Source organism: Herpailurus yagouaroundi, unplaced genomic scaffold (genome assembly GCF_014898765.1).
Source record: "Herpailurus yagouaroundi ecotype Mexico unplaced genomic scaffold, PumYag 190, whole genome shotgun sequence".
Lineage (NCBI taxonomy): Eukaryota > Metazoa > Chordata > Mammalia > Carnivora > Felidae > Herpailurus > Herpailurus yagouaroundi.
Genome location: NW_024412421.1, coordinates 37,093,146 through 37,160,550, shown reverse-complemented (window position 1 = coordinate 37,160,550; position 67,405 = coordinate 37,093,146). Strand labels below are relative to the sequence as shown.

At 61.0% G+C, this 67,405-nt stretch overlaps 5 protein-coding genes across 9 annotated transcripts in view; 3 read left to right on the top strand and 2 right to left on the bottom strand.

The window, feature by feature from the left end:
- SNAI3 (snail family transcriptional repressor 3) overlaps positions 1-2,492 on the top strand; it is a 10,171-nt gene extending 7,679 nt beyond the window's left edge. Inside the window, exon 3 of the mRNA XM_040443314.1 lies at positions 1-2,492. This exon is cut by the window's left edge and continues 1,644 nt beyond it. The gene's annotated coding sequence lies outside the window, so the exon portion shown is untranslated.
- Positions 2,493-17,807: 15,315 nt separating this feature from the next.
- Positions 17,808-26,707, top strand: MVD (mevalonate diphosphate decarboxylase). Of its 4 annotated transcripts, XM_040443312.1 has the most exons (11): positions 17,808-17,905; positions 18,200-18,298; positions 21,506-21,576; positions 21,940-22,054; positions 22,380-22,526; positions 23,252-23,451; positions 23,718-23,792; positions 23,898-24,116; positions 24,413-24,528; positions 25,417-25,525; positions 26,090-26,706. In XM_040443312.1, exons 2-11 carry the CDS (start codon positions 18,253-18,255, stop codon positions 26,168-26,170), a joined length of 1,179 nt encoding a protein of 392 aa, XP_040299246.1. In that variant the 5' UTR covers positions 17,808-17,905; positions 18,200-18,252; the 3' UTR covers positions 26,171-26,706. The 4 variants fall into 4 exon arrangements, with proteins under 4 accessions (XP_040299246.1, XP_040299245.1, XP_040299247.1 ...); XM_040443311.1 differs by lacking the exons at positions 17,808-17,905; positions 18,200-18,298 and adding an exon at positions 19,091-19,195 and having other exon boundaries at positions 26,090-26,705; XM_040443310.1 differs by lacking the exons at positions 17,808-17,905; positions 18,200-18,298 and adding an exon at positions 20,780-21,410.
- Positions 26,708-28,118: 1,411 nt separating this feature from the next.
- On the top strand, positions 28,119-36,900 carry CYBA (cytochrome b-245 alpha chain). Its single transcript, XM_040443317.1, has 6 exons — positions 28,119-28,251; positions 33,205-33,274; positions 33,839-33,913; positions 34,110-34,193; positions 34,681-34,762; positions 36,534-36,900. The coding sequence occupies exons 1-6, from the start codon at positions 28,194-28,196 to the stop codon at positions 36,747-36,749; spliced, it is 585 nt and encodes a 194-aa protein (XP_040299251.1). The 5' UTR covers positions 28,119-28,193; the 3' UTR covers positions 36,750-36,900.
- Positions 36,901-38,065: 1,165 nt separating this feature from the next.
- On the bottom strand, positions 38,066-39,793 carry IL17C (interleukin 17C). Its single transcript, XM_040443315.1, has 3 exons — positions 39,643-39,793; positions 39,001-39,329; positions 38,066-38,665 (listed from the first exon to the last, which is right to left on the bottom strand). Exons 1-3 carry the CDS (start codon positions 39,643-39,645, stop codon positions 38,404-38,406), a joined length of 594 nt encoding a protein of 197 aa, XP_040299249.1. The 5' UTR covers positions 39,646-39,793; the 3' UTR covers positions 38,066-38,403.
- Positions 39,794-44,111: 4,318 nt separating this feature from the next.
- The window catches only part of ZC3H18 (zinc finger CCCH-type containing 18), a 59,367-nt gene continuing 36,073 nt past the window's right edge, over positions 44,112-67,405 (bottom strand). For both annotated transcript variants that reach the window (XM_040443308.1, XM_040443309.1), the window contains 11 exons: positions 66,787-67,055; positions 53,780-53,971; positions 53,034-53,159; positions 50,477-50,581; positions 49,362-49,505; positions 48,930-48,989; positions 47,805-47,965; positions 47,371-47,567; positions 46,712-46,808; positions 45,671-45,767; positions 44,112-45,046 (listed from right to left, as the gene is read on the bottom strand). In XM_040443308.1, the coding sequence (XP_040299242.1) occupies positions 44,833-45,046; positions 45,671-45,767; positions 46,712-46,808; positions 47,371-47,567; positions 47,805-47,965; positions 48,930-48,989; positions 49,362-49,505; positions 50,477-50,581; positions 53,034-53,159; positions 53,780-53,971; positions 66,787-67,055 (1,662 nt within the window). In that variant the 3' untranslated portion in view covers positions 44,112-44,832. The remainder of the gene's footprint in view (positions 45,047-45,670; positions 45,768-46,711; positions 46,809-47,370; positions 47,568-47,804; positions 47,966-48,929; positions 48,990-49,361; positions 49,506-50,476; positions 50,582-53,033; positions 53,160-53,779; positions 53,972-66,786; positions 67,056-67,405) is intronic.

Sequence of the window (67,405 nt, the reverse complement as noted above, 5' to 3'; positions counted from 1 at the left end):
GCTCCGGGATACAGCAGAACAGATCAGCGGGTGCAGTGAAGACGTTTGCTGGGGAAGCCACGCTCACATTCCCAGGCCTGCACCTGGCCTCCCCTCCGCGGGGACCTGCCATCCCTCGAGGGACAGACAGTGCGAACCAGATGCTTAGCTGATAGGTCAGCGGGCTGTGACTCCCATAACAAAGCCCCATGCACCATGCGGCTTAAACCACAGAGATGTACTCCCACACTCTGGGGGCCAGAAGTCAGGGCCCCAGATGCCACAGGGCTGGTCCCCTCGGGGGCCGGCCTCTCTCTCTCTCTCTCTCTCTCTCTCTCTCTCTCTCTCTCTGTCTTGGCTCCTGCTGGTTTGTGGGCATCTTTGATGCTCCTTGGCTGGTGGACACATCACACTTCTCTGCCTCCACCTCCCATGGCTTCTCCCTGAGTATGTGTCTGTCTCTGTGTCCAAATTTCCTCAGTTTGTGCGGACACCAGTCCTACAGGGTTAGGACCCCCCTTAATGGCCCCATCTTAACTCGATTACCTGAAAAAACCCTGATTCCAAATAGGGTCAGGATTTCAACATATGAACCCGCAGAGGGGAGGACACCATCCCCCCCCCAACAGTTGCTGTGAACACAGTTTGCCAAGAGATGTCCAGTGGGTCCCTGTGCTTGGGCTGAAGGATGAAGGACAGCAGAGTGGATTCCTCTGTCCCCTTGGTCCACAAAGGATCAAGGGGGGCGGTCAATTTTAACTGACGGGCCCACCAGCAAACACCTCCTGTGCCTGTTCCCACTTCCTGTCCATCATCCCAACCAGGGGCCCTGCCCTAGCAGGGTGGTCCTCCCTCCCATCGGTCTCCCGAAGAGCTGGGCTCCTCTGTTGAGTGGGTCAAGCCAGCGTTCTGGCCCATATCCGGCCGTCTCACAGGAGGGCTTTTTTTTTTTTTTTTTTTTTTAATAGCATCCAGATGCCCAAAGGAAGCTATATTGTAAATTGTGTTCTATTTCTGGGCCCTGATAGCTAAATGAGGCGATGCACCTGTTGGGTATGAAGGGAGGGAATTTCACGGCCCTAAAATAAAGTCAAATGCTTGCCCTTCTGTGCCGGCCCGTGGAAAATGCTCTTATATTTATATCTGGACTGGCAGAGGGCAGGGTGGTGGAGGCCAGGTTGGCAGAGAGGGTGAAGAAAGGCCGAGCACCTGCCAGGGAGCTGATGGAGAATGAATGGGGGAGACGGTCCACCAGGGGCGGGGCGGCTGCAGTCAGACCCCAGGGAGGCCACCTGCCCAGCTGCCTGGCCGCTCAGGGTTCCCAGCTCCCCCCTCACCTTTTTCCATGCTATTTTGCCTGGTCATCAGAATTCACCTGGGACGCCCATTTAGAAGCTGGCTTTCTGGAGCCCTCTCCCAACACCTACAGAACGGGAGTCGGCAGGAGGTCTATCCCTGGGTGAAGGTGGATGACTGGTTCTTTTCTCAGGATGCTGCTATTTGGGTCCCTCCCACCTACAGGCCATCTTTTTTCTATCCAAACTGTACTGACCACATTTCCACTCTTCACCCTAAAGAAGGCCTTTCGGTCCTGGTCCAGCACATTGTTGGGTCCTCCCTCCAAGGTGGGAGGAGGGACCAGAGGTCCCGGGGCCCAAGGAGCTGGGAGCAGGTGCCACAGCTGCAGCCTGGTTATGTCTGGTGAAGGCAGAAACCTAAGAGACGAGTGAGGATGCGGGACACGAGGAAAATCATGTAACCAGCCCTCCAAGGTTGGGGACCCCATCTTTTAGCACGACAGGTGCACCTGGATGGCAGTGTGAGGGCCACAGACAGGGTCAGCACCAGATACCCAGCAAGGAAAACCACCGTTTTCTGACTCAGATGCCAGCGCCCAGCCGCTGTGAGCTCAGGTCCTAGAAACAGGTGCGAGAGGGACACTAGGTCTCCGGTGGCCCCGCCCTGGCCCCACTCCCAGCTGAAAGAAACCTCTCTCCTGAAAGCTACAGACACACTAAGGTTACACCCTCCCTTCCAAAAGCCCAGAGGGCTCCCTAAATATCATTTTGGCGCAGAATATTTGGGGAGGGGGGGGTTCTCTGGAAGTTTGAAAATAGCCCGCGTGTTACTATCTTTGTTCAGAGAACCCACCCCTGGCCTCCACTCGGTGGCTAAGTATAGCTCCCTGGCAAAGTTCAATGGAACAAAAGTTTCCAGGCCTTCATCACTTGCAGATGGCCTGACATTCAGGGACACAGCTCGGCCAAGACTCAGAGAGGCTCCGAGGAGGCTGGGAGGACGCCGGCTGCTGGCCGCACCTTCCTGCTCCCGAGTGGGGGAGTGTGCGGGACTCTCCGGCCATGGGGGGGGGGGGGTGGTCCTGGCCTGGTCCCGAAGGAGGGGTTCTGATCCCAGCTGAGTCAGTCCCACTAGAAAGCCTTGGCTTCCACTGCTTTAAAAAAAGGAATCCTGTTAAACTCTATTTCAGAATTCAGGGGAGTGCCAAATACACACACACACACACACACACACACACACACACACACACACACACAAAAAGACACTTCGGATGCCTAAAATAAAATAGAATAGCTAACTTTAGAGAAACTCCCCACCTTTACCTCCTCTTAGAATCTGTGTGCACTTCCTGACCACCGAGTTCTGGCTCCAGTCTCCCCTCCCAGCTGCCCGCCCAGCCCACTGAGCCCCTGGGATCGTCCTCAGGGCCCAGGAGACGCTGGGCAGGGCTCAGGTACACAGTGGGGCCGAGGGCAGGAGGGCTGGGGGCAGAGGTTCAGGGTCCGTCTTGGCGGCTGGGTGCGGGTGTCTCTGGTATGTGCAAAACCTGGAGGCTGCCTTCCCACACGACCTCCGTCAGTGCTGCGCCCCCCACCCCCAGGCTGACCGGAGGGCATCCGTCCCCTCCCCCTCCCCACAGCTCTGCCCCATGGGCCCCTCTTCCTTCTCCTGCAAGGATGCACCCTCCCCGGGTCCTGAAGGAAGACGCGCAATCACTTGTTTTGCCTGCTGAGCTCAGACACGCCAGCCCCTCTCCTTCCCTGGCTGTGGGCCTGGGCCCAGGACACACGTGACACACTGATTTCAGAAATGGGAGTCTCGGGGGCCGTCTGGGGGGCTCAGTCGGTGGAGCGTCTGACTCTTGACTCCAGCTCAGGTCATGATCTCACAGTTCGTGGGTTTGAGCCCTACGTCAGGCTCTGCGCTGACAGCTAGGACCCTACTTGGGACTTCTCTCTCTCTCTCTCTCTCTCTCTCTCTCTCTCTCTCTCTCTCTCTCTGTCTGTCTCTCCTCCACTCATAATCTCTCTCTCTCTCGAAAATAAGTAAATAAATATTTTTAAAAATTAACAAAAAAGAAATGAGTCTGTAAGGAGGGCGGTCCTGGAGCCACAGGTCCCTCTATCTGCACACGAACTTGGGAATGCCAGTGTCTCACATCGGCCAAAGAGAGGCTGGGATCGAGGACTGTCCCAGGCCGGATCCTGCTGCCAGCCCCTTTGCTGGGCGTCGGATGAGCTGTGGCTCCCTGTCGCTACCTTGGTGACGGCTGTCTCCCTCCTGCTCTCGCAGAACATGCCCCTGTGCCAACAGTACATAAGTGCTCTGCAGACCTGCCCTCCGCGAGGCGCACGTGGGGCTGGCGTCACTGCCCCGGTGCCCGGCACGTCACCTCCACCCGCTCACGGAAAACCAATACGGCTGAGCACCGGCCTGGGTCTTACTAAGTTCCAGCGTCCGGGTCCCTGTAACATTCTCAGTGAATTAATGAGCAGTGTCCACAGAGCCCCTCGCTCCCACTGGGGCGCAAAGGTCCCCTCTGGGGAGGGCGTGCTCACGGGACACCCACGGGGGCCCAGGCCAGGCACCTGCAGGCGTCTTCTCCAAGTAGAACCTGGTGAGAGTGACGGTCCTTCTCGGCCACGGTAATATTAACACTTTTAAGAGACGACGACAATTCTGGAAGCCTTTCATCTTTGGGCAGCTTTCCAAGATTGAAGCCTTTTCTGATGAGAACATCATTTTTTTACTTATACAACGAAACGCCAACATGTGGAAGTTCTGGATAAATCAGCAAACCGGTATTTTCCCCATGACCCGTGAGGACGCTACATGGTCTGGCCTGGGCCGCAGACCCCGGGCAGGAGACGGTCTCGGTGGAATGGACGCGGGAAGCGTTCGCACGACGGCGGCCGTCACGTGCCAATCACAGCCACGCTGGAGGCAGTGCCACAGGCTGAGGTCTGGCGTGCCACCAGAGACGAGCCATGGGCACTGTTCGGGCGCGTTTCCAGCACTGTGCGGGGACGCACACACCCCAAGCCACGCACCGTGGTGGCGACAGGGACGGCCGGGAGACCAGACACCCAGATCTGCAAACACGCGGAGCGACGCCACCCTCCCACAACTTTGTTTCAGGAGACAGTGGTTTTTCACCCAAATATGTTAGCACGTGACGGGCTTATCGACGATCTTAAATGAACGGACACAGCAAATCTTTAACGCACCACCAGTTTTAATCCCTAACATGCACCCCACACACGAACAGCCCGCGGGTGCTCTGCTGGCCTGGAGCGCAGAAGCGCTGGGACACGAGGCTGGAGAACACGCGCTGCGTGGCCTTCCGGGACAGACACAAACGGCCGGTGGTGCACACGCCCTGGGCCGGGCGCGGTGAGAGCCTCTGCTCTGCTGCACGGGTGACGTTCAGGGGCCATCTGGGGTAACTGAGACCACCTGTGTTTTCTGCCTTTGCCCACGGACTCTGGAAACAAATCCCTGCGGCCACGTGAATCCATCCCACGTGTGCAGAGTGAGAGACCGCCCCGGGTCCACCCCGAGGGAGTCCCTGCTACCTGGCCCCCTCCCCCACTCCCCTGCCACACCTTCCTCCAGCCTGGCCGGCTCCCACAGCCTCAAGTTCAAGACCACGACCCTTGGCAGCGCGTGGGAGGCCACCTTCTCCCACAAGCGCCACCCTGCGGGGGCGGCTCGGCGCCCCGCAAGGCTGGCCTGTATCTGATCACAACAGGTGCCTGACAATCTTCAAAGGAAGGAGGGGACAGACGGGGACAGCAGGGCGTGGCTCGTCTAAACCAGGCTGTGCTTCTTTTAATGAATTAATTTTTAATTTACATCCAAACTAGTTAGCATATAGTGCGGTAATGATACAGGAGTAGAGCCAGTGATTCATCCCCTACGTGTGACGCCCAGTGCTCACCCTGAGCGCCCTCCTCAATGCCCCTTGCCCATTTAGCCCTCTCCCCTCCCCTCCAGGAACCCTGTCTGTTCTCCATATTTAAGAGTCTCTGATGTTTCGTCCTCCTCCATTTTTATGTCGTGTTTTTCTTCCCTTCCCTTATGTTCATCTGTTCTGTATCTTAAATTCCACGAGCGAAGTCATAGGATGTCTGTCTTTCTCTAATTTCGCTTAACATAATACCCTCTAGGGGCGCCTGGGTGGCTCAGTCGGTTGGGCATCTGACTTCAGCTCAGGTCATGATCTCACAGGTCGTGGGTTCGAGACCCATGTCAGGCTCTGTGCTGTCGGCTCGGAGCCTGGAGCCTGCTTCTGATCCTGTGTCTCCCTGTTTCTCTGCCTCTAACCCTGCTCACACTCTGTCACTGTCTCTCAAAATTAAATAAATGAAAAAAAAATTAAAAAACAAAAACGAAACAAAAAAACAATACCCTCCAGTTCCACCCATGTAGTTGCAAACGGCAAGATTTCATTCGTTTCGATTGCTGAGTAATATTCCATTGTCTATATATACCATATCTTCTTTATCCATTCATCCACCGAGGGACATTTGGGCTCTTTCCATACTTTGGCTATTGTTGAAACTGCTGCTACAAACATGGGGGTGCACGTGTCCCTTCGAAACAGCACACCTGTATCCCTTGGGTAAATGCCTAGTCGTGCAATTGCTGGGTCGTAGGGTAGTTCTAGTTTTAATTTTTTGAGGAAACTCCACACTGTTTTCCAGGGCAGCTGCACCAGTTTGCACTCCCTCCAGCAGCGCAATAATCCAGGCTTTATTTACTGTTTTCTTCAGTCCATTTCTGGGGCTTATTCCACCATCGTGGCCTTTTCTCGACCCTGGAAAAGAACCCGCTGTCTTCAGCACAAACTTGACGACCGTGATCAGCCCCAGGCTGCTGTGCTCATCCGGGCTGGCGGAGGCACAGGACAGTGCGGGAGGCTGGAAGCCAGGGAGGAGGCTGTGTGTCTCACTCACTGATCGAACCATGCAGACGCTTTCTTCTGAGCGGTGGCGGCACCCACGTGAGCGGTTTGGGACTAACGATGACGACTGCTCACTGTGGACTGACATGGCCCTTCCAAGGGCTTTGTCCTCCACCAGGGAGCAGTCAGCTTACTCTTCTCCTACAAGCGAGGAAACGGAAGCCCAGAGAGGTTACGCAGTGTGTCTCACGTCACACGGCATGTCGGTGGAAGGCTGGGATTTAAGGCCAGGCGCTCTGGCCTCATGGTCTGTGATCTTAAACCATATTGGTACTCAGTAAGAAATTCTGGGCTCTCCTCTCTTGGAAATCAGAAATAGGGTGGCAGATTAGGAGGGCAGAGGGTTTTTTACGCTGGGACACAGGCCTGGGCGAGATGGTCAGAGGGCCAGGAGGATGTGCAGGAAGGGGAGCTGCCTGGGGGTTCTGAGACCAGAGTGTGGGACCCCGGGTTCTCCTCACCCCTGCCGAGGGGAAGAGAAGGGGCGGCGAAGCCGCGTGAGGACAGCGGGACGCTCCAGATCTCAGCGGGCTGACCAGGCTTTGAGAAACAAGACGGGAAACACAGGAAGAACACAGACGGGGGAAGCCGAGGGGCAGCGGCCGGGAAGTGACGAGTCCAAAGGCAGACTGGGAAAGGGTTTCTCCGGAGCCAGGTGTGATGTCGCCACTGACACTTGGACTTGGGGGGCCGAACGGGTAGCAGGTAACCTGCCCAGCGCGGCGCCCAGGCCACGGCCCTCCACACTCTGGGGCTCACGGCTCTGGTCCTTCTGGTCTACGCCCGGAGACCTCACACTGTTCCGGCTGGAACCATAAACCTTTCGGGGAAAGACCGGCAGGCAGATGCCGGCAGGTGCGTGCAGGGGTGTGTGTGAGGTGGTGAGAGCCGTGACGGAGGCCCCTGCCAGAGTCTGCGGTGAAGGATGCGTGAACACCTGTGAGCGCCCCTTCCCGAGTATTTGGGGACTGCAATGTGTCGTAGCTCCCGAACAACTTGCTGGGGCCGCCACAACAAAGCCCCACAGGTGGGGGCTTAGAGCTCAGACGCTTACCCTCTCCCAGTCCTGGGGCTACAGGCCCGCGATGGACATGTCCCTGCTGAGGCCCCCGTGGCCGCACACAGGCATCATCTCTCTGTGTCCTCGTGTGGCCCTCCCTCAGAGCACATCTGTGCCTGATCTCCTTCTCTCCCTGAGTCACTGGGATCAGGGTCCATCCTGCTGACCTCATTTTAACTGAATCGCCACTTCAAAGACCCTGTCTCCAAATAAAGTCGCATCTCGAGGTCCTGGGGGTCAAGATGTCAACATGCAAATTTTCAGAGGACAACTCAGCCCCCCTTTCAAAACCGTGTAATCTGATGTCGACAGTGGAACACGGGTGTGGCCCCTTAGGTGCCCGTGGGCTGTGAGCAGCCTTCCCGGAGTCAGACCTTTGGGCTCTGAGGCTGGCGCTGTCCTAGCTCCGCTTCAGGGCAGGCAGCACAGGCACGGGAGGAGGACTCACCCGCTCGGGGGCCCCCGGCTGCAACACGGCGGGACCAGGACCTGAATCAGGCAGCCTCCCCCGGACCCCAGAACCCTCACGCTCCTTTCTTGCTGGAGACCACAGCTCTGCTCTGCGGGGATGGGTGGGGTACCGGTCGGGGCAGCGCCTCAGTCTCCCCGACATCAGGACAGGCAGCCGCTGGCCTTCCCCGGACCGGGCTCAGAAATCCATGTCTGCCCCCTCCTCGTCCTCAGCACCACACCCCCGTCACCGCACCCCCATCACCCTGCACCTCACGTAGCCCCAAGATAAACCTTAAGCATAAACAAATGAAAAATGGATTAAAAGCCCGCAAATAGGGGCACCTGGATGACTCAGTCGGTGAAGCATCTGACTCCCAGTTTTGGCTCAGGTCACGATCTCGTGGTTCGCGAGTTCGAGCCCTGTGTCGGGCTCTGTGCTGCCAGTGTGGAGCCTGCTTGGGATTCTCTCTCTCTCCTCTCTCTGCCCTCCCCGCCTCTCTCTCTCTCTCTCAAAATAAATACATAAACTGTATTAAAAAGCCTGTAAGTAAAGTCCTGTTTCGTGCTCTCTCTGCTGACGGACGAGAGGACACAGTAGGTACCTGCTGCGTGGCACACACGGCGCCTCGAACAGGCCCCAAAGGAAGGGCCTGGTGGGAATGGAGCAGCCAGCGGCCAGGGGAGGGTGGAGATTCAAGCCTGATCTCTCTTCCTGCGTCGCGGCCGACACGGGTGTCTATGAGTGGTACCCCACGGTTCTGAGAAAACGCCGCTGATCTCAAGAGGAGGAGCTGGGACCACGCAGACAGGGGCGGCGAAGGCGAAGGCGTGGGCAGAAGCCGGTCCCTCCCAGGCGCTCTGTCGGGGGGGCCGACCCCGTGGAAGGCCACGTGCACAGGGAGATGCCCTCCTGGGCTCGTCTCGAAATTCTGCGTACTTCTTGGACACGAGACCCCACTTTCACCTTGCGTGCAGCCCCACAATGTCGCTGCGGGTCCTGTGTCCGAGGAGAGCTAACAAGGACATAGGCAAACATAAGCCTCCGGACGGGCGGAGCCCGGCACCCACCGTTTCCATGGTGACGTGTTCCGCCCTCCCCCAAAGTCACCTTCACTCTGCCATCCTGTGCCGCCTTCGCCGGCATCTGACTCGGGGGTCAGTGTGTCCAGGCCTGGTTCAAAGAGCGCATTTTGTTTCGGAAACCAAAGGGCGAATATTTTTAGATGAGCAGTTTGGCAAAGACAACATCCGTCCGTCCTCTGACATCGGCAAGAACCCACTCAGGGCAGTAAGTCTACAGCAGACAGTGACCACATCCCCTCAGTTCATAGCCCCCCACCTGGTGCTTCAGACGAAAGTGGTGGTGTCACCAGGCGGCTGGACTGAGGCGTGACTGGCACACGGCCAACCGTCCGACGTCGTTAAGTGCACGGGGAGATGTGCTGGGACACCTGTGCGCACCCGTGACACCATTGCCCACTCGATGCAGCAGACATACGACCCGCCCAGCTTCCTCATGCCGCAGTCCACCTACCCAGCCCTCAGCCCCATCCCAGGCAACCATGGGATGCCTTCTGTCAGACAGATTGGTTACTGGCACTTTCTAGAACGCTCAGGAGCGGAATTTGCCATGAGGAGTGGAATTTGCCGTGACTGTTCACGTGTCTCGTCCCCTAGTCTCTACCTCCAGGCTTCAACACATGTCCTCTTTCTTCCTACACACTTCTCAAGGCCTCAGATTCCCTTTACTGACCCTCCAATACTGGTCCGGAACTTCCATTATAGACACCATGGTCTGTGTCACAAGAGAAGACAGAAGTCACAGACCACACGGTATACAGACAGATGATACGAACTACTGCAGTCTACAGATGATACAACATCAGTCTACAGAGGACAGATGACACACTATATCACAGTCTACAATCTGATGACACAGACCATCACAGTTTGCCAATAAATTACAGATGATCCAGATGATCAGTCTACAGAGGATACAGACGATCACGTCTCCAGATAGTAGACGATACAGACTATCAGCGTCCACGGATGATACAAGCTCACGTTCAGTACGTGACAGATAGTACGGACTGTCATAGTCTGTAGCTGACAGATGGCATGGAATGTCATACTCCCTGGATGAACGTGGTATAGACTATCAGACTCTACATGTGACAGATGGTGTACATTGTCATAGTCCACAGATGACAGATGGTATAGACTATCGTGGTCTATAGATGACAGACGGTACAGACTATGATACTCTATAGATGACGGATGGTACCGACTTTGAGACTCTATAGATGGCAGACAGTATGGACTATCGAACTCTATAGATGACAGACGATATAGACTATTGTACTCTGTAGATGACAGATTATACAGACTATCATACTCTACGGATGTACAGATTACCATACTCTATAGATGACGGATGGTACGGACTATCACACTCTGTATTTCACAGATGCTACGGACTATCACGGTCTACAGATGACAGTCAGTATGGACTATCATATCTATAGATGGCAGACGGTACGGACTATCACCCTCCATAGATGACAGACGGTACGGGGTATCATAGTCTGTGGGTATCAGGCAGTATGGACCATCATAGTGTACAGATGACAGACGGTATCGACTGTGACAGACTATAGATGACGGATGTCACAAACTACCACCGTGCAGGCTCAACAGACAAGAGTGGTCACAGACTACCGTGATAACCTTAGGCGTCTCCCTGCTCCAATCCATCCATGTCACCAAATATCTTTGCTCAAGATACAGTTACAACCATGTCATCTCCAGACCAAAAGCCAGACCTCTCTCCAGGTCTGTGGGACCTCGGTATTTACAGCACCTCCAGCAGCACGCCACTGTCTCTGCTGTGTCACTGTTTACTCGTTAGGAGTTACCTCATCTCCGCAGGTAGGCTGTCAATCTCCTGAGGATGGGGTCGCCTCCTGCCTCCCCTGATAACTTAGAAGAAGATCCAATGGCTGTAGAGCCTCTGTTTTGTGATGATGAGAAGGTCACACAGCTACTTCCTGAGTGGGGGCGGAATGAAAGGGTAACTTTGGAAGGTGTGAAAGTGTGGAGGCCGGGGGCACCCCTGTACCAGTCCTTAAGCCAAGTGTGGCCCAAGCCCCTTTCTCTGCCGGTCTGGAGCACGCCCACCCTTCGAACGCTTCTTTTCCCGTTTGTGCCCCCAACCCCGCTACCCTCTCACCTTCCTGGGATGTCAGCAGGTACTTGGCGGTTTCAGATGCTCAGCTGCAGCCAAGTTGGTGCTGGATCCGTGACACTGAATCTGTCCTGCAAAGAAGACAGTGTAGTCCTTAGAGACGGAAGCGTGTGTGCGAACAGCAAGGTTCAGAAGACCACAGCACCACAGGGACCGGGCCACAGGGACAGGACCACAGGGACAGCAGGGCCACAGGGACCAGGCCATAGGACAGGACCACAGGGAGAGGACCACAGGGACAGGATCACAGGGACAGGGCCACAGGGACCGGGCCAGATGACAGGGCCACAGGGACAGCAGGTCCACAGGGACAGGATCACAGGGACTGGGCCACAGGACAGGACTACAGGGAGAGGGCCACAGGGACAGAACCACAGGGACAGCAGGGCCACAGGGACCGGGCCACAGGATAGGACCACAGGGAGGGGGCCACAGGGACCAGGCCACAGAGACAGCAGGGCCACAGAGACAGGGCCACAGGGACAGCGGAGCCATAGGGGCAGGGCCACAGAGACAGGGCCACAGGGACAGCGGAGCCATAGGGACAGTGTCACAGGGACAGGGCCACAAGGACAGCAGGGCCACAGGGACTGGGCCACGGATGACAGGGCCACCAGCGATAGGGACACAGGGACAGCACAGCCCACCCACCAACTGGCATTCTGGTGAGCAGACCCAGGAGGGACGGTGGTCAGAGGACTGGTTAGTGTCAAGTGAGTGGTGGTGGCTGCGGGGCCATATTTTGATGCTTCAAATGACTGTATGATCTGTGTTCTTTATGTGCATCAAACATCTCTTAACAAACGGAAAAACTTTACAAAGAAACAGTGGCCCTGGGAGAAGAAAGAGACATCAGGAGGGGACGGGCAGTATCCCCCAGCAGTGATTACGGGGCGTGGTCCAGCTCTCCCTCCCCTCAGCAGGCAGCTCCCAAAGGTCCCGGGCCGGGAAACACTTGCCAGCCCCCAGCTCTGGGCCATCGGCCTCAGATCATTCTCTCCAGATGGGAATGCCTGGTGAGGCTGGGCCGGTTCCCAGGGTAACTGAAGGACACCGAGCATGCCCCATTGAGCTGCCTTGGCAGCTTAAGACAACGGTCTCTCGTGAGCATAAGTGAAATAATTCGCAGAAGAACTTAGTCCCCGACACGCAGGCTGGGGCCACGTGGCCAGAGGTGGACGAGCTGGGCAGCTGAAGGCTCTGAGGATCACTGTGCGGGAGACCCGGGAACACCGAGCTCTGGTCCCGCTCTGGTCACTGGGCACGAGGGAAAGGCAGCAGTGTGACAGCCCCGAGGCAAGGCCCCCCTTCCCGGGCCAGGACGTCGTCGCCTGCTTCAGCTCACCGCACTCCTGCACCTGCACTTTGCACACCATCGTGACACCGGGCGGGCCCGTGATCGGTGTTCACTGACCGAGCAGCGAGGCCCTTGTTGCTCTCCCGAAACTCCGAGGCACCAATGGCTGGAGGAAGGTCGGGCTCCGGAGCCTGCAGCCTGGAGGTGACCCGTGGTCCCTATGCCCCCATCCCGTCCACGTGCCTGATGGCAGCACAGGGGGACCCCCCTCCTCCTTCTGCTTCAGGGATGGGCCAAGCAGCAGCTACTGAGGAAGGCTGTCATTTCTTCTGTGCTGGCGTCTGAGCCCTGCACTTGGCGCTTCCAGGACAGAGCAGGGCTCTCAGTTCACAGAGGAGGAGGTTGGGGTGGCTGCAGCTACATCCAGGTCTGCTTCACCCCGAGCCCACCTGCTTCCCCCCACCCATCTTTGCTGCTCACGGCATGGCCCTCGGCCAGCAGCTTCCACCATCGGCATGCCTGGTGCCTGCTGGGAACGCAGACTATCAGGTCCCACCCCAGATCTCCTGAATCAGAATTCACACACGCTTCCCTGGAGGAATCATGTGCACACTAACACTAGAGGAACACCACCCTGCACTCACTCTCGTCAGCACTGGGAGCTTATCTTAAAGGGAGACCTGGAACTTCACACCCATCAGGGTGGGTTGTTATTAAAACAAAGATGAAGGCGATCCCGATCGAAACAACACCAGCACTCTTCCCGGAGCTGGAACAGACAATCCGAAAATGTGTATGGAACCAGAAAAGACCCCGAATAGCCAAAGCGACCTTGAAAAAGAAAACCAAAGCAGGAGGCGTCACAATCCCGGACTTCGAGCTGTATTACAAAGCTGTAATCAGCAAGACAGTACAGTACTGGCACAAGCAGAGACACTCAGATCAACGGAGCAGAACAGAGAACCCAGAAATGGACCCACAAACGTATGGCCAACTGATCTTTGACAAAGCAGGAAAGAACATCCATGGAATAAAGACAGTCTCTTCAGCAAACGGTGCTGGGAAAACTGGACAGCGACAGGCAGAAGAATGAACCTGGACCACTTTCTTACACCAGACACAAAACTAAACTCAAAATGGACGAAAGACCTCAATGTAAGACAGGAAGGCCATCACAATCCTCGAGGAGAAAACAGGCAAAAACCTCTTTGGCCTTGCCGGAAGCAACTTCTTACTCAACACGTCACCGGAGGCAAGGGAAACAAAAGCGGAAATGAACTACTGGGACCTCATCAAAATACAAAGCTTCTGCACAGCGAAGGAAACAATCCGCAAAACTAAAAGGCAACCGACGGAATGGGAGAAGAGATTTGCAAACGACCTATCAGATAAAGGGTTAGTATCCAAAATCTATAAAGAACTGATCAAGCTCGACACCCAAAAAACAAATAATCCGGTGAAGAAATGGGCAAAGACATGAACAGACACTTTTCCAAGAAAGACATCCAGATGGCCAACCGACACATGAAAAAATGCTCAACTTCACTCATCATCAGGGAAATACAAATCAAAACCACAATGAGATATCCCCTCACCCCTGTCAGAATGGCTCACATTAACAACTCAGGCAACAACGGATGTTGGTGAGGATGCGGCGAAAGAGGAACTCTTTTGCATTGTTGGTGGCAATGCAAGCTGGTGCAGCCGCTCTGGAAAACAGTATGGAGGTCCCTCAAAAAACTAAAACTAGAACTACCCTCCGACCCAGCAATTGCACGACTAGGCATTTATCCACGGGATACAGGTGTGCTGTTTTGAAGGGACACATGCACCCCCATGTTTATAGCAGCAACTATCAACAACAGCCAAAGGATGGAAAGAGCCCAAATGTCCGTTGATGGATGAATGGATAAAGATGCGGTATATACATACAAGGGAATATTAGTTGGTGATGAAAAAGAATGAAATCTTGCCATTTGCACCTACGTGGCTGGAACTAAGCGAAGTAAGTCAGAGAAAGACAAATATCATATGATTTCACTCATCTGTGGAATGTAAGAAACAAAACAGAGGAACATAAGGTAAGGAAAGCAAAAATAAGATAAAAACAGAGGGGGAGACAAACCCTAGGAGACTCTTAAATACAGAGAAATTAGGGCTGCTGGGGGGTTGTGGGTAGGGGGATGGGTAAAGGGTGAGAGGCATTAAGAGGACATTTGTTGGGGTGAGCACCGGCTGTTACATGTAAGCGATGAGTCACTAAATTCTACTCCTGAAACTACTATTACACTCTATGTTAACTAACTTGGTTGTTTTTAATGTTTATTTCTGAGAGAGACAGAGAGAGAGAGACAGACAGACAGAGTGAGAATGGGGGAGAGCAGAGAGAGAGGGAGACACAGAATCCGAAGCAGGCTCCAGGCTCTGAGCTGTCGGCACGCAGCCTGACATACGGCTCGAACCCACGAACCGAGGGATCACGACCTGAAGTCGGACACTCAACCGACTGAGCCACCCAGGCACCCCACGAACTTGGATTTAAATAAAAAAATAAATATTCCCTTTTAATATAAATACGTAAATAAATAACAAAGATGAGTTAGTAAGTGTTGGCGAGGACGTGGAGAAACGGGGACCCCGTGCACGGTCAGCGGGGGTGTGAAAGGTGCAGCTGCCGTGGAAACCGGCACGGCGGTTCCTCAAAGACTCAGCAATGGCCTCACCACGTGACCCAGCAACTCCATCCGGGGAGCAGACGCCCAAAAGAACTAAAAGGACACGAACAGGTACGTGTGCACCTGTGCGCGCGGCAGCATCCCTCACAACAGCCGAGAGGTGGAAGCCAGCGAGGTGTCCCTCGGTGGATGAATCCACGAACCCGTGTGGGCCGTCCACGCGAGGGGGTGTTATTGAAGCTTAAGACGGGAAGGAAGTAGCGGCAGCTGGTACAACACGGATGGACCCGGAGGACATCCTGCCAAGTGCAGGAAGCCGGTGACAACAGGACACTCCGAGGGTCCCACTCGTACGAGGTCCCCCGAAGAGTGGGATCCGTGGAGACGGATGCCGGATGGGAGGTGCGGGGGCTTGGGCCGGGCCGGGGAGTTGGCTTCGTGGGGACAGAGCTCCGGCTGGGGAAGGTGGCAGAGTTTGGTGAACGGCAGGTGGTGGTGACGTGTGCTCCCAGAGCGAACGAACCTAACATCCCTGCGCTGGCCAAAAAGTGGTGAAGGTGGTAAACTTTTTTATGTATATTTTAGCACAATTTTTAAACAATGCTTTAAAATAAAAAAGGAAACCTGATGACCATCGTGGAAGATGCTTCCGGCTTGCAGGAGGGACCCCTACTCTTCACCCCTGCTAGTGAGCCTTGAGATGTCAAGCTTCGCTCCCTGTTCTGCACACACGTTTGAAACACTTGAATGGAACAAATCAGAAAATCAGAATAATGTGACCTCTGGTTTACCATCCTCTCTGTGACCCAATAGGCATTAACCCCACAAGTTACATGACAAAACCTGAGAGTAGGAGAAAAGCATTTATTTCATTCATTTGCCCAAGAGGCCCTACGATGAATTAATTTCATACATGTGGGTGGGTCCTGGGCTGAAGGTGCTGGTGTGGATGTGCATCCAGCCTGTGTACGGGCGTTGTTCATTCAAGGCTCTCCATTACATAAAGGGACCTTTGCCCACGAGCATGCTGTCAGACATTTGTGCCTACACAGGGAGCATGGGGCAGGAAGGGATGTGGTTGGAAGAGAATCCCTTATTTCTACTCACTGGCAATCAATAGATTCTAAAACTGAAAAAAAAAGAATAAAAAAAATCAGAAAAAGAAAGAGGGGCACCTGGGTGGCTCGGTCAGTTGAGCATCCCACTAGATTTTGGCTCAGGTTGTGATCTCATGGCTCCTGGGATCGAGCCCTTCATTGGGCTCTGCACTGTCACTGCAGAGACTGCTTGGGATTCTCTCTCTCTGTCCCTCCCCTCCTCTCTCTCTCAAAATAAATAAACTTAACAAAAAGAAAGAAATCAAGAAAGAAAGAACATAAGCAGGTTGTTTAGAAATACGGAAGAAAACAGGGGCGCCTGGGTGGCTCAGTTGAGCATCTCACTTAAAAAAATTTTTCTTAATGTTTACTTTTGAGACAGAGCACAAACGGGGGAGGGGCAGAGAGAGAGGGAGACACAGAATCCGAAGCAGGCTCCAGGCTCTGAGCTGTCAGCACAGAGCCTGACGCAGGGCTCAAACCTACAAACCATGAGATCATGATCTGAGCTGAAGTCAGACGCTCAACCGACTGAGCCATCCAGGCGTCCTGAGCATCCAACTCTTGATTTCCGCTCAGGTCATGATCCCTGGGTGGTGAGATTGAGCGCTGCGTTGGGCTCCTTGCTGAGTGTGGGGCTGCTTGGGATTCTCTCTCTTGCCCTCTGGCCCTCTCCCTGATTCACGCTCTAACATAAATAAATAAAATTATATATTAAAAAAAGAAATATGGAGGGAAATAAAGATTTGAAAGTGGTTGCCTTTGATGAGCCAAACCTGGAGGTGGGTAAGTGGAGAAGTGGTCTGGTAACTGACTTTTAAAATCATGTATATACAGTACTATCTTAGTTCATCCAGGCTGCTAGGACAAAACCACCACAGGCTGGGGGGCTTACAAACACCCCCTGGTTTCTCACAGTCCTGGACGCTGGGGCTCCAAGACCAGGGCACAGACGGCCGTCTTCTTGCTGTGTCCCCGCGGGGCGCAAGGGGCAAGGGCTCCAATCCCATCACGAGGCTCTGCCCTCCTGACCTCATGGCCTCCCGACAGCATCACGCTGGGGGCTGGGTTCCACAGATGAATTTGGGGAAGGCGGTTCACTCTGTAGACTTAATAAATGTCGGTGCTGTCGTCTCCACCACTGCCTTGGCGAACAGAAGTCACCGAGACTCACAGGCACCCTCTCTTCAGAGAATATGCCAGGAACAAGCTACCACCAATCTTGCAAAACAAGTTTCAGCCGTTTTGCATGAAATGGAAACACGATTGCAAGAAAAACTAAAAAAAACAGCCATCTGAAATACAAATGCAAACAGCAGTAAGATTCGGTTTTTCACCTTAAGACCAATGGGCTGCGTGGAGAGGGTGAGCACGCTCCCACGCTTTGGGGACCAGCCTTCAACAACCGATTCAACTTCCTCCCGGGAACTTGCCAACAGCTACCTATACCTGACACGCTCTACTTGGCCAGGTGATTACAATTCCTGAAATTCCTCCTACACGAATACTAACACACAAAAAACAGCTTATACTATATAAAAAAAAAAAAATTGGTAACAACCTAATTGTGCACCAACATGGGGCGGGCTGGAAAGATTAAGACACATGTGGACAGCAGAGCCAGGGAGCACTTTTGTTCGGAAGTGGAATGATCTCCCTGAAGCATCTAAGTGGAAAAAGGTCCCTGCGTATCGTCACACAGAAACTGTTCCCGGACAGACACTCAAGCACTGGGTCACACTAACCCTTCTGGGAAGAGAGCCGGGTGGCTGGCCGGGGGTGGGACAGTTCACAACACGTACTCAAACTCGACTGAAGAATGGGCCATTTTAAAGGTAAAAATGGACATTTATTGGGGGCGCCTGGGTGGCTCAGTCCGTTAAGCTTCTCACTTCAGCTCAGGTCATGATCTCACGATCCGTGAGTCCGAGCCCCGCGTCCGGCTCTGTGCTGACAGCTCGGAGTCTGGAGCCTGCTTCAGATTCTGTGCCTCCCTCTCTCTCTGCCCCAACCGACTCGCACTCTCTCTCTCAAAGATAAATAAAACATTAAAAAAAATTTTTTTTAACTAAACATTTAGAAAGGGAAGAGGGAAACTGGGAGTTAGTGTTTAACGGCTGGACTTTCAGTTTAGGATAAAAAAGTTCTGCTGTTGTATGGTGGTGATGGCTGTAAAGCGGGAATGTATTTAATGCTACAGGACCGCACAACTGGGAATGGTTACAACGGTAAGTGTTACGTTATGAATATTTTACAATAGAAAAGTCCCTGTGCAGAGATCTGACAATCCGCCTTCACTGTGAAAAAAGGACAGCTCAGAAAAAGGAGAGGTTTGAAGGAGCCTAGCTCTGGAGCAATTCATCCCTTAGCGCCCCCCAGCCCAGGGGCTCTGGCGAGTACCGGAGGTGGGGGGTGCGTCCCATGGGGACGCCAGATCTCGGGGGACGAGGCGTGGGGAGGACCTGTCCCGTGGCGCTGGGGACCCTGGGCGGGGAGGATCTGTCCTGGGAGCAGGGCGTGGGAGGACTTGTCCCGGGGCGCGGGGGACTTGCCCTTCAGCCCCGGCGGCACCCCTGACGCCGTCACCCCGTCTTTCGTCTGGAGCTACTGAGGCGCCTGAGCCCCTGGGCCCCCTGAGCCCAGCCTGGGCGGACAGTCCCTCAGGGTGCGGTCCCCTACCGCGTCCGCCCGCGGGAACTTTCCGGGTTCAGCTGGAGTCCAAGCCCGCTCTAGGGAAGTCCGACGCCACGCGCCTGCGCAGACCCCTGCGCCTGCGCAGTCCCAGCGCCTAAGTAGACTCGGCGTCTGAGTGCGCCGCGTCTGGGTTGATCCTTGCGCCTGCGCAAAGGAGGTGCGTGTCCGCCAGCCCACGGGGGCGGACCCAGAGTCAGCAGGCCATCGTCCGATCCCGCTCATTGGCTGAGAAGTGGAGCGGTGGCCGGGCCCACCGCTGATTGGACGGAGCGAGGACAGCTTCTCTGCAGGCGAATCGCGGGGCAGGTGAGGTGCCGGCAGGGCAGGCTGCAGGCTCAGCTCGCAGTGTTTCTGGGCCATGGCCTCCGAGGAGAAGCCGCTGGTGGTCGTGACCTGCACCGCGCCGGTCAACATCGCGGTCATCAAGTACTGTGAGTGCCTGGCCGGGGCGCGGGACACGGTCTACGGGGCCCGGACGGGGGACAGGGTCCACGCGGGAGGTCCACCCCTGGATGGAGGGACGGGGCACAGGATCCACGGGAGACGTCCACTCTGGGATGGGGGACAGGGTCCACGAGGGACGTCCACCCCCGCGTGAAGAAGGGACGAGGGACAGGGCCCATGTGGGGGGGTTCACACCCCCCGGGGGGGGGGGCGCCTGGGGGCCGGGGGCCCCCGGGTCGCCCCCCCTCGGGCGGGGGGCCAGGGTCCACGGGGGGGTGGGTGGTTCATCCCCGGGGGACAGGATGGGGACAGGGTCCACAGGGGACATCCGTCCCCCGGGGCTGGACGGGGGGGCAGGGTCCACGGGGGATGTCCCCTCCCCAGGGGGCCGGACGGGGGACAGGTCCACGCGGGAGGTCCACCTCCAGGTGAAGGGACAGGGGACAGGGTCCACGAGGGACGTCCACCCCCCGGAGCAGGACGGGAGACAGGGTCCAAGGCAGTGGGGACGTCCACTCCCCCGGGGGGCAGGATGGGGGACAGGGTCCGCTGGGGACATCCCCCCCCAGGTGGAGGGACGAGGAACAGGGTCCACAGGGGGAGTTTTACCACCGTGGGGGCGGGCGACAGTGTCCACCGGGACACCCACCCCTGGGGCTTGGCTCCCACTGTCCTGGAACCCGGCCACCTGGAGCCTGCTCTCCAAGTCCGTCGTGTTCTCAAGACTGCTCAGTCCACGGGTTCCTTTCGTGTGGAGCCTTGGGAGTGGCTCTCGTCACTCGCCGTGAGTTGGAGAATCACCGGGGCGCTGGCTTGGGTCGTTACTTGCTCCCTTAGCGCGGAGTCCTGTTCCCCGGCGGGGACACCCACACTCTGCTTAGCCAGACACCCTTTGAAAGGTCGCTGTCCCAGCGTATCGTGGAGACAGCTGCTCTGAAGTTCGCGTGCAGGTAGCCGCGTGAACACAGGTTTTCATTCTTTGGGGATGAGTGTCCAGGAGTGTCACTGCTGGGCCGTAGAGTAGTCGTGTTTCAGTTGTGTAAGGAAACTGTTGAACTTGACGTGCGGCTGCCACTTTCTGTTCCCACCAGCGACGCGTGGGCGACGCAGCTTTCTGGCCGCTGGTGTCGTCACTGGCTTTTACTTCGGCCATTCTGATCGGTGGGTGACCTGTGACCGCGGGTTTGCTCCATGATTTTCGACCGGCCAGTGACACCGGACACCGTTTCCCGTGCTGTTTGTAACCTGTGCGTCCTCTTGGGTGAAACACCTGCCCGCGTCTTATGTCCGTGTCCTAATTGGATTGTGTACTTTTTTTACCGTCGAGTTTTGGGAGTTTGCTGTGTCCTCTGCGTCCTAATCCTTCGTCGGCTGTTCGCGATGTTTTCCGCCATCTGTGGCTTATCTTTCGGCCGTCTAACGGGGTCTTTCAAAGAGCCGTAGCGTTCAAAATCGGGGTGAAGCTCACGCGTTTGGGGTCAAGTCTGAGACTCACCTACTTGGCCCTCCAACCTGAAGATCTTCTGAAGGTTTTACAGGTTTTCATTTGAGGTTCAAGTCTCCGCCTTGACTTGCTTTCTCGTACAAGGTGTGAAACTTGGGTCCGCGCTTTGGGCTGTGGATGTGCAGGTGTTCCGGCGGCATTTGCTGGAAAGGCCGCCCCTCTCCTTGCAACGGCTCTCGCGCCTTCGTCAAGTCCGTTGGGTGAATTGAAGTGGGTCCCTTTCTGGGCGCTCCGGGAGCCCCTGCCAGGGCTTGTCGTTAGCACCGCCGGTAACCGTCCGCTGTCCCGAGGCCCCACACAAGTGCAGCGCGACGCGGGCGCTTGGCAGAGAGCCCTGCCACCGTCCACGCGTGGGACGCTCCCTTTGCCGAGCCGGGGCGGGGGGAGGGGGCCGGTCTGAGTGTCTCCGGGGAGCAACAGCGGAGACTGGAACCAGGGCTCCCCTTGTTTGGGAGGCGAGAGCCTTACCCAGAGTGCTCGGGGCCTGGAAGGCCGCTCCGAGGGGCGGAAGATAAAACAAGCAATGAAACAGGGGATGGACCGGCCTCCAGCTCTGCTCTGGGACTGGGAGCCTGGTGAAGTGGGGAGAAATCCGGGAGGACTTCCTGAAGGCGAGGGCACAGGAGGAAAAGGACTTAACACTGTGCAGCGAGGCAGCAGGCTCTGGGCGGAGGGGAGAGAGCGGGCTGGCAGCGAGGGTAACTGGGGAGCACTGGTGGGGAGGAGCGAGGGCAGCGTGATGGTTTGCAGGGCTGGGCAATGGACCGGGCCGGCCTTGGGTTGTCTGTTCCAGGGGGGAAGCGCGATGAGGACCTGGTCCTGCCCATCAACTCCTCTCTGAGCGTCACCTTGCACCAAGACCAGGTTAGTACGAATGGGCACTGAACGCAACGTAAATATTCACCACGCTTTGGTTGAACTTTTGTTTAACAACTGTAGCAATAAATTCCCAGCCGGTGAACAGTTCCCCGGCCCCCTGTTAGGACTGCTCTTTGCGCACAGGCCCCTGCTCCCAGCTCTCCTCCGGAGTCCGGGCCTGGTGCCAGGCCTGCCACCTGCCTTGGGGCCTCCTCACTGCCCGCCCGGCCTGCCTTGGCCTCAACGGCCCAGTTCTCCGGCAAGGCCGTCCCTGCTCCTGAGCGGGAGACCCCGAAGGGCCATCCCCAGTGGAAAGGCGCGCTGACCCCTCACCCGTCCCTGCGGTGGCCCCTGTGTTTTCTCTCCCAGTTAAAAACCACCACCACGGCCGCCATCAGCAAGGATTTCACCGAGGACCGGATTTGGCTGAATGGCCGGGAGGAAGATGTGGGGCAGCCACGCCTCCAGGCCTGCCTCAGGGAGAGTGAGTGGGATCCCGCGGGGGACGTGTGCAACACTGGGCCGAGCCCTTCCTTCCCCTCTGCCCCTTCTTCTGTCTGTAGGGTCTGAGTGCACAGAGGGTGCTGCTGGCTTTGCAGGCCCCCTGGGGGAGGGGGCTGCCTGTGAGCACGGCCGGGGCCGGGGCGGGGGCCGGGACCTTCCCTCCCCGAGAAGGGCGTCTGCAGGAGAAGCTGGGGGCAGAGGCCGGCTTTCGGCTGTGCCGCTCCCTCTTCCTGACCCACGGCGGGTGAGATGCCAGGAGCAGGTCCGGGCCACCTGCCCAGTGGCCGTGTCCCCTCCGCCTTCAGTCCGCCGCCTGGCCCGGAAGCGGAGGAGCACCGGCGACGAGGACCCGCCGCCCCTCAGCCTCAGCTACAAGGTTCACATCGCATCGGTGAACAACTTCCCCACGGCCGCGGGCCTGGCCTCCTCCGCGGCTGGTTATGCCTGCCTAGGTGGGTGCCCGTGGGGAGACCGAGGGCCTGTAGGGTGCTGCGCTGTGCATGCCGCAAATGCTGTCGTATTCTCGCAGCTTACGGGGAGTCCCCGCCACACGTCCGAACGATGCAGCCTCCTAGGGCTCTGTGTACAGGCCCTTCCAGGTTGTACGTGACAGAAACCCATCCCAAAGGGGCTCAAGCCTAAGAGAAGGCCAGTGTCTCCGCTTACCCGACACAATCCCAAGAGAGGCAGCTGGCCCCAGGTGCTCCCACAGTCCCACTGGGAACCCGTCTGCCTCCTTTCGTCCAAACCCCTGCCCTGCTTCCCCCGCGCCGGCTCACTCTCTGGGACGCCCTCCCCACCCGCGCCAAGCTGGGCACCGCAGCGGCGGGCGGTGGGCTCACGATGTCCGACCTAGAAGGAACACCGGGGGTGACGCTTACTTGCCCAGCCAGCTCGTGTGCTCTGCTTGAGCCGCCCTCGGTGCCTAGCGGGGCCGGGAGGGCGCCCGGGGCCGGGGGGGCAGAGAGCTTGCCCCCAGCTCTGTGTCCTGCCGTTGGGCTCCCCCCCCCCCCCCCCCGGCCAGACCCAGCCCCACTCCGGCCCTGCCAGCTGTCTCACTGACGCCGCTCTCCGGGTCCCTCTGCCTCGGTCTCTGCTCCCCGTGGTTTTCAAAGGCTCCCCCCCACCCCTGGCCTGCCCATCTGAGCACCCTGTGTCCCGTACCCTGTGCCTGCAGCCTACGCCCTGGCCCGGGTCTACGGGGTTGACAGCGACCTCTCGGAAGTGGCCCGCCGGGGCTCGGGCAGCGCCTGTCGGAGCCTGTACGGCGGCTTCGTGGAGTGGCAGATGGGGGAGCGGGCCGACGGGAAGGACAGCGTCGCCCGGCAGGTGGCCCCCGAGTCACACTGGCCCGAACTCCGAGTCCTCATACTTGTGGTGAGGGAGGCTGGGAGGGGCGGCTGCCTCGGGAGGTGGAAGCGTCCCGTGGCTCCCGTGGCTCCCTGCAGCTGCCGGGCTGCCGCTCCCAGGACCGCGCCGTCTCCGCCCGGGCGGGCGACCTCTGCGGTCGGGGGCGCCACTGTCCCGCTTCCCACACGAGCCCGCGGGGGGGGGGGGGGTGGGTGGTGGGACGGGACGGGATGGGACGCGTGTTCCGGGCTGGGGGCCGCAGGCTGGGGTCCAGGCCGTCTGTTTCGGTGCAGGTGAGCGCGGAGCGCAAGCTGATGGGCAGCACGGCGGGCATGCAGACCAGCGTGGAGACCAGCCCCCTGCTGAGGGTGAGGCTGGGGTGGGTGGGGGCGGGCGGCCGCCCGGGGCGCGTCCTGCGTCCCTTGGGGCCGGGCCGCTGTGCTCCGCTCAGCGAAATCTCCCGTGCCTCGCAGTTCCGGGCCGAGGCGGTGGTGCCGGGGCGCATGGTGGAGATGACCCACTGTGTCCGGGAGCGGGACTTCCAGGGTTTCGGCCGGCTGACCATGAAGGACAGCAACCAGTTCCACGCCACCTGCCTGGACACCTTCCCGCCCATCTCCTACCTCAGCGACATCTCCAGACGCATCGTCCGCCTCGTGCACTGCTTCAACGCCCACCACGGGCAGACCAAGGCTAGCGGGGGGGCGGCTGGGGGCGGAAGTCCTGCGGCGGGTTCCCGAGGCCATGGCCCAGCACAGGCCTGCCCGCCACCAGGCTTCCCGGCGCCCGCTTGACGCCGCTGCCCGCGGGCGCTTGCCTTCGTGACCGCTGCGCCGGGTGCGTGGCTGCCGAGGGGCCGCAGCCCGCGCCGCCCCCCCCCCCCGGCTGGTCCTGAGTTGGCGGGCGGCCACGGGTGTCCGTGGCGGGTGACAGGTGTGAGCCGGGCCGGCCTCTCCGCGGACACTCACGCTGACCACGCGGGTTCCAGGTGGCGTACACGTTTGACGCGGGCCCCAACGCTGTGGTCTTTACCCTGGACGACACCGTGCCCGAGTTCGTGGCTGCCGTGAGGCACTGCTTTCCCCCCGAGTCCAACGGAGACAAGTGAGTTGGGGGCCCCCGCGTTTGGGAGGCCGTCGGGGGAGGAGCAGGGTCTCCTGCTGAGGTTGGGGACAGTGGCACCTGAGGCCGTGGTGCTGAACGGGTGTCCCGTGGCAAGCGTCGATCCCTACAGGGACCGAGGGCACCTCCCTGTGACCGCAGGCGCTTCTCACACAGGTCACAGCCCTGGGGCCGCGTGCACGGGTGCGCAGCGTGATGGCTCCCGTGGGGCAGGGCCCCAGCCTCGAGGTGGCCACGGGGCCTTTGCGTTTCTCCCACCGGTCCCTGTTCCCCGTGCAGGGAGATCGCCCTGCTAGGGCTGCGGGGAATACGCGGGGTTGTTTCTCTGTCACTGTAATTGGGGCAACACTGATGACTTCTGGTGGGGTGGGGCTGGAAGACTGACTTCCTTGCCAGATGGACAGAACGCACGACCAAGGACGATCCCCAAGGTGGCTGGTGTCCTCGTGGGAGGCTCTGAACTCACTGCCCTCGTCACCCCGTGGGTGGTTTGCAGGCTTTTGCTGTTCTGGGAACACGGCCACGGACTCACACTTGCACCGGGGTGTTTCCCTCTTAAGCTTCGTCCCCCCTTCCTGGCCACCGCGGCCAGGTTCTCGCGCACGCGCGCCCGGCTGCGTGTCTGCGTGTGTGAGGTCAACTACGCGTCACGCGTTACTCACCGCGTCAGCAGCCTCGAAGGGCACAACCGGTGGCTTTACGCACTTCATTGGGTTCCCGAGCCCGTGCACGTCCCCAGAGGAGACCTGCCCCTCCCCTCCGGCAGTGCCACCCCCGCCCCCAGCAGCCACTGCTGCTCTTCCTGTGTTGAGTCTGCTGTCTCCACACCTTCCGTCAGGAGCTCAGGACATGCGGCCCGTCTCTCCCCAGGTTTCTCAAGGGGCTGCCCGTGAGGCCTGCCTCACTCTCAGACGAGCTGAGGGCCGCGCTGGATGTGGATCCCACCCCCGGCGGCGTCAAGTACATCATCGCCACGCAGGTGAGGCCCAGCGGCCCGGCCCACTGAGGGCTCACGGCCAGCCTGCCGGCAGGTGAAGGGGCTCCCCGGCCCCGGTCTGTCCCCGGCAGGAAGCCGGCTTGCTGGTGGTAACAGTGACACCACCTTTCTGTTTTCAGAGCGTTTGGTACAGTGTGGTTTGTCCCGTCCACTCACTTACTCTCAAAGTGGATGTTTGGGGACCCTCCCACCCCTGCCGCCAAGCGAGGGGAGCACTTGGGAACACGCTGGGACCGCCGGCGTCCCCAGTGCTGAGTGGGGAGACTTAGGGAGACTCACGAGTGCTGGGGACCCTTGGGGCTCGCCACGTGGGCACAACTCAGAGTGCCCGAGCCAGCGTTCTGCTCGGATCTGCCCGAGTCTGAGTCCCGCGACCTGAGCACCGAGGCCACGGCCTCCACCTTCCACCTTGCACGTGCTATCCACCCTAGGTCTGGGTGACGGAGGCCCAGTGACCGGGTGCCTGTAGTGGCCCACGCGGGTTGTTAGCCTCTGTTAGTTTCTGACCTGCACTTCCCTGCTTCTCCCGTTGGCACGACCCGACAGGTGGGCCCCGGGCCTCAAACGCTGGACGACCCTCACGCCCACCTCCTGGGCCCCGACGGCCTGCCGAAGCCAGCTGCTTGACCACCTTCCCCAAGACGAGCCCCAGCCACCGCTGGGACAAGGGCCGCTTCGCCGGGACAGGGGTGCTGGGTGTGGCGGCCGCGAGTCTGTGCTCAATGGGGGCTCGAGGGGTAGCCGCCGGGCTCCAGGCCAGGCCACTTGCTGTGGCCACACTGGGACACTTGGAGTGACCGTTGGCGCCACACGGGCAGTCGGGGGCACGCCCCCCAGCGGGTGCCGGGCTGGATGGCACGGGGCTCCCTGGCCTCGCCCTCTGGGGCCGCTGCCACCGCCCCAGATGGCAGCCGTGCCGGATATGACGGGGAGGTGGCGTCCCTCTTCAGAGCCGGAGGACAGGACGCCTCTGCAGACCTCAGGGACCCTCCGGAGGATTTGAAGCCTGAGAGCCGCCTACGGCTCCTCTGCCAGACGCAGGCCACGAGGTGTGAATGGAACATTTCTGTGTAAAATGACCACTGGGGGCGCCTGGCGAGCTCAGTGGTGGAGCCTGGGAGTCTTGATCACAGGGTGGTGAGTTCAAGCCCATGTTGGCATCTGGAGAGTTTACTTTAAAAATAAAAAAATAAAAAAAAAGACACCGGTGTGTCTCCTGCGGGAGGTGGGAGCGCGACGCCCGGAGCCCTGTGGGCTGCTGGGAAGAAAGACAGTGCTCCTGACTGGGGCCTTCTCGATTCCTCCACCAGTGCTCTGGGGTCCCTGCTCTGAGAGGCTGGAGGGTGTGGGCAGAATGGGCAGAGCTTGGAGCCAGCTTGCACCTGAAGAAGCTGCCCTCTGTCACCTGCTGGCCATGCACGTGGCCACGACTGTGGCCCATTTTCGGTGGCTGACACAATCCTTAAAGCCCTGACAGGCGTGGGGGTGTGGTTCGGGTCTTGCTTCAAGTTCCTGTCCACAAAAGAAGGCGGGAAGTGGGTTTTTTGGCCGCAGTGCTGGTTAGGGACATGATTCCCCTCAGCCCAGGAGTTTCTGGATCATGAAACCATAGGAATGCCACCCTTCCCCACTTCCAAAATGTCCGTGTGGTGCAGGCAGGCTTCTGGGAGGGGGTGGGCCCCTGGGAGAACCCCTGCCCCTCTCCCACCAGGGACCGGGGCTGGGGCCGGGGCCGCCACTGCTGAAGTCACCCTCAAGGGGCAGTGTGGAGGGGATGACAAAGGGGCAGGCTCTTGCAATCTGGATTTTCTCGGAAGCTTGGCTTCTGTCCTCCAGTCAGCGCTGTGAGCAGAGGGGTGCCTGGGCCAGATGAGGAAGTGGGGGCTGGGCCTGCCACCGTCCCTAGAGCAGGTACTGGCGTCCAAGAAGGCCTTGCTCCCTCGTGGGGCATCCATTGTGTGGGCGTGGTGAAGGTTCTGGGCCTTTAAACCCTTCTAGGAACGCAGCCTGCCCACACCTCCCGGAGAGGCCCCTGTTGCCACCTGCGTGATCCTTGGTCTGGAAGCTCCAAGGAGAGGCGGAGCATTCTGGGGTGCCTCTGCCTTCGTCCGCAGGTACACCCACCTCACAGCCTGCTCCCCCTGGCCCAGCCTGCCAGGCATCGCCCTGGTCATAAGCAGCCCACGTGATGCTCGGACATGGAGCTGGCCGGTTAAAGTGGTGGCCTCCCCCGCCCGCGCGCGCCCGGAAGGAGCTGGAAGGAGGAAGTGAGCCGGGAGGCCTGGGCCCGAAGGCGGGCTGGCTGGGCCTGCAGGGGACAACCCCCCAGGGGGAAGGCCCGGGACAGGCAGGGCCCGCCTTTGCTCCGGTCTGGGCTGTCGCTGTCGGGGCGAGCGGTGGGAGGCCGGCGGGCCGGAGCGAAGCTCCCACCTGCCTGGGGGGGCGGGGCCTGAGGCCGGGGGCGGGGAAGAGTCCCGCCCCAACGGGGCTCCCTTCTGCCCTGAGGGGCGGGGCCTGGAGCCGCCGGGGGTGGGGTCTGCCGCCGGGGGCGGGGGCGGGGGCGGGGCCGGCCCTCGGGAGGGGCGGGCGGCGGGAGCGCGGGCCGCAGTGTTGCCGCGGAGTCCGCCGAGCTGTCGTCGCCTCCGCCGCTATGGGGCAGATCGAGTGGGCCATGTGGGCCAACGAGCAGGCGCTGGCGTCCGGCCTGAGTGAGTGTGCGCCGGGACCTCGGGCTGCGGGCCGGCCCCGCGGGGGCTCCGAGAGTGGGGACTGAAGCAGGGAAGGGGGTGGGGTACGTGCAGCGGCGGGGCGGGGCGGGGCGGGCCAGGGGTGGGGGTAGGGTGCAGGCAGTCAGAGACTTCTGCCTGCGGAGGGGGTTCGGAGACCCCCGCCCCCTGCCCACCCCCCCGAGCCGTACCCTCTTCAGTCCCCCCATCCGCGTCTGGACCTCTACACTGAAAGAGGAAGTTGCAGCCAGGGGAAGAGGCCTTTCGTCCTTGGTAGTTTCCGGGGAGTCACTGTCCCCCAAGGGTTGGGAAAACCCGGCATGTGGACGTCGGTGTCCGCCAAACCCCCCTCCCCCCGCCGCTGCCCTGGATGGGGGCTTTGGCCCAGCGATGGCGAGGGCCTCCCTCTCTTCGCGTCCTGGGTGGCAGCCGCTCTCCATCTGGGGCCCAGCCCCCAGGTGCACAGAAGGGCATCTGGGATTTCATAAGGTGGCTGGAAACCCCCAGAGTGACCCCCTTTCAGCTCAACTCCCAGAGAGACCGGGGAAGGGGTCAGGGCCCCCAGTCACCCTGCCGGGCCCTGTACTCAAGAGCTCTGGTTAAGGAGCGGTGGGGTCTGCACCCCAGCCCTGTACCGAAAGCAGGAACTTCTCAGGACTGGGTGGGGTAAAGCTGAGTCCCAGACGGAGTCTGAGGCAAGAGTGGGCCCAGATGCTCTGGCCCTGCCTGGCCCCTCCCACCTGGCACCTGCCACTCCCAGGAAGGGCCTGTGCCCAGGGGGGGAACGTGCTCGCAAGGAGGGTCTCAGCCCACTACCATTCAGCTGGGACCGGCCGCGGAGGGAAGGGTTGGAGGTAGACTCCCCAGCCCCACACTGTAGGAGCACATGGGGGCCCGGGGCCTAGCAGTCTGTTCCCCGTCCACGCAGGTCACCCCTGCTTTTGGCCTCCAGAGTGGCTCAGTTAGATGGTGCTTCTCCCTGTCCCCAGGCAGTGGGGCAGGACGCCCTAGATAGACCACTGCAGACCACCCTCACCCGCTTCCTGCAACTCCCACCCTCCCAGGAAGTAGAGGGTTCTAGGCCCTGGGGCCCCATTCCCTGAAGGCCCACTGCGTGCAGGCTGGCCTGGCCTGGCCTTAGCTAACACCTGCCCACGGGGGCCATGGGCCCACGCTGTTCACGTCCACTGTGCCGACTGTGAGGTCGAGGCCCGGGCTCAGCCTTCTTCGTCATCAAACAAGACGGTGTGTCAGAAGGTCCCCCAGGGCACTCCCGTCCCCCGGCTCCCCCTTTGTTGACTTCTCTTCTCGGCATAAACTTCAGCCCCCTGGGGCCCCTCGGGCCTGGCGAGACCCACCAGGAGGCACACCCCACAGGTTTTTCTATTGTGGAAAGCCCCATCTGACCAGACCGTGTCACCTGCTGCTCAAAGCCCTCGGTACCTTTCGGGTACACACAACGGAAGCCACTTCTGGCCGCCCCCTTCCCTGCCCCGCGAGCTCCCTCCCTGCTCCGGAGCTCCGAGGGCACCTGCTTCCTTTCTGTTCCCGGATCTCCTGAGCGGATCCAAGTGCCTTGCTGAAGAGGCATCTTCTGTCTGAAGCATCTGTGGGCGGCTGGCTTTTCCATTCATTTCTCGGCTCAAATTGCCACGAGCCTGGAGGAGTCTTTGGGGAGCACCGGACGTAAAGTAGCCCCAGGCCTTCCGTCACGTTCCCTGTTCCAGTTCCGATGTGTATTTCTGTTCCCCCGACAAGACCGTAAGGCCCCCGAGAGCCGAGGCCTCACCTTCCCTGGTTCCGGTGCGTCCTGTACTTACTAGGGCCCTGTCAGCCTTGGTGGGTGACGGAGCAGCCCTGCCGTCCTGGTGGGTCACCCGTGTCTTTGCTCCCCTCTTGCTGATGGCAGGCAGCGAAACTGCAGCTCGGGAGGGGGGACGAGGCACCCAAGACAAGTGTGCTGAGTGCCCTGTTCCAGCCCCCACCCCGCACGCTGCCGGGCAAGCACACGTGGTTAATGTGTGGCAAAGCTCAGCACAGGAGTAGGAAATCTGCGCTGGAAAAGCAGAGTGAGGTTTCAAGGTGGTGTCCGGGGGCCGAAGGAGGGGGGGCCCGGAGAACAGCGACACCGTCAGGGGCTTCGACTCTCACTCGGTGGGGTTTCAGGGCCTCTGCGTGGACACGGACGATTCTGGGCTACGTGACTGGACCCGGCTGGGGAGGCCCACCTGCACAAGGGACGGAGTAGGAAGTGGTCCCCTCCGAGGACGCTTGCCACCTGCAGCCAGGGCTGGAACAAGTCACCAACGAGGCAAAACCCCGGAACCCCAGGCCCGCGCTGTGTGTGGGAAGGGCTGCGTCCCCCCTACCCTGTGCTGGACCGGGACATTCCGATGAACCGGATCCAGGACTAGAGAGACCCGGAGGCCCCCAGCAGAGGCCAGTGTGTAACTTCCCTGCAAGGACGTCTGTCCCCGACCGCTGCAGGAAGGCAGGCCCCGCCAGCAGCCCGCACACGCCCGCCGTGGGAGGAAGCCCCGGCCTGGGGAGAGGCAGCACACACACCTCCAGGGGCTGGGGCTGCGGTGGCTTCTGGAAGACACGCGAATGTGAGCGCGTGTTTACGCCCACGACTGCGGGCACAACTGTTCAAGGAGGGAAAGGAATAGAGAATTACACAGCAAAAACAGGGCAGTGTAGAAAGTGAGCTAATGCAGAATGTCAAGAAATAAAGTCGCTACAGGTCAGTGGATGAATTGAACGCTATCTAAAGACGAGAGGGTTAGGGGCCCGTAAGACGGGGCTGGGGGACCCTCGCGCTCGCAGCCCAGAGACACAGATGGGTTATTAAATAGAGGCCAGCCGTGCGCAGTGGTGCGGGGAGACCTGCCCTGTGGGCAGGGTGGGCGGGGCAGGGGACCCCCATGGGAAGCAGGTTGGGGGGAGGGGTCTGGTGGATGGGGGGGACCCGCCCCGTGGGTGGCGGCAGGTCCCCAGGTAAGACAGTCATGCTCCGAAGGAAGGACACAGGGAGGCAATACCCAAGGGTAACGGGTGAGCGTTTTGCAGAAACAGAGAGTCTCAGATCGAAGGAGAAAGCAGAACGCAGAATAGCGGAAAACAGATCCCTTCTTGGACACGCTGTAATGAAAATACAGACCATTCAAGAAAATCTTGTCATTTACCAGAGGAGAAACGTACAGGCCGAGTCAGGCCGAGTACACACTCATCATCGAGAATCACTGCCAGAAGGCGGTGGAATAAAATCCGAGGTGCCCAGAGAAAGCCTGACTCCCGGGGGACCCCCCGAGGGATGCCCGTCAGCAGGGCGGGGGGTGTCGCTGAGCCCAGAACGCTGACCAGGCTGTGGCCGGTTGGAAGGGTGAATGATTTATCATTTATCACCACGGGAGGTCTGTGGGTGGGGCTGAGGGTAAGCTGGAATCCACACGTGACCCAGGAAGAGAAATTGTAAAATTTAAAGTTTGAGCAAGATAGCTGGGGGCGGGAAACGTGACACGGGGCTTGTTAGAGAGAAAGAGGAACTTCGAATCGGCCGCGGCAAGTCCAGGACGGTCGGTTTGCTGTCGGCTTGAACTGGTGGAAACTGTTAAAACTCTTACAAACGATTGAAAACTATCAAACGCTGTGTCAGCTCATTCATAACGGGACAAACCTGGAAGCAAGCAAAATGTCCCAAAGGCGGGAGAGTGGAGAAATCCGTCGTGGTCGATAGCTACGGCAGGAAGCCACCTGAACGGCCTTGACAAGCTGTTGAACGGAAGGAGCCGGACGCAGAGGCCGGCCCTGACTGGACGGGGCACGGGGGGCTTCTGGGGTGGAGGGGGGCACGTGGGGAGCGCCCGTAAAGTCGCCAGGATTATGCCCGCACACTGTCCTGCGTCGGACTCGTCCCTCGGCAAGCTGCTGGAGTTCTGCAGGTGGGCACGATAGGGTGCGTGGACTTAGGCCACCGAGCCGTGTACTTTGTTTTATTTTAGTATTTAAAATATTTTTCAGTCGGTTGGGCGTCCGACTTTGGCTCAGGTCACGATCTCGCGGTCCGTGGGTTCGAGCCCCGCGTCGGTCTCTGGGCTGATGGCTCGGAGCCCGGAGCCTGCTTCCGATTCTGTGTCTCCCTCTCTCTCTGCCCCTCCCCCGTTCATGCTCTGTCTCTGTCTCAAAAATAAATAAACGTTAAAAAAATTAAAAAAATATATATTTTTGAGGGAGACAGCGTGTGAGCGGGGGAGGGGCAGAGAGAAAGGGAGACCGAATCCGGAGCAGCCGGCGGGCTCTGAGCCGTCAACACAGAGCCCGACACGGGGCTCGAACTCACAAACTGCGAGATCGAGATCTCGGCCGAAGTCGGACACTTAACCCACGGAGCCACCCAGGCGCCCCATCGAGCCGTGTACTTTGAAATGGCTGAAATGGAACCTTTCATGTTCTGTGTATGTTATCACAATAGAAAAGGTGCCAAAAAGTAATTCCGGGGGAGAAAAGATCCGGGTCATGCCTCCCAGAGCAGCCGGCGGGAAGCAGGACCGCAAACAGGAAGACTGACGGATTCGGCTGCGGGGGGTGGGGGCAGGGTGCCCGGGTCCCGCAGCTGGAATCGAGGTGGAGAGCAGCCGGGCACGGCTGTCCACAGGAGCGGACGCTGGAGGTGGCAAGGGGGTGGCAGAGCCCCGGGGACTGGTATGGTCCGGACCCCACCCACCGGCTCCCGCTGCTCCGTCGCCCCTGCCCCCGCTCACATGTTGCTTCTAGGGGTCTGCGCCCGCCTGTGTCCCCTTCACAGGCAGACGTGTTGTCGCGGAGCAGAGCACGGGTGACGGACCAGTGGCCTCGCCGAGGGAGGGGCCACAGGGAGAGGCGGCCGGAGCCCCTGCAGCCGCCAGCCCCGCTGACCTGCCTCTCCTCTGCCCACAGTCCTTGTCACGGGGGGCATCGTGGCCACTGCCGGCCAGTTCACCAGTTGGTGGTTCGGCGCGTACTCCATGTATCCTGCCTCCTCCGCAGATGCCGGGACACGGCCGGGGCGGTGCTGCCGGGCTCGGGGTGGGGACGGTGCCGCCCCCGGGGGGCACAGCACTTCTCGGTTGGCAGAATGCTGCCGCAGCCCTGGGGCCCTCAGCCCCTCAGCGGCGGCGGGGTCGGCAGGATCCGGCTCATGCGCGGTTCTCGCGAGGCCAAGGCTCAGGGCGGGGAGGCAACTTGCCCGAGGCCCGAAGCCTGGTGAGGGCTGGCAGGTGCCAGCAGCCCCGAGGGCCGGCACTGAGGCCTCGGGGATCCCGGGGACCCCCTCTGTGTCCCCCTTTCTATCAGCTGTCCCCCTTGGCCAGCCCGGGGTCTGCCCGGCTGTGACCGGCCAGCCGAGGCAGGCGCCAGGGGACCGAGGGCTCAGGACGGGCAGCAGAGTGGCCAGGCCTGTCCAAACCCTGCCCGGCTGTTTCCCAGCTGTGTGACCTCCAGGCAGCAGCTGCACCTCTCTGTTTTCTCGTCGGCACAGGGGGCTCACTCTGGCCCCCGGGCTGAGCTCGGCTGTTCCTTAACGGCACGTCAGCGTAGCGGGTGTCTTCATCTGCCTGCTGGAGTACCCCCGCGGGAAGAGGAGGAAGGGGTCCACCATGGAGAGATGGTGAGTGTGCCGCCCTGCTCTGGGGGCCGGGCCCGACCCACCAGGGGAGGCCGCTCCTCCTGGGCAGGCAGGCCGGAGCGCGCCCGGCTTCCGCGGCCCCTCGGTCCCTGGGGGGGAGGAGCTGGGGTACGCTGGGGTGGGATGGGTGGGGGCTGCTGAGCAGGACACGGTCTGTCTTCTCTCCCCGTGTGCCCAGCGGACAGAAGTACCTGACCAAAGTGGTGAAGGTGTTGGGACCTCTCTCCAGGAACTACTACATCCGGGCCGTCCTGCACCTGGGGTGAGCAAGCTCCCACACCCACCTGGCTTCCACCGAGTCAGAGACTTTTCCAGACCAAAGCCCGGGCCCTGGGTCCTGCCAGAGGCTCCCCACACCTGTGTGTGTCACCTCATGCTGCGTAAGGACTTATTCCACCCTCCGTAGCTTGAATCAAGAATAGGGTCCGAGCCGACCGGCTCTCCCGGGCGGCCCCGCTCGCGGCCCCGCGCCAGTGTCTGGGGCTTAACGGCCGGGGAGGCTGCAAACACAGGCCCCCGCTGTTACACGGCTTCCTTCCGGCATGGTGGCGGGGGCCAAGCGCCAGCACCCCAAGAGTTGCTAAGGTACAAGCGGAAGCAGAGAGCAGGTTACGGGACCCAGCCTTGGGCAGGACTGGGTGTGTCCTCCGTGCAGGGTCCCGGGGCCCGCACACCTACAGTTGGCCCCGTCCTGAGGCCAAGGCCTGGGGCCGCAGACCCCCTCTCACCTCCCCGCCACCCCTCCCCAGGCTCTCGGTACCTGCCGGCTTCCTGCTTGCCACCATCCTGGGGACAGCCTGCCTGGCCATCGCGAGCAGCATCTATCTGCTGGTGAGTGACATCCCCTGTGGTTCGCCCCCTGGCACGTGCCACCCCCGTCCCCAAAGCCAGCTGTGCAGGCAGAGCCAAGGCCGAGCCCGTGTCCTTGCTTGTGCCGGGGCGGGGTCCTGACGCCCGTAGTCGCCACGTATGGCACGTATAAAGCGTGCTGGTTCCTTTGTCTACACCTCGGCCCTGCGAGGTGGGTGGCGAGGGCCCCGCTTTACAGATAAGGAAGTAGAAACTCAGAGAGGTGACGTGGCTGGCCCGGGTCACACGGCCAGCCAGGGCCCAACCGGATTGGCATCATCGTCACTCTTCTCTCGTCCAAAACATCCTTGCTCCGACTTGGGGCGCCGTCAGGAGCGCTTCCTCGCAGCTCGTTAGGGGTGCCGATGCCACGCGGACATTTTCCAGAGCTGCCCCGTCGGGTTTGCCTGGTTGGGACGCGTGCGAAGGCCCCGGGGTCAGGCTGTCTTTGTAGAAGGGCGGCGGGCGGCCGTGGACGGTCCTCCCGCACAGGCTCCGGGGTGGGTGCTCCCGATCTCTCTGCTGGATGACTACGCTGGTGTTCGCACGTGTTCTTTGGGACGGGGCGGCGTGACGTCTGGGCTCTGACCGTTTTGTGGGCCGTTCCCGCCCGCCCCGTGCTCCCGCTAGAGAGCCCTTCCTGCCGGCCGGCCGCTCTCGCCACTGCGGTCGTGGCGTCGCCCGCATCCAGCCCCGGACCCTCCACACGCGGCCGGCCCCTCAAGGACCCGCAGCGGCGGAACTGCTGGGTCAGAGGTCACCCGCAGGACACGCCCACCCCGCCTGACCGCCGGTGCGCCGGGCCGCGGCCGCTTTCGACTCCTGTCTGACCATCCTTCCTCTCGGAATGGGCCTGTTCGTGTCACTTGCCCATTTTCCCATGGCTCTTTCGTCTGTTCCTTACTAATTTGGGGGAATCTTATGTATGTTTTAATCGTGGAGGCTTTGGGAGGGAGCGTCTGACGCTGAATGCTCCCCCGGCCCCCCTTAAGGGTCTGTTAACTTTGTGAAATCCTTCCCTGGGCGGACGAGCAGAGGTTCACCTGTGTCCGCTTTCTGGTTTGTGCATTTTCCCTGCCCCCCCCGCCCCCCCCCCCTCCCCCCCCCCCCCCCCCCGCAAACCACATTTGCCTGCACTCTCTCGTATCGGCAGTGTGGTTTACTTTTCAGGGGGGATGTGCTAGTTTTAAGTCCGGAGGTGGGACATTTATTCTTCTGCTTCATGAGTGATGTGAAGCCACAGTTTATTATCCATCAAGGATTGTGGGGTACAGATGGAAAGCATACATTCCCAGGCCGTCCCAGTCTGCCGTAGGGCCCCGGGGCCCAGGAGTCTGCATTCAGCCAGAGTCTGGGGTCTTCACCGTGGCTGGTGCCCCTGGGGAGGCTCCAGGGCAGAAAGGGCCCGCCCCCCCCGCCCCCCTCGGCTGCCCTCCTGGGCCCCTCACTCCTCGCAGACGCCCGGCCTGCCAGACATTGTGTGATACAAAGGCCTGCCTCCTGCCCTGCCCCAGCCTTGGTTGGGGCCAGCCCCGGCTGGGAGCCTGTGCCTAGGAGTGGTCTCCACTCGCCCTGCCCCGCTTTCAGGGTCCCCCGCCCCATAACGAAGCAGCTGGAGTCCGGGGTCCTGGCTGTCACTCTGGACTTAGTGGGTTCACATGTGGGTCCTGCCCAGTTCCCGGGGGCGGGGCAGAGCTGGCCTCCGGGGGGCCAGGGCAGCCCATCTGTGACCCGGCCTCTTTGCATCCTGCAGGCAGCCTTCCACGGAGAGCAGTGGACCCCCATCGAGCCCAAGCCCAAGGAGCGGCCGCAGGTCGGGGGCACCATCAAGCAGCCGCCCAGCAACCCCCCGCCCCGGCCCCCGGCCGAGGCCCGAAAGAAGTCCAGCGAGGAGGAGGCCGCGGCATCCGCAGGCGTTTCTGGCGGCCCTCAGGAGAACCCGGTCCCGGTGGTCGACGAGGTCGTGTGACGGGCGTCTCCGGCGGTCCCCCGCGTGGCTCCCAAACTAAACCATGGAGAGCAGGCTCCCTGACTCCCCGTGTGCACACCACACCCAATCCCAGCTCTGCCTTCTGCATAAATAAATCCAGGATGGGCGCTTCCCGCCCCCCTGCCTCCCCCACCCCCGCCTGTCCTCACTGAACCCACAGCCCAGGACGGATGCCGCCCCCCCCGCCCCCTCCTGCCACTCCAGCCACAGGGATGCCCCTTGCCCCCCAGACACAGGCTGTTCCCTCTACTGCAAGACTGGTCCCTGCTCAGGTGGCCTCTGGGCCTCCTGGACCCTCAGTTTGGAAGCCCCTCCCCCCTCCCCCCTCCCCGGGGCCTTCACTCCCTCACCAGCCGACAAGCGGTGTGGCCACCCACGGGCAGAGTGTCCTTCAGACCCCACACAAAGATCACCCCGAACACCTCCCGCGGGCTTGTTTGAACACAGCGGACCTTGATCGGGGGTGAAAGTGGTCCATCAGGGAGCTTCTGAAAAGAGCCCTGCAGCCCCTACGGCAGTCACCCCTTAGGCTGGGGAAACTGAGGCTCTGAGGGGGGTGTAGCCGAGCCAGAGCTGCCTGGGACCCCTTTCCACACCTGCTGAGGCCACACACCGAGCGCCCCCGGCCATGACCTGCGTAGTCACGCTGTGAGCCAGGACGCTCTGCAGGAGGCTGGGGTGGCTGGCCTCAGGGCTGCTGGGCTCTGCCGGGTCCCTGCCGGGGGGCCGAAGCCCCAGGGCCGTCCAGGCAGCGAGATCCGCCTAGGATCTCTGGTGGGGCTGGAGGGGACGTTCAGACACCGGAGATGTGTCCCCCTGAGCGGACTCCCCCAGGAGTTCCCTCAGACGCTGTCTGTGGGGCAGAGGGGGAGTCCCCTTGGTGGAGGAGGGCCTGGCCACAAGACGGCCAGAATGGGAGCCCCTCAGGTGCCAAGGCCCTGCTAGGGCCAGCAGGGCACACCCGTGTCAAAGCACATCTCCCAAGTGGACAACCTTGGGACCTTCCTGGGAGGACACGAGAATCTAGGGCCGGCGGCTGCCCCCGCGGGACCAGCCGGGTGCCGAGGGCCAGGCAGGGGTGAGGGGGGGCGGGGTGCCTTCAACCACCGCCCTCTGCCCTCTGGGGGACGTTTGTCAATTTAACGACGCGTTGACACTTAAAATAGTTGTTTCGGAGATACAGGGGTACCTCTTCCTCTGGGGGGGCTGGGGAGGGGAAGCTTGGGGGGCCGGGAGCAGCGTGAGTCCAGGGAGGGTGTGAGGGGAGCCCCGGGGGGAACACCGAGACGGAGGCGTCATCAGAACACCGTTCGTGTTGTTTAAGAAAGTTCTAGAAGAAGACAAAGAGTCCTTCCAGCCCAAGTGTTTTTGCAGAAAGGGTAAACCGAGTCTCGAGATGGGCCCGAGCAGCAGAGTCACCCTCCAGGCACGGGGGGACACAACCGTTCGGGGCGTGGCGTCCGCCGTCGTTCCTCAACCCCGAGGCCCGGAGCCTCGGTACCTGCCCGGGGACCCCGTGGGGCAAATAAATAAGCAATAAATACCCATAAATAGGGGGGCCCTCCCGGGAGAGCCCCCCGACTGTCCAGCGCGGGGTGGGGGGGGCGCAGGCGAGGCCGGCCGAGGCCGGGGCTCACCGAGCCGACCTGGGCAGGACACAGGTGCATCCGACGGGCACGCGGATGAACTCCGCGTGGAAGGAGAAGGCCCCGGGCGTGGGCAGCCCCGTGGCCTCCCGCGAGCAGGGCTGGCGGCGCAGCACCAACAGGCTCTGCAGCAGCGGCACCGAGTTGAGCGCCGACGTCTCGCGGCCCGTCCTGGCGCTGACGCAGCCCCTGCACAGGCACTGGGCGAAGGCCAGCTTCTGCGGGTAGCGGCTCTCGTCCGTGTCCACGCTGCGGGGACAGACGGGGCGGGGCCTGGTGAGCGAGCCCCCTCCCCTCCCCCCCTCCCCGGCCCAGCGCCCCCCACCCGCCCACCCCTGCAGGGGCTCAGGCGCGGACCTCGGCATTCTCCCGGGCGTCCCTGGCCACCGAGCCGGGACGGACTCTTGCCCACCACAGCGGCAAGGAGGCGCCCCGCTGATGGGGCCCCACCCGCCCGGCCTGGGGGTGACCGTCCCATCTAACAGGTGGAGACGCTGAGGCTCAGAGGGGGGCGGGGATGGCCCAGCAGCACGGAGCGGGGACCCCAGCACGCAGGGCGCCCCCCCCTCCCCCCCGGCCCTCACCGGTATCTCCAGGGGGAGATGGAACGCTGGTGGATGCCGGCTTCCAGCACGTCCTCAGGACGCAGCACCGGGCACTGGGTCCCAGCGGGGGGGCCGTCGTGCCGCCTCCTGCGGCCCCCCGCCTCCAGGCTGGACACCAGGGCTACGGGCAAAGCCTGCTCCCACTTGGCGGCTCGAGCCAGCAGATGCGGCGGGGGCTGGCCCAGAGGCAGCTCCTCGGCCGAGTAGCAGCGTGGGGTCCCGTGGGCGTGGGGGCCCCCCCAGAGCTGGGGGCCGTGGCGGGCCAGGCTGGCAGGCGTCCAGAACAGAAGCAAGAGGCCAGGGAGGAGCTGGCGGGTAGGCATTGGGGAGTCAGGTCAGGGGGCGCCCAGGGAAGGGGGCACTCACCGCCCCCCGCCCCGGCTTGCCCTATTTCCTGTGGAAAGACGGGGTACAGCCCTCTCTCCCAAGTTGGGGCTAGCCCTGCAGCCCGAGCTCCCCAGAGCACCAGAGCTCCTGGGGCCCGGCTGCCTCCTGTCCCCAGCCTTGGGGGGCTTCCTGGACCCCATCCCAACGTCCTCCGAGTGGGGGCGGGAAGCTGCCAGCCCTTCAGGGCCAGGTGGCCCCGCCCAGGTGGGGGCGTGGGGAGACGCGGCGGCTCACCATGGTGGCGGCGGCGGCGGCGCTGGGCTGCAAGAGGCAGGTGCACCGGCTGCGGTCCTGGAGCCTCCCGGCTCCCGGCGCCCTTTATACCTCCAGCCACACCTGGGGGAAATCCGGGCCGCTTCCTCCCCGGGGAAGTGCCCGCTGAGCTTCCTCCTCCCCTCCCGGTGGGTGCCCCTGTCTCCTCCCCGCCCAGGGCGGGCCCGTGCCCACCCCCCTCCTCCTCTCCCTCCCCCCCGCCCGGAGGGACCCTGCCCCAGGCTGGCCACTGCCGATGGACGGGCCGGGATGTTTTGGCCACGGGGAGCCGTGGGCCGGGCAGCCGGGGTGGCCTCCGTCACTCACAGCGCCGCACGGAGCTCCTCGGGGGCCGGTCCCCCAGGTTGTGGACGCGAGGTCGGTCCTGTTTGTAGCCAACGTTCCAGGAGGGGCATCGGTGCCCGCCCCCTCCTGCACAGGTGGGAGACATTCCAGAAGGCGCTCCAGGAGCTGGGCCGTGGGGCCGTGGGGTGACAGTGCCGGGCGCCTTTGTTACCCTGGAAAGGACAGTGGGAGGTGGTCTGGTGAAGCTTTGAATGGCTGGGGTTTGGACACCACCCCCCGGGGTCCCCTGGTCACCCACCAAGACCCAGGGCCCTGCGCGTCCTGGTCCCTCATATCAGAATCTGAAGCGTCCCCCAGCTGAATAGGGTCTGAGGGTGGCGGGAGGGCATCACCTGCCGTCCCAGGACCCCGCCTGCCCACATGCGGGCAGTGGCCAGCATCCGCACCAGGCAGGCGCCACCCCGAGACTCCAGGGACGCGGAGACCCCTTGAGGGAGGAGGGCTCTCCTGGCGGCTGCACCTGTCAGTGGGCTTGCTGGGCCTGTGTCCCGGGGAGCAGGACAGGGTTAAGGGAGACCCTTGTCCCTCGCTGGCCTGGAGGAAATGCTGCTTCCGATGATGGAGGGATAGATGCATTGAGTCCCCAGGGCTGGTCCTCCCTCCGGCGCCCCAGCCCTCTGCTTGCATACCTCCTGCAATGGGGAGATCACCACCTGTATTAGTTCGCTAGAGCGGCTTCGACAAAGTACCACACACTGAGGGCTTACGATAGCAGAAATTTGTTCCCACAGTTTGGAGGCCGGGGTCTGAAATCGCATTGTCGGCAGGGTAAGTGGCATCTGGGGTCTCCGAGGGAGGACCCGTCCCACCTCCTGTCGCTTCTGGCTGCTGCTGATTCTCAGCGTCCCTTGGCTTGCGGCCATGACACGGCCCCTCCCCTGTGCCCCCATCTCGCCTTCTGCGTGAGGACACTCACCTCGGTCAGAAGGATCCCATCTCAAGGCCTTTACCATAGCCGCATCTGCCAGGACCCTTTTCCTGGATAAGGGCACGTTCTCCAAAGGCACCGGGGCCAGGACGTGGACATATTTTGGGGGGGGGACACCGCTGAGCCCGTGACCGCCTCTGCAGGGCGGATGCTGGCTGCTGTGCTCTGTGTGTCAGCCCAGGCCAGCTCTCCAGGAAGAGCCTCCTCGGGCAGAGCCGACGGCTGCCCCCTGCACCTGCAGGGGTGCTCGGGGGTCTCCTCCCTTGAGGGCAGGGACAGTGGGGTGGCGCACCTGCCACGGCCCCGGCACACAGCTGCCCCTGGCGCCTCGGCGTCCCGTAAGTGCCGCAGAACGGGGGGAAGGGGCTGAGCCCGGGTCCCCAGGGAGGAGAGTGGGGGGACGGCGCCCCAGTCGCGGGGCGCTGGCAGATTGACCCCGGCCTGGAGGCTGGCGGGGGGGGGGGCGGGGTGGAGGTGCAACGTGTGCGGGGCTCTCGCTGCCCTTTGGCCAGGGGGGTCTGGCCACACATGCACGCGGGTCTCCTTTATGAACTGAAGAATATGCCGTGGCTGCCAGGGGGGTCCACACCTGCGAGGCCCCAGCCTTGCCCCCTGCCCACACCAGCCCCCCGCGAGATGCGTGTCAGCATCTCGTGTGTCTTTTCCGAACGGCCCACTGGGCGGGCACCGCGTCCAGTGGAGGAACCGGGGGCCAGGCTGTGCGTTCCCCCCGCTTTGTGACACCAGGGCCACCCAGCACTGTTCCCCGTGGTCCTGACAGCCAGTTCCGGGGGTAGACGCTGCTCAAGGGGACCAGGGGCAGGGGAAGGGCCCGGGGGGGGGCCGGGGGTCCTGGCCAGCCTGACATCAAGGTTGCATGGATGCAGGGCGGGGGCCCAGGTGGCACCTCATTCCTGCGGGTGGCTGAGGCAAGCACAGAAGTCCTGGGTTGGGCAAGACTGGAAAGGCACCACCAGAGGAAGTCGGAGGGCATCCCGGAGGCGGTGTCCCAGAAGGCCCCACCCTCAAACCATGCCCCTTGGAACACAGGCCTCCTTCAGCTCTGACACCCTGAGCACCACAGGCTGAGCCCCTCCTGCTGAGCGAGGCCGCCTGTGGGCTGGTGGCAACGGTCACCGGGGGGGGGGGGGGGGCGGGGGGTAGGGAGAGCAGGGGAGGGGCGGGAGCAGGAGGAGGTGGAGGTCCGGGGGAACTGGGTACAGGGGAGGGTGCAGGAGGGCATGTCCAGCCGAGACGTGATGACTGCAGGGGGGCTGCTGTGAACGACCAGCGGGAAACCCACAGAAACTGCATTTTCACCAGACCGAGCTGCCACGTTAGCCCGTCTTCCCTCATGACGTTGGAGACTGTATTTCACGTTTCAGTGACGAAAATACAAATTAGAAAATAAAACCCTTCCGTCTTGCTTTCATCCGCTTGAGAGAGAGGAGAAGAGAGGGCAGGGGGCTTGGCCCAGGGGCAGGCTGGCTGGGGGAGGAAGGCGGGAGGGCCCGCCGGGGTCTGCGGGGGTGGCTGAGGGGACGGGGCAGGCCTGGTCCGAGTGGCCGGAGGCAGCGTGAGCGGTGAGCGAGGTCAGAGTTCCAGGAACGGGAAGCAGCATGTGCGAAGGCCCTCGGGTGGGAGGAGAGGCAGGCAGGCGTCGGAGGGGATAGGTCAGCACGTGTCACGTGGCGGGGCCCCCTAGCTGTGAAGACTGTACCTGGACACGGGGGGCGGCCTCGGGGACAGACACGGAAGTGGAGGGACGACCCTTCATCATCCCCACTGCTTTACACGTAAACCACACGAGCCGGGATCTCAGCCATCGTGCTCCCTGGAGGCAAGGATGCCCGAGGACCCATTACGTAACAGAGGCCTTCCTTTCCCCAGACGCCCGGCCCGGAATGTTCTTTCCACCAGACTGGGCGGGGGAGAGTTGGCTTGGGGTGCGGCTCTTACCCTTCCCCGGACAGGCACCTGCTAAGTCTAGCCAAGAGGAGCCATGAGCCCAGACGGCAAGTTCCCAACTGTCAGTTCCGACCAGGCTGGGGGTGGAGCGGACCCAGGGCTCTGGCTTGAGCCGGGTCAGGGCGGCGCGCACGGCTGGGTGGTGGGCTCCCCTGGGGGCTCCCGGCTTTACAGTGGCCATCACTGCCGGCCGGTTGCGGGGTCCGGCAGCCCAGGGGCACAGCGCACGTCGGGACAGGCTGGCCCCCAAGCTGTCCCGGGTTCTGGCTTTGTGTCCCGGAAGGCCACCTACTCAGAGGACGGGCGTTCTCTCCGAACCCGGCTTTGACCCGACGGCAAACCGGATAAGCTTTGGAAAGTTGCCGCGACACGTAATCGAGGCCACCGTGTCGGGAGAGGAATCCCAATTCCCGCAGGATGTGGACGCAAACCGGAGCATGACCTGCTCAGGACGCTCGGGGGTGTGGCCGGTCTGGCAGTACACCCCCCCACCGGGCCCCTCGCTCTGACAGCCAGCCAGCCCTGGGGCCGAGCACCCGAGCGCACTGGTGCCGGACCCGGCTCCCGACCCGGGCACCGTGAAGCGCCCCCCGGCGCCAGGACGGGGCCGGCAGCACGGGCTCCAGGGCGTGTGCAGCACCTGAGACCTTGTTTCAAAGCAGCCTGGGGGCGGGAGGGCACCGCGACGTGGGGGCGCCCCGAGGCCACGGCACTCCTCTGCGAGATTAATCCACACCAGAAGGCGTCCCTGCTCCGTGGCCCTGGCCCCGATGGGGCTCTCCAGGGGAGAGCGGGAGCACAGCCTCGCTCAGACCTCACGGTCCGCCTGTGCTCCGCGGCGGGACGTCTCCCGCTCAGCTCAGCACACCCGGGGGCGCGGTCACTCCGCCGACCGCACAACAGCTTCCGGGCAGGGCCGGCCTAGCCCTGACGGTTGTCCCTCCTGGCCTCTCCGCCCCGGGATCCACCTTGGGGAGACGCAGCCACCGGCTGGCTGGAGTGTTCACGAAGCCCTGCCGGGGCCAGGTCCCCCCCGAGGACACGAGGTGCCCCACCCAGGGGGGGGCCCCCGTGTCCCCAGCCTCCAGCAGCTGGAGGCCGCTAACCTGCCAGGTGGGCCCAGCGGGCGCCGTGGGACAGGCGGCAGTGGGGGCCCGGGTCCACGTAATCACCACCGGGGCGAGACGGCTGCTTATCAAAATACTTTATTTTAGGAGACCCCTCAAAAAAAGACCCTCCACATTAGACAGACGCCCAACAACACCCTCGGTCTTTTTTTTTTTTGTCTCCATATTTTTTTTGGTCTTTTCTATATTTTTTTTTTCCTTTTTAAATCAACTAAAACAATCTGATGCTTAAAATAAAAGACAGGAAATATTTCCCAATCGGACTTCAGTCAAGAATATATATCTATTTTCTGACCCTGGGGGCGGCGGGGCGGGGAGGAGGCCGGTAAGGAGCAGGTGCTCCCGGGACCCCGGGGCAGGAAGGAGCGCGGGCAGAGGACCGGCCCAGGGCAGGCTGGCTGGCAGAGGGCAGGGAAGACCCGGGCAGGCGGAACTGGGCGCCTGGGACTTATAATTTACATAAAACTGATGCCGAGTTCTTGTTTCTGCCGCCGCCGGCCGGCCGGCCTGCCTGCCTGTCTCTCGGGACTTCTGCTCTGGGCTGGGGGCTGGTTCGGTCTGGTCTGCCGGGGAGGAGACCGGGATCCGGCATCATCTTCGTTACGTGTGTGTGGCTTCTTTTCCAGCTGAGAAACTTTTTTTTTCTTTTTTAATTTTTAAAAAGAATCACAGCCAAAATTAGACGTTAACTTCAAAATCCGAGAAGGCTGTGCTTACCCTATTTATAAAAACACGAGAGTCTCTAACTCTGGCGGGGGGCGGGGGGCCGAGCCCGCGGGGCCCCTACACCTTCCCGGGGATCTTGGCCCGCTTGCGAGCGATGGCGTCCTCCACGGCTTTGAGCTGTTTCAGGAGCTCCTCGCGCCGCGACAGCGTGCTGGCCTTCCCTGATTTGGTGCCGGTGGAGACAGCGGTGGCAGTGCCGGCGTCTGAGGCTTTGCCGGGCACGCTCGTGACCTTACTGGAGCTCTTGGACTGGGGTGACAGCTGGCGCTTCCTGCAGGGGGTGGGCGGGTTGGGGGGAGAGGCCGTCAGAGGGTCGGAGCGCCGTCCCCCCAGCCCCCCACGCCGTGGGCCTCCCAAGGTGGATGGGGCCCGCCCGCTGGGCACTGGCGGCCGTGGAGACAGGTGGGCTTCCGGCCGGCAGTGCTCGCTCCAGCCTGGCCGTGGTGGGAGGGGCCCTGGGTCGTGGGGTGGAGGGGACACGGCGTCTGGGGCTCGCCTGGAACCTGCTGACCTGTCCCACCACTGCCTCCTCGTGGTGGGGAGAAGCCCACACTGACTCGGGAGGAGCCCCGAGGGCCGGGGCGGGTGGGGGCTGTGCGGATAACCGAGTGTGCACCCATCCGGACCTCCGGCCTGAGGGTGTAGTGGGGTGCGGGAAGGGGCTAGGCGGCCGGTTTCCTGGCGGAAGCCAATCTCTGCTCCTGCTCGCGGGGCCGACGGGGAAGGCGGGAGGAGCCGGGGCGCCAGAAAGCCTGGTGCCCCGGGGCCCCCTCATTCTAGAACCCGCTGTGGGGTTGGCTCTGCTGGCCTCCACCTGGGCAGGGAAGCTCCGGCTAGCTGACCCTGCGGCGACAGCACCTACATGGTGTGCCCAGGGCAGGGGTGGGGCACTCACCGGTCTGGGGGGGCCACGGGTGCCTTCGAATTCTGGCCTCTCTGCCGCTCTGGCTTCGGGGAGCCGAGTCTCCCACCCGACTTGCGGTCCCGAGAACCTGGACGACACGGGATGAGGTGAGAGCTCAGTCTCGATTACGCGTGAGCCAGCGGCGCGGGGTGGCGCGTGCGGACGGGGCCGGTGGGCTTCCCGCACGCCGGCGGCCCCGTTCCAGAGCTGTGGCGGCTCGCGGGGAGAGGCGAGGGGCAGAGGAAGGGGACGGGGCAGCACGGGTGACGTCAGAGGTGAGACCCCGGGAACCCACGCGGGCTCCGTGCTTCCAGAGCCAGCGCCAGAGCAGGACACGGGGAAAACACAAGTGACACCACCAAGTCGGAGGCGTCCGTCACACTGCTGTCCGATGAGAACGGAGGGCCTGCAAGAGGGCACCGGGCGGGGGGTTCGGTGCCGGGCCGAGCACACAGGCTCTCACGCCAGTCGGTTCTCGGTCCGGGCGCGCACGTGCGGTGGGCGCCCCCGTCCTGCTCCTGGCGCCCCGGGGATCCCGCCGGCCCCCCCTGCCCAGGTCAGCAGGGAGGAGACGCCCTGGCAGAGCTCCAGTCTGCACCGGTCTCCAGAGATCGTCTGAGGGCGGGCGGCTGGGTCAGACTGTTTCTACGGCAGCCCCGAGGCCCGCCTGCCCCCTGCGCTCGCTCGTGGACCAGGCTTCCCAGAGTCCGCGTGTCCCGCGCCATCGCAAGAGAGGAGAACCAAGCCACCGCCTCTCATCCAGACAGCGAAGACGTTTTCGAAAAAGAAAACGATGATAAACCTACTAACTTCTGTTTATGGCAATTTAGTTATTTTTTTCATAAAAAGTGGTATTTATGTTAAAACACAATAATCTACTGTTTTATTTTAACATAAACACACGTTGAAATCTCCTTCTTAGCTTTAACTCTAGCACGTCAGATACTGACAGATGCACCCACACGATCGGTTCCGGGGGGTATCTTTCAAGGCCCCTCGGCCTCACTGGGCCCTGCAGGGCTTGGGGCTCACCTCGGTCTGGGGACAAGTTAGCACGCTTGGCCGGAGGAGGACTTTGCCTGTCTTTGTCCGAGGGTTCATACCGCTTCCGGCTCCCTTTGTCAGCCGCCTGAGACAGAGAAGGGCACGGTGAGGATCCCGGCCTGACCTGCTGGCCACCACGCAGAAGCAGCCCGGGCGGACGCAGGGTGCCCACAGGACCCCGAGAGAGGCAAGGCCCAGGGGTTCGGGCCCTCACCCTCTGCAGCGAAGGTGCCTGCACAGACACTGTGTTTCCTGGGGGCCACCTGCCCGGGAAGGCCTCTCGCCCTTCTAGTCCCATGCAGCCTTGGGGACATCAGCTCACAGAGCCCGAGTCCACTTTGCTCCCTGCCCCCGGGCTGCACTGTGGGAGTCGGCAGGGCCCGGGTGTTCGGGGAGGGGCCAGGGGGAGCACCCACCGGCCCTGGGACACTCGGATCTCCCAGGACGTGCCACCGGGCTTCATCCCCACACGCATCCCCCCGTCCCCGTGAGGCAGTTGGCCGGGGCAGGATGACAAGCTAGCTACGTGCGGCCACCACTCCAGGCCCTCGGTGGTCTAATCCTAGGAGTCAAGCGGCCCCAGCGAACAGGACGGCCCCACCGAGCGGGGCTCCCGGAAGCACCACCAGCAGCGCCCACGGCCTCACCTTGTTCAGCAGCGTCAGCTTGATCTCCTTGTGGGCGACGAATGAGCCCTGCTGGGGCTGCCCGGGGGGCGCCTGCTGGGGGGCCGCGGGCTGCGGGGGTTTCCCGCCTGCAGAAGGCTTCGAGGATTTGGGCAGCTGTGCTGACGAGTCCCTTTTCCGCTTGTCCTCTTTAACCCCGTCTTCTTTCTTAGACTTTCCTGCCAACAACAAACGCTAAGTCACGGTCGCCATCCTGGCACGGCAGTCTCCCGTGGGCCACGGAGGAGGGACGTGCTCTCAGCCAGGCAACAGGCGTGCGTGTCAGAGCTGGGGGGGGGGGGGCGACCCTGTGCTCTCCTGCTGAACCAAGCGAGGCCGGGCGCACACCCTCTCTCCACAAAGGGCCTGCCCGCCTCTGCAGCCACAATGCCCAGGACGCGAGGAGCCCCCTGTACCTTTCTCCTTCTTGGTCTGGGCTGGGGTGGGGGACCGCGAACTGGCTGAGGACACGGGGCTGGCCAGGTCTGCGTACATGTCGTCTGAGTCCACGCTGTGCACCGAGCTGCTACTCGACGTGGCGCTGGACACCGAGGAGACGCTGCTCACGCTCAGGGACCTGGACACACACAAGCACATCTGCACCCCCGTGGCCGTGACCGCACGACGGCCGGGGGCGAGAGGCCACGGGGGGCCGGCAGCGGGTCTCCACGTCCACCTTCCCCAGTTTCTTTTTGAGGCACGTGTACCCACAAAACCTGAGACTTCAGGGGGTGCTCGGGTGGTTTAGAGGGGCCACACGGTGGAGGGACGCCCACGTCCCTGAGTCGAGGGCCCCTCGCACTAATGCTTAGCCGCCCTGTCTGCCGGGCAGGGTCGTCGAAGCAGGAGCTAGGCTGGCAACGGCAGAGCCGAGGGCCCAGGTACCGAGGCCCGAGGAAGGGGAGGGCTTTGACCTGCAGTCACACCGCACACCAGAGCAGGGGCCACCCCGGCCCAGCACGGGACTCAGGGAAGCACGGGACCGGTGGCCCGTCTCGCAGGCGCCGCTGCCCCCACGGCTCCCGCCACGAGGACTCCCCACGTGGCAGGCCGCGGAGTCCTGTCACTCTCAGAAAACACCGACCACCGCTTCCTAGGTCCTCAGACCCCGAAACGATCAGGGGAGAGAGGGAGGACCCAGTTTTGCTTGAACACTGGGGCTTTAAACCTATTTTAGGAAGATGTGGGCAAAAGGATAAACCACCTGCTGCCTAGAAACGAAAGAGAAAGTTCGATCCAGGAACCCGAGCGCTGGTCTCACACGGTCTTCCCTCCAAACAGCTTAAGAGCAGAATTCTTTCCTACTCATTCTTTTCCCGGATTTGGTTACAGGCCGTCCGCCGAGTGCCTCAAGCATGGGGTGGCGGGGAGGGCTCCGTGCTGGCCTCAGGCCTGCTGAGCACCTCCGCAGGCGTGGGGCTGCCGGCCAAGGTGCCTTGTCTTCTCGGTCCGCGTGCTGCCCCACAGCACCTCGGGGGCGGGGGGGGGGGGGGGGGGGGGCGGGCGCGCGGGGCTGGGGCGGGAGAGGCACGGACAATGACCTGGATCTGGAACTAGAGCCGCTGTAGCTGCTGCCGCTGCCGCTGCCGCTGATGGTCCGCCTGCAACACAGAGAGGCGGTGCCACGGCCGCCTGTCCCTCCGGTCCCCACCCCCCCCACCCCCCACCGGTCCCCGCAGCCACAGGCCCAGGCGCTGCTGCTCTCCCCTGAGTGGACGGGACTCTGATCTTTCAAGGCTGGCTTCTCCGCAAAACAAAGATGCCAGCCTCTGCTCGAGCCCCCCGGCAGCCTCTCTCCGGGGGACTCCTTGGTGTCGAGGGGGCGCCTGCGTCCCGCACGGCCACACCTTCCCTCTCAGGGGCCTGCGCCTCCCAGCGCGCTCGCGGGGAAATCGAGGGCCGGCAAGTCCCTCAGCTCTGGCACCAAAGACGTAGAACTCTCCAGAAGGGTACCCAGAAGCCTGCTCGCTTACCTCCTGGGGGGGCTCCTAGCTGGCCGCTCTCTCCTCCTGGCTTCCCGAGGGTCTCCTGGCTTGGCGGGCTCGGGGGCCGGAGCAGTGGTCTTAGGGGCCTGTGGTGGGGCTGGAGGAGGGGCTGGCTTCTTCATGGACTTCTCTCTGTGACAGGAGACGGGGGGGGAGGGTCAGACCCGGCCTAACAGGCGGGGACGGGTCCTCGAGGAACCCTCGAGAACGACAGCTGGCACCGTGCCTGCTGGGGATGCCCATCTCCGGGCTGTCCCCGGGCCCGGCCCGCTCAGGCGTGGGGCCTGCGCTGCAGTAGGGGAAACGGTCCCAAGGGCTGGTCGCTCCGGTCAGTGTGGGGGAAATAGTCTGCCAATCGTTTGGGTGGGGCGAACACTCAGTTCGGGAAACAAAGTCCGGGCAAAAAGCATGCCGCTCGGCACAGCGTCGGGGGCGAGTCAGGTTCGGTGCGGGCCCGGCCTGGGACAGCCTCCCGCGGGCCGGCGTGTCTGGACTGCGGTGGGTGGCCTCGCACGTTTGTCAAGTACATCAGGTGGCACGATTTGGACGGACGTGGTGCCGCTGACGTGAGTTATCCCTCGATGCCATTCGCGTTAACGCTTTAAAAGCGGGCTACTCAGGACTCGCTCGCCAGGAGCGTGCGCGGCGTGGCCCGGCCGGCGGGCACCGAGGGGTCGGGCGGCGAGCAGGCGGGGCCCCTGTGCCCAGCCGCGCCCCGGCCTCGCCCCGCCCGCGGGGCTGACCCCACCACTGGCCTCCCGGGCCCTGCGGTGCTCGGAGGGGAGCCCCCTGCGTTCGGCTAGGCGCCACCCGCCAGGTGCCGTGGTGCCTGTGGCGCTCCGCGGTGTCTCCCGTTTCCCACACTAGTCCCACGCGCCGGGAGCAGGGAGAGTGAACGGCGAGCCCGGGGTGGCGGCCGCCCCCTTCCACGTGTCCCGGACACAGCCCCGGGAGGGCGATGGAACCGCCTCCCCCACGGCCCAGTCTCCTGGTGCCGCCGCCCCCTTCTAGGGCCTCACTGGGGCCTCTTCACAGTGGGGGGTTGGGGTGGGGAGAGAGGGAGGCAGGGGGAGCGCGGAGGGCCTGACCCCCGGGGCACTTACCCTGCTTTCCCGGGAGGCGGGGCCGGCTCCCCCTTGGTTCTGACGGAAGGTCTGTGTGGGGAAGGCGTTGGGGACGGGGACGGGGACGAGGAAAAGGACCGGGACCTAGAGAGCAAACGGACACGTGAGGAGGGAGCACTGCGGTGCCCTGGTCCCGACCAAGGCCAGAGACGCTGCCTGCCTTCGCAGAAGAGGTCACGGCAAGTCTCGGCCTCGGATTTAACACGGCTTTCGGGTGTTCCCGGTCCTCTCCTCAAACAGCAGCGGGAAAAGGAGTCACCAGGCCGGGGGTCCTGCCGCCCTGGGAGCCGCGTGGGCGGACAGCAAGGACACACACAGCCCGACCTGGCCCGGTGACAGCGGTGGGACAGAGGGCTGCGTGAGGGAGCCGGGCACGGAGGCCCGGGGCGGGGGTGGCTCCTGATGGAGGACAGTCTGAGACAGTCTCTGACGTGAGCAGCAGGACGGGGGCGCTGGCCGGGAGGCTCTGAGGCCGGCCAGGCTGCCTCCTCCGTCCTGGGACCCAGCACACTCTCCCAGAGGAGGGAGCCTCCGAGAGGCTCCGGGTTTGCCGATTTCTCCCGACCTGGAGACTGTGGCGCAAAACGCGCGACGTTTTCGGCCAAACGAGCAGCAGCTAAACGCCTTGAGCCCCTGCGGTCACCGCACGGCGGTTTTACAGACAGAGGCGCGAACACGTGCCGCACTCTCCTGTCCTCACGCTCGCTCGGCTGGGGCCGCCCACCGTGGGAGTCCCGAGGGAAGGCCTTGCGAGGCCACGCGACCCCGCGCCTCCGCCTGGGGCGTCCTCAGGGGCGCTGCCACGCAGCCCCGGCCGCTAAGGGTGTGCACGGGGGAGGGGTCCGCGGGCAGTGGGCAGCAGGGGTGTCCGGGCAACCCGAGGAGGAAGGTCAGGTGGCCAAGGACGTGTGGCTGATTTTGTGAAAACGGCTGAGACGTCTACATTCGTGATGTGAGAAGATCCCGAAGCCGACGAGGGAAACTGGGTCTGGGACACAGGGCTGGTCCCGGGGGGTGGCTCTGCAGAGCTGGGTGACAAGGACGCCTCACTGTGCCGCGGGCCTCCAGCCCATCCCCCTCAGCGCCTTCGAGGCCCCGCGGAGCAGACACCGCAGGCGACATCTTGCCCTCCTGGCACCACTAGCATTTCCAAAACTTCCCAATCTCTCAGCGGGGCCTCAGGCCCACAGCTCACCGTCCGTGTATCCTAAACGAGGCCACACACACAGACTCTTGCCACTGACGCTCTGGTTGGTGTCCTTTCCGTCTTCTACCTCTCCTCCCACAGGTAGCCTTCCCTGATTGCCCCGTGACCTGCAGCCTTCCTCTGTATCCCTCGAGTATAGCTTAAGACCCCTGGCCAAAAGGTTGTGAGGCCTCAGTGCCCACCGCTGACCCTCTAGACACCCTCAGAAACAGGCTGCTTTCCCTTCTCTTGGGCTGCACAAGATCCGACGTCCACAGAAAACAGGCCCCACGTAACCCACTCCACCCGTCCTGCCCTCAGACTACCATCTCGACCATCGGGTCCGGTGGCTCCAGCGATCTCCTAACGCTGCTCTAGTCATCTCTGTAAGTGCCCCGAAGCAACCGTTTGCCAGGAAGGGGTGCCACCGTGGGACCGACCAATCTAGCCCAAGAACGCATGGTGATACACTTCCCGAATGGGCGTGTGCATGCGTGTGGGCACGTGTGCGCGCATGTGCGTGTACACGCGTCTGGCCCGTGTGTGGTCCTGGTCAAGGACTGGGATGACGATGTCTCTGGCCGCGGCCGTCCAGGGGTGCGGGGCGCACCCCGGGTGCCGTGCAGGCCGCCGCACGGGTGGTCCTCCACTCCCCACTGTCCTGTGGTCTTGGACCCCTCCTCTCCTAAATGAACCCCGAACGGGACTAAGGGAAAGAATGGGAAACGCTTGGGCTTCCCCGCCAGGCGTCTCTGGCAGGCGGGATGAGGCAGGAAGGGCCTCAAGCAGCTGGCATCCACCCACAGGCAGGAGAGGGGGGCGCGGCTGGAGCACACCCCATCTGCACTGGCTACGAAAACAAGAGCGGCGAAACAGAGCCCCAGAACGGTCCCGTTTGTCGTGCTGACCGACGACTTTGTTCCGACACAAATGACCGAAGAATTCCCTAAGATTCCGGAGCCTATTTTCAATGGGGGAAAATACACCTCTTGTGTGATCTTTCCAGAAGCGTCCGGCAGAACTTCCTGTGACGACGGAAAAGTTGTAACATCCCCAGACGGGGCTCACGCACAGCCCAACGCTCTGTATCAGAGTGAGGGTTGTCGCACGTGGCTGCGGGCCCGGCGGACAGAGGGGGTGGTCGGGCCGTGGCCCTAGTTCTCACCAGGTCCGAGCCCGCAGCACCCACCCAGCGTCACCTTGCCTCGTGCCCTTCCTCAGAAGACGGCGTGAGACGCACAGCTTACGCCGTCCAAGAACGGCCGAGCAGCCCGGAAGGGCGCCGTCAGACAGAGGCCGCGCCCTGCCCTTGGGCGCCCGCACTGGCCGCGTGTGGCGGCCGGGACATACCTGGAGCGGCTGCCTGAGAACGAGCTGTGTCTGGAAGACCGGCTGGAGTAGGAGCTGTAGGAGGAGGATCGGGAGCGCGACCGGGACGACCCGGAGCCGGAGTAAGAGGACGACCGCGACGAAGACCTGCAGTGCCGAAGACAGGAACGCGAGTGGTGCCCGTCTGCCTCGGCCCGTGGCCCGCCCCCCCCCCCGGTGCCGGCCCACTGGCCTCGCTATTGCCGGGTGACGGCTCGCGGGCCCCGGGTGGACGGAGCCAGCACAGGTGCGCCCACGCGTGCGGGACAGCACGTCTGACCTGTGCACATGCGCACGCGTGCTTATCGGCCCCTGGCGCACGTCACGAGAACCCCGGATCCACCAGGACCTCTCCGGTCTCCGTCCACCACCGCAGGCTCCCCCCACCTGGGGCTGCACCCTCGTCTGTTTGTTCAGACCCGGTGGACGCAAAGAAGCCCCAACTCACAGAAAGAGAGGGGCTGACCCCTCTGCCCTCACCGGGTCCGTGCTCCCGGCTGGGTCGCCAACATCCTGGCCGGTCTCAAGTGTCTATTTTGGGGGGGCGTGAAGCCTTTCTGAGGCTCCGAGCATCGGTTCTGTTTGCCGCTGACGCTCTAGCACCCCAGCTTCTCAATAATCTCGGAACAGACACCCCTGCAGTCCCACTGACTGTCCTCAGGCGGGGGCGGCGTGGCCGTCCGGTGGTGTGGATGAACCAGCTAACTCCGACCAGCCGGCCTCCTTACCTGGAGGAATTGGAGGCAGAGGCCGACGAGGCGGATGTTTTCCGACGCCTTCGTGCCCGGCTGGGGGAGACAGACACCCCGAGTTTCTTCTTGGGAGACTTGGACCGACGCCAAGGGTCCTTCCACTCGTCTGCTCGCTTCACCTGCGGGCCGGCAGCGGTGGCCTCCTTCTTTGGTGGCTCAGTTTGACGGCTAAAATCACAGAGATGTTAGCAACGCTGGGACCCCTTCCATGAAGGCGCCGCTGTTTGGTGAAGGGAACCTTATGAGAGGTGAGATCATGGTGTTAAGTGCCTTATTCAAGGGAAGCCTGACAAATAAAGGGTCGCCTATGGGGGCGGCAACAGTCCACCGACAGCAGAGCTCATCTCGAACAAGACAGCAGAGCTCGCTCCGTGAACGGTCTCCCCGCGCATGCGTCCTTCCTGGGGACACACCCACCTTTCTCCCTCAGGACACCTAACCACATTGGTACTTACCTTTTTGGGTGTACCTGCTTCCTGACCTCCTATCTTCCCCACCCACGCTACGAACTCTGGGGAGGACAGGGACAGAGGTGGCCCATCCAACACGCTCTCTGTGCACGCAGGTGCACAACAAATACTTAATTTAAGGATAACGAAGCACTTTTTGTTTTCACATGCATTAGAGATTTGACGAATCATGAAACTCAAGCCTTAAACGGTTCATTTGTCGTCTGGGTTAGGTTTTTTTTCAACGTTTTTATTTATTTTTTTTTGGGACAGAGAGAGACAGAGCATGAACGGGGGAGGGGCAGAGAGAGAGGGAGACACAGAATCGGAAACAGGCTCCAGGCTCTGAGCTATCAGCCCAGAGCCCGACGCGGGGCTCGAACTCCCGGACCGCGAGATCGTGACCTGGCTGAAGTTGGACGCTCAACCGACTGCGCCACCCAGGCGCCCCTGAGTTAGGTTTAAAGAGGCTGGTTTAATTCACCCAGAGAATATCCTGATCAAAGCCAGAGAGGCAGGGTGGCGGGAGGAGGCAGTGGCCCAGAGAGGGGTGCTCCTCCGTGACAGCCGTTAATGCAAGCGTCAGGACTGAGGGCTAGCGGGCCAGTATGAGGGACCCTGCCAGGCCCGATGAGCAATCTCCCCCAAATCTCAGCGGGGCTGCATCCGTGGTAACCACAAGTGGACAGAAGTCACCTGGAAGAGAATCAAGGCTGCAGTGTGAGAGCCACACTCTGTGGTGGACGGCAGGCTTCCGGCAGAAGAACCCGGGAGCCCTCCTTAAAGGGGGTGGGAGGTGCTGGGCGGCTGAGTCCTAGACGGCTGAGCCCGTCCACACCACCCAGGAGCTCATGGCAGAGACAAAGTGGGAGAAGGGACCTCAGCAGCCCAACTTGGGAGGAGGCCCAGCACTGGTCAGGGCGCCCTGTGCCCACAGATACACCCCACAAACCAAAACCTCCTCCCCTAATAAGGAGCCAAAGTATAGGATCCCAGACAACTAGCAGTTGTGTGCTCGTCCCGGGATATAGTTCTTTATTAATTAAATACTATAAAGTTCATTTAAAAAACACAGAAAGTACAAACAAGGAAATAAATAAAAATCCTGTCCTCCCATTTTCCAGAGACGGCCAGCATCTCTTTACGCCTCTGCGCTCCCTTCCCCCGCACTCTGTCGGCCACAATGAACACTCGCGTGTGCACTCACACCCACTGTACACACGACCCGCCTGGTGAGCGCTCGGCTGCAACGGGGCGCCTCCCCGTGGCACCTGCTGTGTAAATGGGGTCTTCCCGGACCGTGTGATGATCCACGCCACATGTCACGTGCCACAGAATTCCAACATTCCTACACCATCGGCTGTTTCTAACCTATAATGCTAAAATGACCCCTTCTACGTTCACGGACAACTTGTTTCTTCTAAGAGCAAACTCCTGAGAAGTCAAAACGGTGGGTCAAAGGAAATGAACGTTTTACAAGTTAAGTATCTTCCCCAAAGCGAAACCAACCTGCGCTCGCTCGGCAGCATGAAGGCGCCCACGTTACCTCGTTCTCACCGTGCGGGTTCCCGTGTTACCAGGGAAACACAAGATAAACCCTCAGCGTGGCAACTGCGTATGTGGAAAGGGCTCCCGGTACCTGTGGCGGCAGCTGGGGCTGGAAGGCCGGCCCCCGCACCTCCTGGCCACCCTGAACTCTGGCGGTCGGCCTCACTCTTGGCCACTTTTCTGCTAAGTTCTTTACGTGGGAGGGAGCCCTTCACGGTCCCGCGTCTGTCCCCGGCTACCGGCTCTCAACTCTGGTGGTGGCATCGAATGGGCTCCTTCTCTTTCCGGCACACGGGTCCCACTCCACTCGGAGCCGCCCTCGCTTGTGTTTTTCTTCTGGGTGATCTCGAGTTCCTTCCTTTCTTTCTTAACAGTCCACTCTTTGGTGTGCCCGGAGTTGCGGTTTCTGTCTGCGACGTGTAGGGCAGAGCACAAGGTGGCGTGAGGGGAGGGGGCCCACGGCGCTGGCCGGCTTCTCCGTCAGGGGCTCTGGGATGCGGGGCCACCTCTGGTGTGTGTGTTTCACTCTCGGGGGGCCGGTGTCTCATGACCCGGCTACTCCCCTCCCTCCAGGATCGTCCCCCCGGGAGGTGCACGGTCCAGAAGCCCCGACGCTCCGAGTTCCCCAACGTGCTCGGCCTCGCGCCTGCAGACGCTGTCCCCCCACCAGGCCTCCCGTGGGTGCGTTCCTAAGCTAAGAGCATCTTGCCATTCACCCAGGCCTTCCCTCGTGGGGGCCGTTTTCTTCGTAAGAAGTCCTGCCTTTTTTGGGTAGAGTTTTAGCTGCTGCGGATTCTCCACCACCACCAGCATCTGAGCCTCTCGGTTCCCCTTGGCTTTGCCGTGACCAGCATCCAGTATATCACATCACGATATGTAAAAACCGTCACCTGCCGACGTCTGCAGAACCACCAGCGAGTTTCAGGTCTGCTACTTGCGAAGGATCCCGCAGCAGAAGCGAAAACCAACATTTAAAACTGCCCTAGGGACGCACTAAATTGAAGCATAAGATCCCCGTTTTGTCGGCCCCAAACCCCGAGAGACAGTGCCACATAAGCTCGTAAGCATGTCCTCCGAGGAAAGTAATCCCGGGAGGAAGTAAAAACCTGTCGATTCCAGCCTGTCCCAGCTGTCCCAGGCTGCCATCACCTTTCCACGTCCTGTGCTGCTCTCATTCTAAAAATGCAACAGGAAACAGAACACCTTGGTCACCGGGTTTCCATGAGTCATCGAACGGCCCAGCTTGGCCGGTTTGCGGCCCGTCTACCAGGGGCAGCAAAGTGGCCGAAAAAGGGACAGGCCTGTGACGCTGCCGTGACTGCACCGAGGGCCCCTGCTGCCGTGAGCAGAGAAAGGACAGAACACCGATCTGTCCCCATCACAGCACTGAGGTCACCGAGCAGAGGCCAAAGCAGGCTCCCGTCCTGTTTTAGAGTCAGTGTTTCTTGCCAGGGACACCCTTTCACTCACACTGGGGTGACACTCTGGGCTTCACAATGAGCTGCCCCTTCAACAGTGCTGGAACGGGGCCTGGGGGCGCCGTGGGGGCCTTGCTTCTGAAGGGCTGGATGCCTGGTAGTGACCCCATGAAACCAGGGATCCCCAAACTGTGGCAAATGGGGGTCTTGGTTTTAATTAATTAGCACACAAACAACCATTTTTACTTCTGATTTATTTCTATAGTGACTCACTAGGACAAATGATCTGGCCTGCTTTATGGAAATGACGTAAAGTTTCCTTTTTAAACGTATTCAAGCTTAAAAAGTGAAAACGTCAAAAAACGTAAGTAGCACATGTGGGACCTGGACACAGAAAGCCGCGCAGGTGGAGCAAGAATGGAGCGGTTTGGGGAGCACGTTGAGCCAGGGGTCCCTTCTGCAGACCCCCCACGTCAGACACTGCCGAGAGGGGCCGCAGACTTGGGGACCCAGACCGGGAAGAAACTGTCTCAGGCCTCGACACAAACCTGGAACCATCAGTTTTGATGGCAAGTGTTTCTGGGAAAATGACCAAAGGAACACCCAATAAAGAGCTCACAGGAAGTCCCAGTGGGAAACGTGCACAGGATGCTGGGGACGGCCGGCAGAGGGCAGACGAGGCATCCCCAGACTCCCAAGCGGGTGGGCACGTGTGGCTACGGGTGACAGCAGCCACCTGGTCCACTGTCTTTCCTTCTTCACCGTTTCCTCTATTCTTCGTAAGGTTTTCCAAACGTTCCTACACCATAACGTTTCACATTTGTTACAGAAAAACCCCAAGTACTAAAGATTTTTCCACTCCTGCAGAGGGAGCGGTCTGCTATACTGACCTGCACACACTCTCGGGGTCCTTATCAGTGCCCTGCTCTCACCTCTCATGGGGCCTCAGAGGAGGAAGGGGCCCCGAGCTCTGGGCTGCGGTGGGCAGCACAGGGCGGGCAGAGGAGTCCAACACAACCCGGTCAGTGAGGGGGCAGAGCCCGGGCGGCCGGCTCTGAAACCCTGGGCAGCAGCGCCCCTGACACGGGGCCCCATGGCGCCTCCTGTGCTCTCAGAGAGAGGCCAGGCCCCTGAGGATGAAGCCCCTTTCAGAGAGTGCCGACACCCCGGAAGAGAGAGCGCGCGTGGCCTGGAAAACCAAGCAAAGTCGCCAAGTGACAAAGGACCTCGTGGAGACAGAAAGCAGCGGAACTGCTCCCCGCCTCCCCCCGCTTGCGACTCAGCCCAGGAACAGGAACAGCGAAGTCAGCAGGTGACTGGGGAGGCCAGGCCCAAATCAGGAACGCGCGTGGAATTTGCATAAAGCCTTCCCAAGGGAGAGGGGAAGCCAGGCTCCTGTCCCTCTGCCGAGGAAGTGGCCTTCCCAGCAGAGCTAACAACACAAGCTTATCTTCCGGGTACAGAGCCTTTGTTCAAGGCCTCGGGAGACACTCCAAGGAGCAAAGGTCAGCCGTACCAGGACTGCCAAATGCCCACGTCAGAACACAACACGACACAGGGGCCCGGGTCGACTCCTGACACGCCTCATGTCTCACACGGGCCACAGGGGTGTGAGGTGGCGGTGACGTAAGAGGGTGACGGAACGGTGTCTGGAAACTCCGAGCTGAGCGGCTGCCAGGCGTGGGCTCCAAAGCGGAACAAGGTGAAAGCAGAAAGGAGTTCTTCTAAAATCAAAGGGCTAAGTCTCCAATAAGGATCCGGGAAAAGGGAACCGGAAGTCACCTAACTTGTTCACACTCCTGTCTGGGAAGGTCACGGTACCTTCCGTGGGAGATGCCTGTGCTCCCGGAGCCTCTGTGGGGCCATTTGTGGAAGCCTGTGCCGCGATCACCCTCCTCAATACCGGGCAGAAGCCACCCACGGCGGTCCATGTGCTTCTGGGAGGGAGCTGGCCTGGGCAGGGGCTCCCTCCCTCCGGAACGCCCGCCTGCAAGGGAGCCTGCTCCCCCCCCCTCCCCCCCGCCCCGCCCGTGTCCCCAGCGCGGTGCCCACACAGGACCTGCCGGATGCTGCAGCACAGGCCGCTGCACTCCTGGTCTTCCAGGGGAGGAGAGACAGAAGGGCCTACGGTGATGTCACGTTCACCCTGCACCTCTGAAAACACACTCGAACCTAATCAGGGACAAGTAAACCCAGGGACACACAAGCCCTGTGTGCCCCGACATGAACTTCTGGGGGAGCAGAGGACAAAGCGGGCACACAGCGATGCCCGAGGAGGCTCCCCAGCGCCTCTCCCGTGTCATGGCTGCACCCGCGTCCATCGGTACCTCCCCAACTCCCACCCACGCCAGACATCCACACACACCTGAGAGCATGACATACTGCCATCATTTGCCTTTTCGTACTCAGCAAACAGCTGAGCAAGTTCTGGATGACTCAGGGGGGTAGGTAGTCAAGAAGCTAAAAACCAGGACACGCTTTTCCTCAAAGATACGCCAGACGAGATCAGAACGGGGACATGAGGGTTAGGAAACCCCGAGGGGAGTGCCTTGCCCGGACACAAGACCGGGGACGGTTTCGGAGCTGAGCCTAAGTGCCGGGGAACCAGGCCGGAGGAATCTGCGACGCCGGGCTGGTCGCGGAGCAAGAAGCGTCACACGGCTGGGAGCGGAGCGGGAGGCCAGGTCGTCCGGGTGTGGTCGTCGGCACACAGGCCACGACCTGTCACGTTCAAATTCACAAACCCGACAGAGTGTGCCATGGAGGCCGTGGAAGGTGGGGAGACACCGCAGCGGCCGAGGCCGGGCGGCGGGAGGCCGGGCAGATGGGCACGGGCGCTGGCCGGGCGGGAGCGGAGCGTCACCAAAAGCAGAGGGAAACCCAACGTGTGGTTTTTGCGAATAAAGGGCAGCCTGAGCTGCTCAGACACACGCAGGGCGGGGGCCCAGCCGCAAGCCAGCTGCTCCGGGCCGGTGCAAGTCCAGAGCAGGCCTCTGTGGGGGGCTCACGGACCCCGCAATGTGCCTCTGACCGGACACTGATGGGCCGCGCACAGGCCTCTCGTACCCCGAGACGCCAAGGACCCCCCTGAGGAGAGCGTGGGCTTCGGGTGACGTGGAGAGGCGGGCAGAGGTTCCCTCCCAGGAAACAAGGAGTCTGCCATGTCACCCCAAGGGGCACCACCCCTCAACCGTGCGCAGCTCTCGCGGTAACAGGCGGTCTGGGCAATCCCTCCAGGAAGATGTCAGCTGCTGTTTTTATCTGGGATGGCCTGAATCTGCCTGTGCCAAAGCACATCCTCATGACCCGCCTCAGCCCCGCCCAGAGCACACCCACTGGCTCGGCTGTAAAGATTAGAAGGTTTCACAAAAGGGGTTTCCCTCTATTTACATAGAGGCGTCCCATACGACTGCTTACGAGGTTCCAGTCTAGTCTATAAATAGCCCAGATGCAGGAGCGGCCAGGGACCCCAAAAGGCACAGTTACAGAAGGCCAAGCTAAACGGAGAGGGACACATCTGCGCACACGGCGACACCGCGTCTGGCCTACGAGGCCCAGAGTAAAGCTGGCAAGAAACCCCGACAGCTCACCAGGTGCCGTGTCAGAGCAGACCAGCTCGGGACGGGCGGGGGAAGAAACCGGGAGCCCAGAGCGCCACTGCCAGCTCTCACCCACGGCTCGCTCTGCCGTGCTGCGCGCCCGTGCCCTCTGCTGGGTAACGGGGGTTCTGGGTTTAAAGCGCCCGTGCCGGCTGCAGACAAGACGGGAGAGCCACCACCGCACTGAGTTCATCGCCTACTCCCGTCACGTCCACCGGGCCCTGCGAGGACCGGGGCGGTGCAACATCCGCTCCGGCACACGGCCCCCCTGGTTGCGCAGACGAGAGCTTCCCACCGGACTCTCTGAACGTGACCGTGTCTGTCTCGTATTTCAGGCGAGGAGAACCCTTTCTGTCCAGCTGCTGCTGTAAAATCCCCAAGCTGCCCTGGGCTAAGTAAACAAACTCTTCGACGACAGGGAGATCGCACAAACATACGACCGCAGGGAAATTCAGCTTCCTCCCGAAGAAGCAGTCACACCGGCTCTGGCTGGTCACAGGAAAAGGAAATAGGAGGGCCGGGTTGGAAATTCTGCTCTGGTGAAACCCTAGCCCTTCGGGCTGGTCGCAGGGCCAGCAGGGTTCCAGCCAGAGTGATCAAAAATGGGGTGCAAGACTCCCCGGCACCAGTGAGACAGGCTGAATCCTGACCAAGGGACAGGGTGCACGTGTCCCTGCCGTCAGCAGAAGTCCTGTGGGGGACAGTCCGCAGGAGCGAAAGTGAGAGTCCAGGCAAGAAAAGGGGGGGTGGGGGGGGCGGAACGTGAGCCCAACAGAAGGGAGCAAACCAGGCAGAAACAAGTGGAGGGCACGCCTGCCTGGTCTGGTGAGGAAGCCGCACCTCCTTTTAGGAAGAAGCCACTCAGTCAAGCCTCCTGAACCTGCCCTGCGGGCTCAGCCGTGTTCTCACTGACCCCGGCCCTCACCTGAAGATCCTGGGTTGTGCAAACGCAGGCTGTGTGCGAGGCTGAGGCTGTTCTGCACAGGCGTCTGGCGCCTGGGGGCCACGCCGACTCACGCCACTGCTGTTAGCGCAGTCTCGCTGGGCTCGCGTGGGTGCCTCCTCTGCAGGGGTCGGGCAGCACCGGGACCGGGACTGAGTGGCAGGCGGGTGTTCTGTCCCAGGAGTCAGTCACAAGCACAGACAGACACAGCCACCGGTGCAGCTGTTCTCCAACGGACTCTCTCTAAAAGGATGCTCTCGGGTATAAAAGGGTCCCTGTGCCGGAAGAACAGACCTCCAACTTGGAAGAGCTACCTGGCTGCCTGGAGACGAGCAGGACGTGTCAGTGGAGGGAGTGGAGGGAGGCAGTTGGTCGTCAGAGTAGACACGAGTGAATTTGCTCATAAACCAGCAAACCACGAGAACGGACTTGCTGATGTGATCTGGGAGCCCACACATCCTAGACATCACATCATCTGTCCATCTTTCTTGTGTTTCTCCTTCTAAGACCAGGGATGTGGATGTGCACGAAAACAGCCATTTCATGAATCTGGAAAGCAGACTGAATTTGTCCTCTCTGCAGAACTCAGCCTACGATTTTGTCCCCCTTACAACACTCACGGCGACACACGGGGCAAAATGCAGGCTGCTGCCGAATCCAGAACAACTCTACAGCGCCATCGAGGGTCTGTGGGCTCGAGCTCCGTGCCGGGCTCTGAGACGGGACCTGCTGCCACGGTGCCCCCTTGGGGATCCCACTTTAGAAGGCAGCGCAGGCTAACAGACACGTGAACAGAACAACGTGACATCGGGGAGCGACGACAGCCGTGAGGATCTACCAAGCAGGGAGCGAAGACAGGGGTGGGTGGGGAGGCCCCTCTGAGCAGCCATGTCGGAGGAGAGTCCCAGAGACGCCGGGGGCCCAGCAGGGGCGGAGGGCGGCCAGGGCCCAGGCTGGACGAAGAGTGCAGCGGTGATGTGGGCAGAGGGGTTTCCAGGGACCGAGAGCAGGAAGATCAAAATCAAGCTTTGCACTTCAAATGAAGTGATGAATTTCACGGTGAGGTAAACGGCGGTTTCGGCAACATAAAGATCCGTCAAAGCGGTCTTCCAGAGAATGAACTGTTTCTGCATCTAGGGTGTGTGATTCACTCTGAACGTTCTGTCGAAACATCGCTTTGCCCAATGTTAGGAAAGTATGAAAAAACACAGCAAATTTAGTGAGGGCAATTCATCGCCACCTGGAGGATGGTAACAGTCAAGGCTGGTGCTCACACGGACTGTCCTGCTGCGGCCAGAGTTGACCGTGAAACCAAAGACTACGGTCCTGATGCTCGCTGTCAGAAACCCAGCTGTGCTGACACAGGGGACGAGATCTACGAGAAGAGCTCAGCTTCCCCCACCAAGGAACTGTCACTAGTAAATGAATTCGGTACAAAGGACACAAATTCAACATGCAAAAATCTGTTGCATTTTTATACAGTAACAACGTGAACAACAACAACAACAACAACAACAACAACAACAACAACAAAGAAAATAATCCCATTTGCAACTGCATCAAAAATAAAATACTTAGGAATAAATGTAGCCAAGGAGATGAAAGCAGTGTATCCTGACAATTGTTTGAAACCAATGAAAGAAATCGAAGACTCCACAATTAACGGAAATCTATTCCGCGTTCACGGATCGCGAGAGCTGATGCAGAAGAAATGTCCACACTACCCAAAGCCAAGTACAGACTGGAATCCCTATCAAAACTCCAAGGGCATTGTTCACCAGAAATAGAAAAAACAATTGCATGGAACCACAAAAGACCCCAAATAGCCAAAGCAATCTCGAACAAGAACAAAGCTGGATCAAGAATCTTGCTTCCTGATTTCAAACTGTATCACAAAGCTTTAGTAACCAAAACTATATGGCATTGGCATAACAACAGACACATATCAGGGCCCCTGGCTGGCTCAGACGGTGGAGTGTGCAATCGGGGTCGTGAGTTCAAGCCCCACGATGGGCACAGAGACCACTTAAGGCAGACAAACAAACAAACAAACAAACAAACACCAGACACAGATCAATGGGACAGAATGGAGAGCCCAGAAGTCAATCCATGCATATATGGTCAATTACAACAAAGGAGGTAAGAACACACAAAGGAGAAAAGACGGTCTCTTCAACAAACCACGCTGGAAAAACCGGACAGCCGTATACAGAAAGAAGTGGGCCCCTGTCTTACACTGCACACAAAAATAATTCCAAATGGATTAAAGACGCGAAATCCAGAAGCTCCCAGTTGGAAACACGACAATAAAGCTCCTCGATGCGAGTCTCACCCACACCACGGGCAACAAGACCAAATATAAACAGTGGGACCACACCGGCTAAAAAGCTTCCACAAAGCAAAGTAAACCATCAACAAAGTGAAAGGACAGCCTACAAGAGCGCGAAAAAAATATTTGCAAGCCATTTATCAGGTGAGGGATTGATATCCAAAATATGTAAAGAACTCCTACAACTCAATGGCAAAAAACCAAAGAATCCAATTTAAAAATGGGCAACTGCCTGACTAGACATTCTCCAAAAGAAGACATCCAGATGGCCAAGAGGAACGTGAGAAGGCGCTCAACATCACTCATCACCAGGCAACGGCAAATCAAACCCAAAATGAGGTATCACGTCCCACCTCTTAAAAGGCTGTCATCAAAAGCACATCTGGTAACAGGTGTCAGTGAGGGTGGGGAAAGGGACCCCTCGTGCACTGTCGGTGGGAATGCAAACGGGTGTAGCCGCTGTGGAAAACAGTATGGAGGGTCCTCAAAAAATTGAACATAGAACTACCACACGATCCAGCAACCACTTCTGGGTAAACATCCGAACGAAACGCAAACAGAAGAGACGTCCACACTCCCGTGTTCACCGCAGCTTCCTTCTCGAAGGGAGGACACGAAAACCAGCTGAGCGTCCACTGACGGATGAAGAAGGTGTGGTGGAGCCATGCCATGGACGGTTATTCAGCCGCGAGAAAGAGGGACATCCTGCCATTTGTGAGAACGTGGACGGACCCTGAGAAATTACGCTCGGTGAAGTCAGGCAAAAAAAGACTTCTTACTGTATATTCCTAACTTACACGGAGAATCGAAAAGAGCCAAACATCTAGAAACAGACAGGAGAAGGGCGTGGAGGAAATGGCAAGATGTTGGTCACGTGGTACAAATTTCCAGTCGTGAGACGAGTCGGTGCTGGGGATCTAGGGTACCGCGGTGGGCCCGCGATTGAAATACCGTATCGTGTACCGTTTACCTGAGATGCCGAGACAGTTCTGGGATGTTCTGACCACACACGCGAGGGAATTATGTGAAACAATATTGCTGTTAACCAGCTTCATTGTGGCAACAATTCTGCAACACGTGCATGTATCCGGTCATCACATTGTATACTTTAAGCGTATACGATGTTACATGTCAACTATAGTTTGGTAAAACTGGAAAAAATATAAAATAAAAGGCTCCTGCTAAAAAAATAAAATAAAATAAATTAAGAAAAAGGCTGATGTCATCAAGAAAGCTAAACCACCAACCGCAGAACGGGGGAGCACACGTGCAAGTCAGGTGTCTGACAAGGGGTCTGTACCTAGAACGTGAGGAACTCCTACAACTCAATAAGACGGCCTAATTAAAAGATGGGCAAAAGATCTGGATAGACATTTCTCCCAAGAGCATATACCAAGAAGCACATGAAAAGAGGCCCAGCGTTTTCATGACTAAAATGGCTTTCAATGACTAAACAGGTCATTAGTTACCAGAAGACCTAAACCAACCTGCGACGAAACCTGTGAAACCTACCGTTTCACACCCAGTGGATGGCTACGATAAAAAAAAAAAAAAAAAAAAAAAAAAAAAGGCAAAAGCGATAATGTGGAGAAAAGTAGAACCCTCACACATTTCCGATGGGAATGTACCATGGTGCAGCCACTTTGGAAGATTCCAGAAACTCCCCAGAAGGCTGAACACAGCTATCACGTGACCCAGCAATTGCACCCCGAGGCGTACACTCGAGGGAAATGAAAACCACTTCTGCAAAAACGCTTGGACACGATGCTCGTGTTCGTGACAGCCAAGGGGAGAAACGACCGAAAGGTGCACCGACAGGACAGGACGGGTGAACGCAATGTTGTCCGTGTTCCCCACGACGGCATCGTCTTCAGCCGCAGAGGCACTGACACGACCGCCCTGCGGATGCGCTTCAGAGATCACGCTGGGCGGAAGGAGCCAGTCAAAAGACCGCAGGCTCCGTGTCCAGAACAAGAGCCGGGGGGCGTTTGGGGATAACGAGGGGTGACTGCTGATGGGCACGAGGGTTCTTTTTGGGGCACAAAAGGGCCTTAAAGTTGTGGCGGGGCCACCGTTCTGAACATTCTGCAAGCTTACAACATCCTGTACGCTTTAAGCAGAGGCACTGCGGGCTGTGTGGATTCCCTCCCGTTAGGCTGTCAACACAGACACAGACAAAGCCCCCTCCAGCTCCGGGATCTTCTCCTGGGGACCACGTGTCTGCCCTGGTCCTCAAAGACACATGCGCGGACCCTGAACCGGGAGGGCACGTCCTCACTGCCCGCCCGGCCACCACCCCGGCAGCTCCCGCCACCGGCACAAAACCGCAGTCACCACCCGGAAGACGGAGGACGAGTGAGGGGGAGGCCGGCCCTCCACGGCGGGGGGGGGGGGCGCGAGGTCCGGCGCTCCGGCCGCCGGAGCCACCTCCCTGGCACCGTGCCAAAGCGGCGCGACCGGGAATTCAGAGCTTTCCCAACACAGGGTGGTGACGGGGTGCGCTGGGGTGCGATCCCACCGGGACACGCACGTTCCGGGACGGCCGGCGCCCACTCATCCCGACACACCGACCTTTCTCCAGCAAGGATTCTGGGGCTGTGGCTGGCGGGCGCGCGCCCTCGTCTCCGCGGACCCCACCGGGGCGGGGCGGGGGGGGGGGGGGCCAGGCCTCCCAGAGCCCAGGGGCCCACGACCTACCTGGGCGGCTGCGGGGAGCGGGGCTTCGGCTTCTCCTTCTCCTTCTCGCGCTCCTTCTCGCGGTCGCGGTCTCGGTGCTGGCGGTCCTTCTCGTCGCGCTTGGCTCGCTCTCTCTCCCACTCCTCCTTCCTCCGCTGCCGCTCCTTGTCGCGCTCCCGCTCGCGCTCGCGCTCGCGCTCCCGCTGCCGGCGCTCCCGCTCTCGGTCCCGCTCGCGCTCGCGCTCCCGCTCCCGCTGCCGGTTCTCGCGCTCGCGCTCCCGCTCCCGGTCCTGAAGCCAAAGACACGCGCTGGGCGGTGGCCGGCAGAAGGCGGGTGGCGGGGAGGCCGCGGGGGGCCACCTCCCGCGCCGGCCCTGTTCCCCAGGTCGTCCTCCACCGCTCCCCGGTCCGCCAGTCCCCGGGGCCGCCCCCACCCCCTTCCGGGGGCGGGGACAGCGCGGGGCACGTGCCCCTGCTTTCGAGGCAAAGGCCTCGAGCGCCTCCCGGAACTATCGCTCAGGTCTCCTCCATCCGTCTGCTCTAATGTTCAAAGTTAAGACGGGGCAAAGCCCAAATCACAGCACGGACACGGGTTTCGGGTTTCAAGTGGCCTGTGAGGTAATGAGGTGCGCCCCTGCCC

Excerpts from the sequence above, each read along its gene's own strand:
- MVD (XM_040443310.1), top strand. The coding sequence starts at position 21,236 with ATGAAACAGGGGATGGACCGGCCTCCAGCTCTGCTCTGGGACTGGGAG. Across the intron at positions 21,411-21,505 it reads AGAGCGGGCTGGCAGCGAGG|GGGGGAAGCGCGATGAGGAC; the intron begins GTAACTGGGGAG and ends TGTCTGTTCCAG. Across the intron at positions 23,452-23,717 it reads TCCGAGTCCTCATACTTGTG|GTGAGCGCGGAGCGCAAGCT; the intron begins GTGAGGGAGGCT and ends GTTTCGGTGCAG.
- CYBA (XM_040443317.1), top strand. The coding sequence starts at position 28,194 with ATGGGGCAGATCGAGTGGGCCATGTGGGCCAACGAGCAGGCGCTGGCG. Across the intron at positions 33,914-34,109 it reads GGGTCCACCATGGAGAGATG|CGGACAGAAGTACCTGACCA; the intron begins GTGAGTGTGCCG and ends CCGTGTGCCCAG. Across the intron at positions 34,194-34,680 it reads CGGGCCGTCCTGCACCTGGG|GCTCTCGGTACCTGCCGGCT; the intron begins GTGAGCAAGCTC and ends ACCCCTCCCCAG.
- IL17C (XM_040443315.1), bottom strand. Across the intron at positions 38,666-39,000 it reads ATCTCCCCCTGGAGATACCG|CGTGGACACGGACGAGAGCC; the intron begins GTGAGGGCCGGG and ends CTGTCCCCGCAG.